The 60,818-nt window shown below is 39.5% G+C and overlaps 2 protein-coding genes across 2 annotated transcripts; one reads left to right on the plus strand and one right to left on the minus strand.

The window, feature by feature from the left end:
* Positions 1-465: 465 nt before the first annotated feature.
* On the plus strand, positions 466-34,717 carry adamtsl2 (ADAMTS-like 2). The gene is made up of 19 exons (XM_063897781.1): positions 466-483; positions 10,500-10,605; positions 15,741-15,883; positions 16,607-16,682; positions 16,916-17,018; positions 18,312-18,457; positions 19,358-19,481; positions 19,644-19,724; positions 19,909-20,084; positions 20,983-21,286; positions 24,099-24,456; positions 27,200-27,303; positions 28,065-28,191; positions 28,295-28,508; positions 28,998-29,153; positions 30,873-31,043; positions 31,300-31,476; positions 31,549-31,693; positions 32,892-34,717. Exons 2-19 carry the CDS (start codon positions 10,501-10,503, stop codon positions 33,017-33,019), a joined length of 2,838 nt encoding a protein of 945 aa, XP_063753851.1. The 5' UTR covers positions 466-483; position 10,500; the 3' UTR covers positions 33,020-34,717.
* Positions 34,718-41,601: 6,884 nt separating this feature from the next.
* LOC134874186 (protein FAM163B) lies at positions 41,602-49,750 on the minus strand. Its single transcript, XM_063898224.1, has 3 exons — positions 49,159-49,750; positions 43,724-43,839; positions 41,602-42,039 (listed from the first exon to the last, which is right to left on the minus strand). Exons 2-3 carry the CDS (start codon positions 43,814-43,816, stop codon positions 41,602-41,604), a joined length of 531 nt encoding a protein of 176 aa, XP_063754294.1. The 5' UTR covers positions 43,817-43,839; positions 49,159-49,750.
* Positions 49,751-60,818: the final 11,068 nt, after the last annotated feature.

The following is a 60,818-nucleotide window of genomic DNA, read 5'->3' on the forward strand; positions in this document are numbered from 1 at the left end:
AGAATGTAAGCAGAGTAGCCATCCAGGGTCTCTCCGGTTGAGTTTTTTTTTCTTCCTTTAACTCTTCTGATCCTCCCACCTTCTGCCTCTGCTGCCACTCTGCTGCTCCTGCTGACTGGGGAGGAGGAGGAGGAGGAAGAAGAAGAGGGATGCAGGGAGAGCACACCTTACCTCCCTACCTCCCTTCCCCTCTTTCTTCCTCCCTCTGTCTGTCTCTCCCCTGTTCTCTCCACAGCAACAGCAGCACTCACCGACACACCACCTCTGTCGCTGGCACGCTGACACACACGCACACACACACACACACACAAAAACACACACACACACACACACACACACACACACACACACACACACACACACACACACACACACACACACACACACACACACACACACACACACACACACACACACACACACACACACACTGAGCGTCATCCTCAAAACAGACAGAGACGCCCTTGGACTGCTGCAGGCTAGGTGAGTGGGTAAATATTGGAAAGTTATGTTAGTGTGTGTTTGTGTTTATATTGTGTAAAAAGGCTTGTGTGCTTCATGTTTGTATGTGTGTGTGAGTGTGTGTGTGTGTGTGTGTGTGTGTGTGTGTGTGTGTGTGTGTGTGTGTGTGTGTGTGTGTGTAAATCTTCGCTGTTGGCATGACTGCATGTGCTGGTTTGGTTTGCATCTGGTCTGTGTGTGTGTGTGTGTGTGTGTGTGTGTGTGTGTGTGTGTGTGTGTGTGTGTGTGTGTGTGTGTGTGTGTGTGTGTGTGTAAATGTGTTTACGAGGTACAGCAGTGCCAATGAGACTTGTGTTTTGCACCAGACCAAAACAAATCCACAAAATAATGCTGACTCTCTTTCAGGAATTGAGTGTGTTTTCCGTGCAGGCATGCATGCATAGATGTATGTGTGCTTGGAGAGCCCAAAGTCAGTCTGGAAACTTGTCAGCTGTTGGAAGTTGTGTGTTGTGTGTGTGTGTGTGTGTGTGTGTGTGTGTGTGTGTGTGTGTGTGTGTGTGTGTGTATGTGTGTGTGTGTGTGTAAACTGGTGAGGTAGAGTCTTACATTTGGGCCAGCACTACTAGTCAAACTGTGGAATGGTTTTTGTGGCTTTAAATTGGTGAATACAATAGAAAGTTTTGTCAAGGTTCACTTAGAAAACGTACAAATGTTCTTTAAAAAGTGTAAAAAAAACAAACTCCAAGCCCACTTTGGGACAGTATTAAAGTATGGACCAAATTAGGATGATAAGTATCTCGTACTTGAGCATGTTCAGAGGTGCTAGATTGCTAGCATACTCTTTAAGCATATGTGTTGTATTTCGGTCAAAACATTGAAGGACTTTTTATCATCTTATTCTGCTTGTATTTCAGATATTGATGTGGTTTCATAATTAGTCTGGTTCTTGAATCTTACTATTTCGGGTTCGGGGTTTGCTTTCAAAAAGGCAACCCTCAACTGGTTCAGAAATTGCAAAAACAAAAACGATTTGGTGGAAATGTCATTTCAAAAGGGGTCATTTAGTTTGATATGCTAACACATAACACGTGTTGTATGCTTTCCCGCAATTTTACAATTGTGTCTGGATGAAGTAAGTTGTTAGATTCTACTCAATAAGCAACTGGCTTGTGAGCTAGCTAGCTAATTCCATGTTGCCTTGACGATGCACTTACAGAAAATGAGTGAAACAGTTGGCAGGTGGACACTGACAGCTTATTGCGCTAGCTAGCTATTTTATCATTAGTGCTCTTGCAAAATGTTTGCAACATAGAACTTTGCTTTCTCTAACTAGTCATTTTTATTTGACAACATACTTATATTTTGTATATTATATTGTATTCTTTAGTCACCCCCACTGCTCTGAGAAATGCAAACTCACCCTGCAACAACAGAAGCACTTGGCTAACTAATATTAAAAATAACATCATCAAATCTTACCTTCTTTTCAAACCTGCAACGTAAACATCCAAATTAAGCTTTGAACCTGCAGTTTTCCAATGCATGTGTTAATTATCTCTATTTAATAATCCCTGGCAGCCATTACCAGCCTTGATTGAAGCTTCAATTTCTGATGTGTAATGTATCCATGTAAATGTCGGGTGTTGATAGCGTCCAGATTTTTCATCAGTGAAACATTAAAAGTAAGAGGGAGAAAGGGATTCAAAATACATTATGCAGATATGTCAATTTATTTTATAACTAATTATATGCCAAAGATAAACTATGTTTGATATCAAAATCAGAAATCCTGTATTATTCCCACAGCAGGGAAATGTACACCACACCACTTTCAATACTTTATCCAAATACAATTTAATTTTGTATGTTCACAGAAACAGATGTTGATGGCTGTAATGTGTTTAACTATAGTCAAAGGAGTAATGCAGGTGATATCTTTTAGTTTTTTCTGTTGCTGATGTTTACATTTCTGCAGGTGGCAACTGTCAAGTGTAGTCTTGGTTAATTTAATTGCTAGCAATAACTACGGCATTTGTCTTGTGTTTTCGAATATGTGTAAAGAGAGCAGAAATTGTGTATTTTGTAAAAACTATAGATAAAAGTCTGCATTTTTGTGGAGCAGCTGCATTGCATGCTTTACTGGCGAGCTAAACTGCACAGAGTTGATCCAAGCAGTCTGGTTGTCAGACAAACCACTAATGTGCTCACCAAACCCGCTCAAGAGTCACTTCTTTTTTGTTTTTTTGTCAGTGAATGTAATACAGACAAACTGACTCGTCAGTCCTCCTGGGACAGTCAGCCCTCAGGAGAGAGTCAATAAAAAAGGTCAGAGTAGTTAGTAGGTCAGAAGTAACACTGGGGACCTCTCCTCAACTTCTCAGACTGATTTCCTTATTCGTCCTCTGAGTCTTTCCTTGTTTTTGTCTCTTTTCCATCATGCTTCCTCCCATCTCTTAGCCTCTCTGCCCAGCTGTCTGTCGGTTGGCTCTCTTGGTATTTCTTTTTGTATACAAGAGGCAGAGTTGAGCCTACATCCATTTTTCACTTTGCATGTGTACTTGAGAAAGGCTCGTCACGAAGGAAAGAGAAGAGAGTTTGGCTAATGGGGCAAAATGCAGCAGGGATGAGTCTGCAGGCTCACAGGGTTATTAATGTTAGGGTTTACACTCGTCCCCATGTTTGACTGGTATAGACTTTGACATGCAGGGAATTTGTCTAATCAGCAATATGTCACACCATTTTCTTATATCACAAACTTTCAAACTATGCATTTGCTTTCAAACAAACAAGATAATCCACATTGTCTCAACCATCTATCAAATGAAATTAATTCAATTATTGAGGTTTTCTGTGACCACCATGTGACTTCAATATCCTGGGTTTAAAGCTGGACTTGAATATTGTGTTCTGGCAAACTGCCTCTCTTTAGTAGTTGTCTGTTCATGTACAGAAATTATGTTGAAATTTTGTAGGTGATATTCACCACTTGGACTAGTAAATGGACTGTAGTTATATAGTGCTCTATCCACTCTATTCAACCCCTCAAATTACTTTACATACTTCAAGCCATTCACCCATTCATACAGAGCAGTACACCTTGCTCTAGGGAACTAACTTTCATAGACATTCATACACCATTAGGTTCAGTTCAGTATCTTGACCAAGGATACATCGATACATTGACTCAGGCTCGGGCTGGGATCAAACCCACAACCTTCTGGTTGAAAGACGACCACACTTCCTCGCAGCCACAGTGGCCCACTTAGTAATAGCAAGCCTGTTTTCAATCCCAACTCTTCATATTAAAAATCTTGGTAAGACAAGGTCAGGTGATGTCGGATATAGGTGTCTGGTCAGATGGATTATTCAAATAACACAGGGCTTCCACCCAGCAGATTCAGACTTGGTGTCGTCTTTGAGTGATTTTACTTAATGTAACAAACATAAGGAAGTAGTTTTGATGCCTAAATTTAACAAAGCAGTTTTGTGTGAACACAGAAGTGTTACCTTCAAAACACTGTATCCATGTAACGAGTGGAAATTGACATGTGCGAAATTTATATATGCAAATCTGACGCTAGAGGGGTATGTAGTGCATCATAGTTTGAAGACTAGGACCACTTAACAAGCTGCTATATTTTTATCAGGTTGGGAGATAACAGATATGTTTTATTATACATTAAATAACTGTGGTCTCTGAAACATGTGAAGGCATCTCAAAATTGAAACAGCGGGGGATTAGAGGGTCTACATGGTAGCTTGCGGCCATCTGATGTAAGGGAATGAGCGAATCAAAGTAGTCAGTCAATCATTTTTACATTTTATTATTTTTTATTTTCAGAATCTGCCAGAGCCCAAGGTGAAGTTTCAGTTTTCTTGCTTTTGTCCCATCAGCAACACAAAACCTAAATATATTAAATTAACAACTACCTACTGTGTTATGGCAAAGCTTTTAATCTGCATTTGTTTTTGTGGCACAGAGTGTTAGATCATAAACTTTCAGCCTTGGAAGGATATATCTGTCTGTGAGCTCTGCTTCAGTCCATCCTCCCAGGGGACAGACTACTGCTGTCTGTCTGTCTGTCTGTCTGTCTGTCTGTCTGTCTGTCTGTCTGTCTGTGTCTGTCTGTCTGTCTGTCTGTCTGTCTGTCTGTCTGTCTGTCTGTCTGTCTGTCTGTCTGCTGAGGCGGCCAGTCCTACAAAAACAAAACAGCGAGCCGAGGGGCCCCAGGGTGGCGTCGGCGTGGGGACGGCACAGGGGTGAAGGAGGGGGACCTTTGTGCTGTCTGAAGAAGAAAAGAAAGGACATTTAGACAAATGTTTCAACAAAGTGAAGGAATTATGATAAAACTTTATTCATCACCGTAAATTTGGGTGTTGCAGCCGTACAAAATTAGACGGAAATAATAAAATAGGAGGTATAACAAAAGTAGTTTGCAAGTAGAAACTAGTATGTGATTCAGAATCAGAATCAGAATACCTTTAATAGTCCCACAGATTAAGTAGATACTTAATGTTGTAATATCACAAGATATAAGTACACTATCTAGTATTTGCTGAATTATTAAGAAAGTATACTTTAAAAGAATACAGCAGGAACGCTGCAATTGTCTTGACCAAGATACAAGTTTCTCAAAGATTTTCATTAAAATAAATATCTGTCACTGATTGCTATTGTCAAATAAATTACTACGAGAGAGTGAGATCAAACCTGTAGCCCATTGATAAAAGTATAGTAAAAAATATTTATTACGGTAGGCTATGATAAACTGGCCGTCAGTTGTTTGGTAGAGTTACTGCTCATGCAAACTAAACATTTCCCACTGCTAAATAAAAAAATGTGTTGTAGTAGCCAGGTTAGTTGACATTAGTTAGCTAACATTAGCGGTTAGCAGTTGGTCTTACCCGTTGATTCTTCACAAAGACAGTATTTCGCAGCTAGCAGGCAAAGCTAGCACTTAACGGTGAAGTTGTTTCTCCCCTTTGAGCTTTCGTTTTGACATGTCCCCCTAGTGAAAGCATTCTTGAAACTTCCGGAAGGTTTGCTGCGGTCGCTTCACTTGGTGTTTTGAGATTCGCAAAGTGTTGTAACCTACTGTCCTCGCGTTAGCCTCGTTATCTATCCTTTGGAATTTTAAAATGCATTGTAACATTGTAATACTGGTAGCAATCCCCAGTTTCTTTTTAAATGTAACTGTAATTGGATTACATCTTTTTATTTCTATAACTGTAAAGGACTGCAGTAATAAATCAAAAAAGTGTATCCTAATTACCAGTGTTGTAGTACTCGAGTCCCCGACTTGTGAGCTAAATTTAGAGACTCGTGACTTGACTTGGAATTGAGCACTAATGACTTGAACTCGGACTTGGACTCGTGCATTCGGACTCGCGATGACTCGAAAGGACTCGACTTTGTCATTAAAACCCTGAGGTCGACGAACGCGCCGGCGCGTTTTCGATATGTTTCTATTAATATGTATGCCATAATACGGCGTAGAAATGTTGCCGGAATCGGTAGACTCTGTTCTTTCCGATGCATTCTCCCGCGAGATCCTACGTGATTCATTGCCGGAGCTAGGGGGCCAATAATAGAGCTTGACGCATACATCTTTGTGAATGATGTGTGTGTCAAGCTTTCTTATTCGCCCTTTCAACGCATATGAAAGTTCATAGCTCCCGGCATTAGGACACGCCTATGAGCTGCGGGACCACAGTTATGTTTTTTTGAAGTTTAACAACACAGGGTTTCCCACACATACTTTACTTGGGCGGGCCGCCCAGGCATATTAACGGCCGCCCTAGTGTATTTTTTTTATCCGTCTGCGAGCACGACGCCATCCGCGATCGATTAACTAGTGGACAATGATCTCCTCGCTCTACGCCTCCTGTACCTGTTCGCTCTGCTATCATGTCCCCCCCGGACTTGATCAATAGGGACTCGACTCGGACTTGACTTGGATGAGTAGTGGACTCGACTTGGACATTTTTTTATGACTTGGACTTGACTCGGACTTGAACTCTGGAGACTTGAACCTGTAGGCCTACTTGGACTCGAGGCATAGTGACTTGCCTACAACACTGCTAATTACATTATACCAATATATGTATTCCGTTTCTCCCCAAGCCTGGTTATTTGGTGGGGATTGGTGGTACCCTCAAGTATAGTTGCACAAATGTGTATGTGTGTAAGCAGCATAGAGGAAGAGAAAGTGTGTGACTGTGAGTTACGTACATTCGTGCTTGGGCATTTGCATAACTGTATGTGCACATTGCTCAAGCTCGAGTATTACCGTGCACGGTGGTCTACATCTGTGTGTATGTGTGTGTGCTCCGTCACGCCAATGTCTGTGTGTCCGTCTCCTGTGTGTGTATTTGGCAGCTGGCTGCGCTCCAGCTGTGTCTGGTTGGATAATGAAGTCCAGGTGCTGCTGCGCTTGCTTTAAGACACCTGTCACCAATATTTAGTGCCAGAGAAAGCCAGACTGCAAACAGGGCGAGACGAGCTGTTTGCTTATTTAACAAGACTGCCTAACTGGACCTGAGGACATGGGATGTACTATGAACCCGTTTTCTAGAAGCTCTGTCTATGTATGTGTGTGTGTATTCTCTTCAAGTATGCGTGTGAAAGAACAGGCTCAAGAAAATATTCAGCTTGCCCCACGTGTTCTTAATTAAACGCAACCGATTTTTTTTTATTTGAATGGATTTTAAGTGTTTGAGTTTTAGCAAATTTGCAAAAAGTTTGATATCATCATCGATCTCATTTGTCAAGGAATAAAGATTCTTTCAGTAATTCAAGTTGAGGGAATTTCAGGATTGACAAGGCACATCAGTATATGGTTTATTTATTTTCCAATAACTTTGTCTTTTTCACATACCTATTAGACAAAGTGAGAAATATAATTGGATTATGGCGCAAGAATGGTCTAAGAAAATATGCAGACTCTGCAGACTAACATAGTTTTTCGGTTCAGTATTCAGTATCAAAAACTTCATTGAGTCATTTAACTCGTATATACAACTGCAGAGCTGCTCAAGTACCCTCCTTTTCCTGTGTGGCTGTGCCTGTTCATGTTAGCCTTTACATTACAGACATCTACATTTCCTTATAGTCTGAAGAGCCAAACAAAGGCCCACCTATGTAAAGTCCTAGGAAACTTACCTTCGTCCTTCCAGCACATTGGGGCTTGTTTAACTTTTACACGGGCCCCTCAACTGACTAACTCCAGTCTCCAACACCTGTGGCCTCTCAGCAGCCTTCCTGCATCGCCTTCCACCTGCCAGCGCCAGCCTGCCACAGATTGCCAGCACTTTCAAAAGCCTGCAGCCGACACACTGCCTTTGACGTGAGCATGCATTGTCTGGGTAAAAGGCCTACATTTGTCATACCATTCTCTCAGATGTGTTTTGATGTCTAGGTTGCATTTAAAGCAGTGGTGTCAGTCAATCACAATGATAATGTGTGATTAACATGATTAATCAAAAGTAAAAATACAAGTATTTACTTCTATTTTGGGGAGACGAAAACCAAATATCTGTGTGGAGCTGTAATAAAGAAATGCATGACAAACTAGTAAGAGGAATCTAGACACAGTGCCAAGGGCAGGTGCTGGGGCCCATCCAGTACTTGGGTCCTCCCAGGAGAAATCAGCATTATTATTTTCAATGTGTAGGCCATGGATGTATATTAAGAGAAGGTGAAGGCTGCAATACATTTTAAATGTGAAGAAAACCAAATGATAGCAGTCAGAATAGACACAGGTTACTCATTATATTTCCTATTTAATCTTCAAAATAAACCTACAGTACACATGTACATTTTTCAACGAATGAGACATGTTCATTGCATGTAAATGAGTGGCCAGAATGCATAAAAAAAGCATAAAACCTCATATTTATGTCTTTTGACGTGCAATACACTATGTAGCTTTAAGGCATGGAAATTGTATTTTTTCCTCTTAGCACTGATTCTTCGTTTTCAATGGAGAGTGAAATGACAAGAGAGTGATAACCATATCCTTATATAACTCAACAGGAAAGCCAAAGGTGTATTTCCTGACATGTTGAATACATCTAGCAGTGGCTTCATGTTGTTGTTGAAGAAAGTCACTTTGATTTTTACTTCTTTTCAAATGAAAAATTCAATTCGTTTTTATTTTTATTTATTGAGGTACAGCAACTTTTACGGCTGATTGGTTTCTTGTCCTGGGATTAACACTCAGCAGTATGGTAAAATACAGCAGCTGCAGCAGCAGAGTCAAAGAGGAAATATTAGGACCACAAATGTGTTCTTGTGGTGTAAAAAAATCAAACTCCAGGCCCTTCTGTGGGCTTGGAAGCTGAGAAGCCTCAATTTAGAGAGGGAAAAAACACCCACAAGTCTCAGCAGTATGTTTTTATGCACAAGTCACATAAGTGCCTAGACGTGGGATTTTAATGCCACGAAAACCCATTAGTGGTCCTGATATTTCCCTTCATATCCTTTAGCCTCTGTTTAAGAATCATCACTGGATGCTTCCATCTAGATACACAGACAGGTTTCTCACATTGGCTTCTCATTGTTAGGTAAAACTTGTAAAATGTTGGTTTGAGATTTGAGCTATTAACGTGGTTTCTGATTTTCTGGCAGTAGATTATTGTTCATCATAAACAGGAAAAAGCAGAACTAGACATAAATATGACTAGACTACGGTAGTAAATACATCTGCCACGTGTAGATAACCAATCAGAGTACAGTAATACTAGCCAATTGTTGTTCCTCTGTTAGCGAAAATACATCATGCAGTTCTTTAAAAACTGACCAAGCGACAACCTCTAGGGCTAAAATATGAAGCAAATGCTGAAATGCCTTTAACCTGCATTATTTCCAATGCCATGACTCCACTTGTTACAAAAGTCAGATTGTATATAAGTCTATGAGAACATGTCCTTGTCTTAATCCCTGGTCTTCTTCAATACAGCCCATTCTCATTCAGTGGATTTTAATATTCTTCAGTGCAGGGCTACTGGTCATTTTTTTCTTATAGACCTTTACTCTTTCAAAGTGTGTTTCCAGTTCATTTAAGTTGATTATTACAGTTTGCTCACCAAATCTGTAGTAAGTTGTACTTGTGCTTCCCAAAAAACTTGATGGCAAATACACCAAGTTGCCAAAGACAGGACCCTTAACTTGCAGTCTACAAACCACTCTTATATCTGACCCACTCTAACTAATTAGTCATTTAGAGATAATCTTGATTCATGTGAAAAACTATTATTATTATTATTATATTTGTTTTACATTTTTATACAGCATCTTATTTTTTACAGATATATTTAGACTAAACGGCTATTATATTGTCAGTCATATTTGATTATTTTATTAAATATTACTGACTTCTTTCTGGTCTCCATGTGTATTTTGTCATTTGTCTTTTCTCGTTACTCTCTTGTGTGTATTAGAGACAATGCACTTGTATGAACTTGTCCTGTAATTGCTATATCACTAAATAAAAAAATAATAAAAAAACATAATCGTCTCTTTATAACAGTCATCATGTTATGTGAAATATTTTGCCGAATATTTGGAGAACAAAAACAATAAGGATATCATTGGAAAGCTAATAATCCCCCCACCTTCTCCCAACGGCGAATATAACTAAACATATGTTTTGGGAGTCAATGTGACTGACTTTGACAGAGCAGGTCACAAGTCTGTGAAACCGACTCATAGCAGTCTTAACTAAATGTCAACATCAGCTGCAGTTATTTTTGTTCTTTTAGAAAATGACGCTGGGATTTGACCGAGTGGAAAGGGGCCAGACGCATCTGCCAGCGCAAATAAAACATGAGCTCCCAGATTTGTCTGATTTTTCTAGTTCCCAGGCAAGTTTTGCTCATCTTGCATGTCGAAAAGGAAACAACTATATATTCTTTACTCACAGAGGAAAAGTGCCTGGAGGAGATGTTCAAATTTCTTTCCCATGGGAACTTTCAGTAGCAGTAAGGTCCACATATCAAACCTGTATTTCTTTTTGTCTCTGTCTCCGATTCACCAGGATGAGGGTGTTGTCGTGGGAACAGTGTAGGGAGACAGGCGTGGTACTTCTGGGCTTTCTGACGCTGGCAGTGTCTGTGGGGATCCCGTCCACCAGGATGCTGCAGGTACGCATCACACATATTAGTAAACTCTGACATATTTTGAAATCTGACAGGAAATCTGTTAGTTTGCAGCCTAGTTATACCAACAGGTAGAAAATACGTCTGCAAAAAAAGTTTCTACCAGATTAAGGAAAGATTTAATGTCTAGAGGTCTTTTGACCTTCCCATCATTCCTGACTGGAATGAGCTCAACAGCGAAAATCCTCTTAAGTTTGATGAGAATTTTGTGTTTTACTTTTAGTATCTTAAAAGGCACAATGTGTAAAACCTAGCCATATATTCTCCAACTCACCTGCTTTCTAACAGCTCGGCAAGCCTATGCAAAATGTGATGAAACTAAGAACTCAAGTCACAATATCACTACTATCTTGTGTAGCGTAGGCGTAGTTTAAGTCAGCCATCTTCATCACAATTTAAAATCATGCGGAAAAGTGTGTCTTTGTTACGGCTGTTGGCAGTATGTTTCGATTGAGTGATACTAAGAGATAATATTCCCTCCTAAAACAACTTTGACTCTAAAACATCAACAAAGAATCAAAGAAGTCAAACAAAGAATTTGAACTGGGTGTTTCAATTGTTCAGGTTTCCATTTTGAAAAATGTATACAAATAAGCACACATTAAGATAGTGATTCATTTGCATATTTAAACATAATATTTCAGAAAACATGTTTTAATGTGACAAATAACTGCTTTCATGGTGATAACTGTAAGTTAAAATGTTGAACCTTTTTACCCATAGGTCGCAGTCACACCTAGTGCTGCGTACCGGTACGCCGAACCGTTACTGGACTTTTTCGGTTCAAGTCCGGTTAAAACCGGAACGTCGGGAACCGGTACTTGGACTCACAAAAAAACTAGCACTTACGTATATTCTCCTTTTTATTCCAAACCATCTAAAACCTTCCATAGGCCGAGAAATTTGCACTGAGAAAAAAAAAGACGAAAAACATCGTGTCGGCTTCTGATATTGCGGCCATTACTGAACTCACCAAGTCTCGCAAAATATCGCAACTACTCACGAGATCTGTGTGACGTCAAGGGAAGCTAGCGATGTTTTTGGCTTAGACATTCATGTGACGAAACTGCCGCTAGATACTGCGAAGTGTAACCTGTGCGGGAAAGTGATCAATTGCGCTGGGGGAACATCAAACATAGCGAGGCACTTGAGGCGAAACCACAAAATAGAAACTACTCCACATGCAGCCTCAGCTACATTGGCGGCGATGTTTGGCGAGCAAAATAACAACGATCGAGATAAGCTGAACAATACTTTTTGGAAAATAGGCTTTAATTTTAAATAGGCTTGTAAAAAAATCCCATTCTTAGCTTTATATTATAAGATATACTAGTAGTAGCCGACTAGGGCGTTTATTCAGCGTCATCTTTTCTTCTGCGGGGAGCTTTTGGTTTGGTTACTTTAGTTTGGTAAATGAAATAAATGTTTGAACTTTGTAGTAGACTAGTAGTTTACTGTTTACCGGGCACTGTACAATAGCTGCCCACTTCTCCTAGTACTAGGATGGGTTAAATGCAGAGGACCAATTTCACTGTGTGTGCTCTGCTATGTGCATGTATGTGACAAATAAAGAGGGTTTTATCCTCCGATTCTATCCTAGTTGATGTCATAAGTCATTTGTAGACTAAGTGGCAAAAAGTGTATGTAACTTTTTTTTACATTTGTACTTTGTAGAGAAATGTAGACACAAAGGACAGTAGCAGGGAACACAATAAACCGGACGAGTTTGAATTTGAGTTGATCATGAGTTTATTTTCAATTGATAATTAGCTTACAATAAGTTCACTTCAGTTACTCACACAAGCCATGGGTTCAAGTCCGGACTTATAAGTCCGGACTTGAATATGAACCTCTGGACTTGAGTCCGGACCTGAACCTCAATGTGAGTCCAGGTATGCAGCACTAATAGACGCGAGATTGTTACATTGTTCCATTTTTCGAAAGATTTGTTTTGCGTTCACACAGGCAAGCTTCAGACGGACTATTAACTTTAAAGAGAAATCATGTGCATGGAAATGCTGTTCAGCAATTGGGCAGAGATTAAGCGGGTAAAAACCCCTGCAATTTCTACCATAGCTTCCACCATGGAGCATGGGCAGGTTACTTTCATGCTGCTGTTTATCTGGAGAACATATCAACAGACTCTAGCGGATGGCGCATATGATTATATAATTAGTAGTATTAGTAATATGGTAAAAAAAAAAAGCTAATATAGCCTAAGTTAAGTTTATAGTTGTTTATATCTCCGTGAATTAATGAATGATTTCAGAATGAATGAAAGCATATAAACTGTATATAGGCTACTTGTAGGCTACCTCTTCCTCATAGGACGCGATTCAACCCTTGAACCACATCTACGGGGCTCACTATGGGTCTTGTATTCAAGATATTGTCAAGGTCGTCATACCAAATAAATTTGTCTTTGATATCGAGGGAGCTGCCACTTTTCTGCAGCGCATCGGGCAATTTCATGTATTATTGATGGTGCTTTTTTACTTTATTGTGCTTCATTCTTCCACTAAAGATTTCCAGAGTCAACTAGCAAGCAGCCCGGGACCACCTCTTTTAGGCAGACCAGAATCTGTTTGTTTAGTTAACATAAGAGGTCTCGGACTGCGTTCACACCAACCCAAACGAACCGCACCAAGGGGTTAAAAGCTCCAGGGCTCGATTCGACCTGTCTAAACAAGGCTGGTGTGATCACGACCATAATGTTTCCTCTTAAGTACAAATGTCTCTTTCACATCTGACAGATGGTAACTAAGTTCAAGTTCAGTCACATCATGATTAAGTAACATCATAATACGATACCTGATCATTGTTGGAAATTCATACACTCAATACAGAGAATTTTATTAAAGGTATTGGGAAACGGATATCTGATGCAATATTCACAGGAGATGATACCTTTAATGTTAGCTCATTGAGATGTCTTGGAACTCCTTTCTTTCTGCTTTCAAAATATATTTTTTATATTTATAAAAACAATGGATTATAAAATGGCTTTAAAGTAATCTGATGACTTGGTTAAGCTGCTGTCGATCAATTGGTTACTCTTCTTCTCTTTGTCTAACCTTTCTCTTTCCAATCAACTCACTCTGTAACCATCTCATCTCCCTGTCTCTCTCTCACTTTCTGGTCTGTCTGGTATTTCCAGTGTCTCTCGCCCTTTCTCACAGCTGCTCTGTCTCACACCTTTACAAGGAGCTCAGTGAACATTCCAGCGGTCACCCTGATGAATCTCTCTGAATAAAGGGATGCAGCCATTGGCCTGAACAAATGCTGCTCAGGCACATCAGGAATGTGTGAAATGTCTTCACACGTCGCTGGCCCAGAACAAAACACTGTGACAATAATTTATTGGGATTCTATTTGGTTGTGACGCACTCCCCTGTTCTGACTGTCCAATCAACTGTATAATGGTTTTACATTGTTTAAAGTACCACATCCGTTTCTTAAACTACTGTATAACAACTACTAGTGGCAGGTACAATTCTATTTTAATTCAGTGGTTAAAATTATGTAATGAACTACCATTCCAGTAGAGGAAATGTCAAATGTTGTTCCTCTGAGTGCCTTTCCAGTCGAGAAAATGAGAAGAATTGCTCTCTGAGGGCCCTTACAGCACAGCAAATATGATAAATTGACCTATAGGGGGCCCTTTCAGTGGAGAACACTTAATGATGTTCTCCCTAGGGTCCCTTTTTGTAGAGAAAACATGAAGAATTGCTTTTTAGATGCCTTTCCGTCGGACAAAATGTGATAAATTGACCTCTAGGGGGCCATTTCAGAGGAGAAAAGTGAATGAAGCGCCCTCTAGAGGACATTTAAATTAAGAAGATGCAATGCAAGGCTGTCAAACTGTTTCAACAAGAACATCCAAAAAATAAGATAATATCTAACTGAGTGCATTATAGACAAAGAAAAACAAAGCAATCATTTAAACACAACATATAAAATGTATTTGTTTAGGTATTCTCATTGAGATCACTTTGTCTTTATAACACATCTTTAAAAATACACATTGATACAATATGTTTAGTGTGCAAAAAACCCCAGCGGTCCACTTAGATCTATTTATCTTATTTTACTATCTTACCTTCAAATAAGTACAGATGTGGAAAGTAACTGAGGTATGTAAATCAAGTATTTTATCCAAGTACGTTTTTGATATATTTGTACTTTACTTGAGTATTTTCAGATTATTGCTTCTCAATATTCCACTCAACTAGGCTAAATTTAACTTTTTACTCCAATACATTTATTTTAGCACTCACAGTTAATACTTTAATTACTTTGCACATATAAAAGACCTGATATGATGATGTGATATATTGCAGTACTGTACCAGTTGGCTACATACCATTTGTATTGTCTACATTTGGTCCGGGATGTCAAACTACAATGCTTAAATGCTCTTACATTTATAAAAACAGGATAACATAATTACCATATAACCATAATACCCATATACTAATATTTTGAAAATATCCATTCTGCATAAAAAGTACTTTTACTTATGATATTTGGAGTACATTTAGATGAAAATTGTGCAAATGACTATTTTTAATTAAGTAAAGAGTCTGATCACTTCTTCCAACGCTCAATAAATATAGAATACCTATATATATATATCATTTTTCATAGTTGAATGACTTTAACAATTGCTTTATTTAACTAGCTTTTCTTTGTTGATCAATGACAAAATTAGCTCCATATTTTAGACATTCTAGAGAGAGAGAGAGAGAAAGTTTTTTAGGACCAATTTAAGTCTTCTATTTTATAACTAATCCAACCAAAGATCATAATATATTTCTATTTATATCACAGAAAAATGCTGTAAATTGCTTCGACATTCTTCATTAAGCATAATGGGAAATAGCGCGGCGTGAGCAAATATGTGCTTGCTGGTTATGATGCACTCAGCTTCCTCCCCTTATCTTTTTCGCCCTCACCCCTCAGTCGGGGTCCCCTGCTGGATAAATGCAATATTACACACCAGCTTATTTAATTAAGTATGTTGTCTAAAGCTGCTTCTCTACAGGTTTAATATGATTCCTGCTACAAGAATAAATTATCTGTATGTGTGTGTGTTGGTGTGTGTGTTTGTATGTTTTCAGGATGATGGCGTGGCGTCCAACAGTCTGGAGGATGAGCTGGAGGTGACCACGTATTGGTGGGGGGAGTGGGCTAAGTGGACAGCCTGCACTCGTGCCTGTGGAGGGGGAGTGATGTCACAGGAGAGACACTGTCTCAAACAGAGGTCGGTCAGTTTGCACACCTGGTCCAGTCTGAGACAATATGCAGTCGGGACTCAAGCCTGACTAATACAAGAGTATTTTAACCTTTGGTTGACCTAAACCTTGTTGATAAAAATAAGTCTTAACCTTGAACTGAATTGGTCATTTTGTGGGGACCAGCATGTTACCCTCACATAAAACTAAGTCCACGCAAAGTGACTGAACAGTCTTCTGTCCCCACAACAGCAGATCCAAAAATTCCCTCGAGGGGGAGTTTCTCTGCCACACACTCCCCCCATGCCTGAAACGCCTCAATTGAACTCCTTTGTTTACTTCCATAACATAGTGACATCACTATATAACGCTTGCCCTTCTATTGGCTAGCTTTTCAACACATTGTACTAGATAGGCTAAGGGGCAGGACAACTCTAAATGGTTGACCAATCACATCAGAGCTGGCAAGCTAACCAATCAGAGCAGACTGGGCTCTGGTTTCAGACAGAGGGTGAAAAGAGGTGCTGCAGCACAGGCAGTATGAGAAAAATAAAGAGCTTTTTGAACATTAAAGCTTGGAGACATGTCCCAGCCGAGGAACTTAATATAAATATGGCCTTAAAATAAACATAATAGGGCAACTCAAATATAAGAACACCTGTCAGCCTAAAACCGATGTTTTATTCTTGACGGTTTCATCCAATTTTTAAAATTTAATGTAATTTCTCCAAATGTTTGTTTTTTGTCTTAAGAAAGAAAGTTGCTGCTGGGAAAGACAACATGACCTGTACAGGAACCGCAAAGAATTATCACCTCTGCAACATTGAAGTGAGTCACAGGCTTCCAGTTAATTTCTCATTAATCTATTTCGCATCGTCTGGCGGCCTTCAGGCGTGACTGTATGTGGCTGTTTGAAGGTGAAGCTGGGCAGTGCTCAGAAAACTATCCCTGCACAAATAAGCGCTTAAAACTTATTTATTTGTATTAAATACTGTTAAACCGAGTCTTAAAAAGTGTGAAACAGACCTGTTTTAGCTGCCTGCGCTGTCTCTGCACTGCAGGAATGTCCTTCAACTGGGAGGAGCTTCAGAGAGGAGCAGTGCTGGTCCTTCAACTCGCAGCTTTACAATGGGAAAAACTACCAATGGAAACCTCTGTATCCTGGTATTAACACCCATATAACACATTCACAACCTCACTTTATCACATTAAACAGACCATAGGTGGCTGTGTCTGAGCTGCTTCTCTTCAACATGCATTGCATCTAAAACAGTAGCACCATGTATGACTTATTGAACACACAATGTCTAAAACATGGTTTTAATTTAGATTTTGGAAGTGTTTCATATTTAATCACTTTGTTGTTCTCAAGTAAAAAAGAATCTCAAAACACAACGGAAACGGGGACACTGAAAAGTGATGCTGGGACCGGCACGCTGGTTGACGTTCATAGATTATAAATGTTTTGTTAAGTTGGTGAATGTTTTCTAAATGCTACACATTTGTTGTCAATTTGGTGAAGATGTTTCTTAATTTGCTTTTGTTTGGACATATGTGTTTTTATACCCGCATCGTTTTTGAAAGTGCAGCACGTTTCTCCTAATGGACATGTTTTGGGCCGTTGTAGCGCCCTTGCACCTGTCGGCCACCGTAATGAACCCTTTTGTAACAGCACCTGAACAAAACTCTGTTTTTGAGAATTGAAATTGGAGAGTTGGAGTTTTCATACTAATATCATTTCAGATAACTTTATATATCATCATTTATTTAGTCGTTGGGCATATAGGACCACTACCTTATTTCCATATGCCATATTTCCATATATTTATTTCATTATATGTCAGGAAAAACAGTACATCTGTGTAGCAAAGGACATAAATTGTTATTGGAAAATGGTTCCATCTCTAGAGGAAGAAGAATCAAGTTTTCATATGACAATTTAAAATGTAAATATTTGAACAAATATTTTATATAATAGAAAGTTTTTCCTGAATTGAAAAAGAAATCTTGACTATCCAAAATTGTAACTCTTCATGTGATCTAAAAAATGTGGTACTGTTAGATACATGCCAAAAGTATGTCTATACCAGATCTTAAACGTTAGAACAATCAGGGTTTTTTTTCTTTCTTACTATAATAAATATAGTTTTTTGCCAAAAAATAGGTTTAGACAAAAGGTCAATTTTCCTTCCCCATGGTTTCTGCATTGAATTATTTTGTCAGTCAATCAAAGGATCAATTTTCCAAGTTTTAACCCTTCTTAGGCTGTGGTGTTACGTCATATTTTCTGTTGGCAGCAATGGTAGAGATTTAAGCAAACCTGCACTAAACAGCAGACAGACACAAGAACATAGCAGCTAGCTGGAAAGAATGTGTAGCATCCAGCATTCAGCAGTGGTTAGTCTTATATCAGTTAAAGTAGATGACAGTGACCTTCAACCTGTGTTCCTCCCACAGACGACTACGTTCACATCTCCAGTAACCCCTGCGACCTTCACTGCACCACGGCCGACAGCCAGAGGCAGCTGATGGAGACGGCACGAGATGGCACGTCCTGCAAGTACAGCAGTTACCGCGGCGTCTGCGTGGACGGTAAGTGTGAGGTGAGTCCAGCTTCTTCTTTACTTTGAACTTGTATCATTTCCTCTCAATTTGAAAGCACCACATCATGTCTGTGTGACCAATCTCAGCTCTCCGACAAAACTTGAATGAGGTGTAATGCTAAAAAATACTTAGAAAGAGTTCTCTCTCTGCACATTTTTGTCAAATTGTCAAAATTAGGGCTGTCCTCTACTTAAGATTTTTCTAGTCAACCATTAGCCATCAATTCTGGCAGTTTATCCAATAGTTGTCATAATTTTAATATTATGATTTATTTATTTTTTAACAAAAGTTTTTAGTTTCAAGGCTGAGAAATATTTTTGGCCTGCAGAGTTTGAATGTTACCGTCTCAGTAACAGTACCTGGACAGAGGTTTTTCATTTTATGCGACTAATAGACTAATGTAAAAGTTCTCTAGCCGACGAATGATTGGTTGACTAATTGGTTAAAGCCTATTTGAGATTTGAATTCAAACGCCTCCTTTTTCGCCCCCTTTCCTTTCCTTTTTTTTGGTGAAATTCAGAGGATATTTGGTTGTGTTAGTGGTAAAACAAAACTCTTCTTTGGGCATCCCACAACTTGGCTATGAGTGATCAATGATAGGCAGAACCCAATTGAAAAAACTAAAGAAATGTCTCAAATGTGTCAAACATAACAAGTGCTTAGCAACTCAAAGACATTTTACATGAGACTAATAGCAATAACTAGTCAATAAAAGTATAAAAGCGGTTACATTATATCTTCATAATAATTCATAATAATAATTCAATCTCATGATAATACATATTTGCCACCGTCTGAATCATAACCATGTTGTCACTGATGTTTTATGAATTGTCTAATGATTTAAAGAAGATATTTATTTTTGTAATCCTACTTTGATTTCCTGCTTTGCTGTTCAGCCAATCGGATGTGACGGAGTACTGTTTTCCTCTAAGACCTTGGACAAGTGTGGTGTCTGTCAAGGGGATGGTAGCAGCTGCAGCAGAGTGACCGGAAACTTCCGCCGCGGGGCCACGACTCTGGGTGAGCTGGAGTTTAATTATCCCAGGCTATCCTCCCACAGATGTTTTTATTTTTTAAATAGCACCCTTTGTTCAACCAGAAAAAGTCTTCTTTGTTAAATAAACATCATAAACTGAAAAAGAACGAGATGATGCTGACCATTTTTGATTGCCTTTCGTCTAGGCTACTCGTTTATCACTCAAATCCCTGAAGGATCCTGGGACATCCAGATCATTGAGAGGAAGAAGTCGGCCGATGTTCTCGGTTGGCACTTTCTCTTTTCCTGCTCCACAGAAACAATATATATTTCCTGATTTCACACACAAAATTACGCACAGCAGCTAGACTGTCTTCGAAATGTTCAATGGAATTTAACTCAATTGTTTTACTTGATCAAGAAAAATACTTCACTTGAATCTCAGAGTTTTCCATTCATGTTGTCCCCCAGCTGTGACTGACCAGGCCGGTAACTTCTTCTTTAATGGAGCCTACAAGGTAGACAGTCCCCAGAACTTCCACGCAGCAGGCACCATCTTTAAATACCGCCGGCCTATGGATGTCTATGAGACTGGGATTGAATACATCGTCGCCAAAGGCCCCATTGACCAGGCCATCAATATTCTGGTACATCCAAATCTCAACCCTCTCTATCCACCAATCTTTATATAGCATTCCAGAACACCAACCAAAATAACCAATCAGAACAGAGGAGTCTGTAATTGAATGTCAACCATGTGCCTTCATTGCTTATGAATGCAAGCATGATTAAATAGTCAAAATTAGAAGTGCTGATCAGATATTAATACCTCATGATTATAATAGTAATGGTTTGGGGGAAGGGGTTTAACAGGTAAAGGCAAGTCTGAAGAGGTGGATTTTGAGTGCTTGTTTGAATGATGGTAGGGTGGTTTACTGGCTGATGTGGCTGGGGAGGGCGTTCCAGAGGGAGGGTACAGCAGCAGAGAAGGCCGATCACCCCAGGTCCAGAGCTTAGTCCTGGTGGTCTTAATGGTCTGCGAATCTCCGGACCTGTGGCAACAGGTGGGGATGTGACAGTGGAGGAGGTCTGAGAGATAGGGTGGGGCCAGGTTGTTGAGGGGCTTTGTAGGTGGTTTTAAGAATTTTAAAGTCAAAACTGTATTTGACAGGGAGCCCAAGGAGGTTTTGCCTCGAATCAATCCTGCAAGTCTGCGCTGCACATTGTTGCACAGAATTTTTTTTTTTTAACAAAATAACATCTTTCAAAGTTCATTCATACTGTAAATAAAGTAAACACTTCTCACAAACTTTTGTTAGGTATTATCTTTCAGAAGTTTTGAAATGTGTTGAATGGCAGTTCTGGACTTCAGGAGGTTTAAAGTTCTATGGACTAAGCACAACATTTTGAACAGTATGTAAAGGTCCGAGTGTGAAATCAGTTTGTGTAGCTTTGCTCCTAGTTTTCATATCTGCTGCTCTTGTTAACTTATTGAAACCAGTGTAAACTAAACTGACATTCACACATTTCCCTGTCGTCACTCAGGTGTGGAATCAGAACGGCCGCACACCGTACATCACGTACGAATACACCGTCCTTAGAGACTCCCTGCCCCCCGTCCCGCCTCCTCCCGTCTACACCGGATCAGACACTTCCGCCGGAGAGGTTTCTGTGGAGGTGGGGGGTCTCCTGTCCCCTAACAGCAGTATTTATGACCAATCGGCCCCTGAAAGCCAATTGGAGCCAGGAGGTGCCAACGGGCAGAAGGGACAAGAGACCAACGAGGTTTATGAGGAGACAGGATCCATTGAGTGCGACCAGGATGGAGCAGCTGCCCCAAAATTGACAGGTAAGGTGTCTGTGTTATTTAGAGATGTGTTTGGTTCTGATTCGGGTGGAACTCAGTTTCAACTTTTAATTAGAGCCCATGCCCAATAGTTTGTGAGAAAACCTATTGTTTTTGCACAGATTATTATTATACTGTGCTTTGAATGCATATTTGGGGGATAACATTTTTGCATAAATGTCAGGACTGGCAAACATTTCCAGGATCAGTGTTCTGATACTTCCATTGTGCGCTTCAGCCCCACCTAATGAAAACAAGTTTTGAAAGTCTTTGTTTCAAGTCCATGTCAGTGTGATGGACTTGAAACTTGGCTTCTGAAAGATAATACCTGGTCTATCAACACTACACTTTCGTTTATGCAGTGCTTTTAGTAAATGGTGCGCATTTTGGTGAAGTTGGTAAAGATGTTTCTTCATTTGCTTGAGTTTTGGCCCATGTGTGTTCTTATATTACCATCTTTTTTTAAAGTGCAGCATGTTCCTCCCAATGAAAATGTTTTGGGGGATTGTAGCGGTTGGCACCTCTTGGCCACCATACTTTGACTTTTATTCCCATTATTCAGTGGAAAAACACTACAACTTCAAATGTATTAAGAATAATTGCTATTCCATGAAAGTAACTTATAGTTTTTAATTAACACATTTTCTCTCAATCTACTTAATAATGCATTAATAGGTTTGGCTGTTTTTCTGTGAACTGTAGTTTATTTAATAACAACACATCATATATTCTATCTAAACGTTGTTGAAGGTTTAAGTCCTAATTTGTAAAGTAACTGAAGCTGTCAGATAAATGTGTAAAAGAAACAATAAAAAAATTGCATCAAAAGAAAAAACTCAAGTAAAAAATTCCTCAAATGTGTACTTAAGTACGTGAGTAAATGTATTTAGTTTCTTTCTACCACTGCTAATAGCACTTTGAGGTTGGAGTCTTAAATGATTGATGTCTACTATGATAAAAAAGAAAATCCTTTCACGGAAGGCCAAAACCAATATTTCTGTGATAAGACAATAACGTCCATGTGGATATGTTGTCTCAGAAAAAGAAAAAAGAACTGAAAAGAAGGGAAAGCAAAAATGGAAAAATAAATCAGAAAGTGGTTCAGTGGGTGATTTGACAAAATAGGTCAGATTTTACAACTGATATTCCGTCTTTTTGTGTGTGCGTGTGTGTGTGTGTGTGATAGCCCTTTGGAGCTCTGCAATATTGATGATACAGACACATAAAAAGGATCAGCAGTAGATGAAAAATTCAGAGTTTCATGGTATATTTCTTACCCTTTTAGAATCGGTTGCATCACAAACATGAGCGGTAATGGCCTTCTTGGGGCTCTCAGCTTGTTCAGCTGACTGCCGAGGCCATTACACCACCGCTGCGGGTGGTGAGACGAGATGGGGAGGAAGGTGGAAGGGTTGACAGCATAGTACAGACCACTGAGCTCTGACTTCATCTTCTCAACTTACTTATCTGTTTTCTTTCTCCTGCATAGTTTTCTTTCACACGGTGCTACCCAAGAAGAACATATTCTGCTCATTTTCAGGTTTCACATTTGTATTTTGTGTTTCTCTACTGGGACACGTTTCATTATTCAAAAAGTTTTTGTTTTTTTTCTCAAACTGACTGTTGCTGCAGCACCTCTTAACATGTCAAGTGCAATGTATTGGAGCGCCAACAGAAGCGTGCATGTTACATAGTGATGTCATTATGTTACAGAAGTAAACATAGGAGTCCAATGGAGGTGTTTCAGGCAGGGTAGGGAAGTGTGTGGGAGAGAAACTTCCTCGGGAGGGAACTTGGGATTTTAGCCTTTGTGACCATTTACATGAACAACAACCTATACAACACACTTCAGGAAAGGGAAAACCCCCAAAAGAAAACTGTGTTTTGTCTAAACCGGGTAACAGCGGCACTGCGCCCTCTTACTTTCGGCGTGCGCCCTCATACCAAAATGAAGTTTTCCCCAGGAAAATGTTAAAGTGATGCCAGAAAACTATTTTTCTGTTCGTCAAAAACAAATGAATCCCGAAATATCGTGTCGAATAGACCGTCAGATTGCATAGACTGCTTTGATTTAACGGAGCTCCGATGTGAAGTTGTTGTTTACATCTGCGGTGCCATCTTGTATACGGGCATCATGTTCTCGCGAGAATTTGTATATCTTATATACAAGATCAGTGCCACTGTATTGCCCTCATACTGTACTATATCTTTCTAGATAAACCCCTGCTGAGGGAAATACTGAAGACTGTATTTTTTTGGCTGCACCAATCAATCAAATAACACGATATTAAAGCTGTTTTTTGCATTGTTTTGCTGTATACAGTATTGAACGTGACCTTTAAGATTTCAGCTCAGCGCAGAAAGCCCACCGTAATCAGGTAACCTTAGTGCACGTAAACCTGTTTCAGTATAATTTAGTCTAGTACAGTAACTCGACTAAAGATAGCATAAAAACTCGTCCTAAATGTCAGTTATGTGGACTTTACGCCTCTATGGGTCCAGTCAGCAAAGAGAAAACATTACAGTCAAAAGGAACAAATGTTTTGTAGACTGGAGGCTATTGTATTGGATCATACTTTCGATTTCTTGATGGTATGGTGTGTTCAAAGATCTACAAAGAAACAGGAAACAGTGAACAAGGAGGAGCTGAAAAAAGATTAGGTTACCGTCCCTTTGATGCATTTCAAAATAACTTTTAAAAAAGTATTGCAATCCGAGCCAAACTTGTCAACTCAATTCGTCAATTGCAACATGACAAAAAACTTGATTTGCTCCATTAACATAGCTGAATTCTCCCTATGTGTTTCATCAAAAGGAAACAGCAGTCAGACAGGCAGCACTGCCAAACCTGCACCTGCTGGTGGACCCCTCGACACAGGGCCAGACTCCCCAAACCTCATCTGGAGGGTGTTGCTAGATGGCCGGATTGACCCAGAGCTACTCATCAACATCTCAACCAATCAGCTGCTGACGGAGGGAGACAGTTTGTTCTTGTCAGAGGTGGGACCAGCAGTAGAGGACCTGATAAGCCTGGAGGATGATGACCCGTTTGGTGTCAACGAGACACTGGAGTTTACTCTAGGTCGCAAACGCAACGAGAGCGGAGACAGTTCCTTCCAGAACAAAACAGTGCAGAGTATTGGGAGGACCTCCAGCCGCTTCAACAGAACGAGGTAATCCAACAGAACACAGGTAAAGGAGCATCAAGTAGATATTGTGGGGGGGGCTGGGGCTCAGGAGGTAGATGGTCATTGTCCAATCGGGAAGTTAGTAGTTTGTTCCTGCAGACAACATGTCGATGTGTCCTTGGACAAGCTACTTAACTCCAAATTGCTCCCTATAGCATGGCTAATGGTGTGTGAATATATGTTAGTCTCCCTGGCACCTCTGCCTCTTTATGAATGGGTGAATTCTGACTTTTAAATGCGCTTTGAGGGGTCGAAAGACTGGAAACAGTTATATAAATGCAGTCCATTTACCAAACATTTACCAAATACTTAAAATTCCATGTTATAGGGTGATGTCTGGACCCAGGGTCTTCAGGTTTGGGTGACACTGGGCGTGATTGCTCAGACACTGGGAAACAGAATAAGGACGGAAGTATACAGTTGGTTCCAAGTGGAAAACAAAAGAAGGAAGAAAGTTGGACAGACAGACAGACAGCGCAAAGGTAGTTCTATAGACAGGTGGACTGACTACAAGCAATCAATACAAATACTATATTAATCCCTGGGGGAACTTTGGTTTTCTGACAGTTAAACCATATTGGAATAAAAATGGTTTTATAATTATATAAACACAAGTTGAATATGCAATAAGAGTCCTTGTAGCCGCTGGGACACAGGAACAAGGCAAGACGTCCTCCACAGCGCAAGGACCCTGTGAAGACTCAAACTCATGGTAACAACATGGTGAAGCTCTTGTTTGGAATCCTTTTCGACCCAAACAGTCCGAAAGCAAGCAAAATAAAAGTTGGAGATATTAGTTGTTGATGGAAACGTTGTAAATAGATATGTCTTGGTGCAGCCATGTTTTCATAAAGTACATTAAACTACACTCCAGATAATCCTTCTGACTCCTCGCTAATGCCGTTAGCTTGTCAAATCCGTTAGCCAGTGATCTTACGTTTACCTTGATGAGAGGGAGGAGAGGCGGATAATACTGTATCTTCTTTTCTCCATAAATCTGGACCCAGCCCTCCTCCTTCCTCTATTTGGTTTACCCTGCATCCTCTGTGTCGTCCTTCCGTTTTCAGTGGGGATAGTCTTTGTTCCGATCACCATGCTAGCTGGCATTTGCGCGATTAGCTTTTCCTTTGTGTAAAAAACAAAAACAACTCAACCGCGGAAAAAAAACGAACCAAATTTCTCTCTACAAGAACGTTAATAAATTACTAATAGAAGTTAAGTATAGAAAGATAACAAGTAAGGTCAAATAAAAAGCTTGAATAGAAAACAATACAAATCAAGCATGAGCAACAGGCTACATGCTCTGTTGGCGCATGTGCACTAGACAAAGCTGGGAGTGTTAGGTTCTAAATGTTGACAAAGGAATAGACAAATAGAATCCAAGGAGCTTCTGGTCAAGTTTTAACATCTGTCTACAGCTCATAGGAAGCAGTCCCGATCTCTGTTTACGAACATGTTTGCTACCCTCCCTCTTGTAGCTGTAGTCTTCTCCAATTGGTTGGTGGTGCATAGGCGTGTCCATGCCTCTTAGCGCATTGTTGATTTAATCAGATCAGCAGATGATTTAATCAGATCTTCAGTCGCCCTCAAAGAGAGGCGTAACCACATAACATCCTTTATAACATATTTCCTAACACTTCTTTGGCAAGGCAAATTACACAATTAAGCGCATAGTAACATTTGATAAATTGATTATTCTCACAGAGACAAGCAGATGAAAGTTAGTAAAGGAGTGAAACAGGTAGTCGAATGTGCATCAAAGCCGATTTAAGGAGATGGAAACAAACAGACAGTTAAGCAGGTAAGCTTATAGATATACAATGGTTGGGTTAGACATGCAGGAAGCTGGGTAGAAAGACCAGCTTTAAAACAGGTACACATGTATTTTACATACAGGCAGTTGTGTTACTACAGATAGGCTAATATACAGGCTGTAAGACAGGTAAATAAACAGACTGTAAGAGGGACAGACGGAAACATAAATCAAAGGATGTAAGAGCTGCAGGTAAATAAACAGGATGTAGGGCAGACGGACGGAAGGATAGACGGACAGAAGGACAGACAGACAAATGGGTTTTCGATTAATCATATTCATAACTCACATAAACTAGCCAGCAGCTATAAAACAGGAGATGACACGCCCTGTCCTCTGAGACACTGAAAGGAGAGGAAACGAGCAGAGGTGCACAGAGGGGAGGAGGAGGGTGAGGAAGAGGAGTGCAGCTATACTTAAATTGAAGAAGTGAAAAATAAGATGCAAAGGGGGGAAAGTGTGCTGTCAGGCAGTAGTAACCTCTGGGGAGAAAATAATGTGCAGGAATCAGTCTGGCTTACATGGAGGGATGCCGGCGAGGAATAACTCAAAGTGATTTTCAAATAAACGTCTGGCGGAGGCAGAGGGAGCGACCGGTGTTATGACAAGAATGTGCATGTGACTTTTATGTGCCGGGATGAAAAAACAAAGTGCGTCTGCTAGGATGCAGGCTGTGAATCAGCTGTCAGTCTCCCCGTGTGAGTGTGTTTGAGGCTTTGCAAGACTGAGTATCCTTAAATGTCCTTCAAATAATATATCACCGAAAATGCATCTTTAGAATTGTTTCAAAATCGCTCGTCTTGAAAAGGATTGCGGTTTAAGTGCATATACAATTTATTTTAAGCCGACCAAAACAAAAAGAATAAAAACGTATATAGAAACGTGTGTGTGTGTGTGTGTGTGTGTGTTTGACAGGGGGAATCAAAGGATCAACCAGAAGAACCTGAAGCTGAGTGCTGCTGATATGTACCGCTGGAAGCTTTCCTCGCAGGAGCCCTGCAGCATGACCTGTTCTATAGGTACATTTGAACACACACACACACACACACACACACACACACACACACACACACACACACACACACACACACACACACACACACACACACACACACACACACACACACACACACACACACACACACACAAACACACCTTACTACTTAGGTATAGAGTTTCCTGCATTTGAAGTATAGGATTCATACAGACTGCCTTGCTTTTAACTAAAAGAATACACTATATTCCGTCAGATGTGGAACTGTGTTTTCCATATGCTACCACAGACTCTGTAAATGAGGTGTAAAGTACGGCCCGTGGGCCATTTTGATAATACCCCACTCGTGTCTTAGCAGATGCGCAGCCGTGTGAAAGTGATGTAGTTTGTTTATAGCATTACGTAAGTCTTTTATTTGATCAAATTGCATTTAGGCTTCAGAAATCACAAAGTGGTGTAATATGTGGAGAATAGATTATTCTGCTGAACAAAACGTGTTTAAGTATCATAAACGTGAGAAATCAGCAGAAGAAAAACAGACAGTTAGGGAACACTAAAGGGATCGTGGCATGAGCTCTGGCAGTTTTTCAAGGTTTGTTAGCCAATATGAAAATGTGAACAGACTGAACCCTGAACCCTTGCACGGAGAATCAAGATCCCATTTGCGTTGGGGTCCTGCTTGCCCTGTCAGGTTCCCTTTCACTTTATTGACTGGCTCGCTTCATATATTGTTTTCTTGTGATTAAAATGTGCTATACAAATAAGTTTCTTTTGCTCAAAATCCAGGAGTGTCAAAATCCTTTGTCACATGTATCCGCTATGATGGCGTCGAGGTGCACGACATGTACTGTGATGCTTTGACCAAACCGGAGCCGGTCCACGACTTCTGTATCGGGAGAGAGTGTCAACCCAGGTGCCATGAAACATTTAATGTGCCAGATATATTTCTTGCTATCATACAATCTGAATGTACCTGTACAGAGCCTTAATGAGATAGGATGAATGTGGTGTTTCAGATGGGAGGCGAGCAGCTGGAGTGAGTGTTCGAGGACTTGCGGGGAGGGTTTCCAGTTCCGACAAGTTCGCTGTTGGAAGATGCTCTCGCCGGGCCTGGACAGCTCGGTCTACAGCGATCTCTGCACCCTGGCTGACCTGGAGAGACCTGTAGAGAGACGGCCTTGCAAGAGCCCCGCCTGCGGGCCACAGTGGGAGGTGGCCGAGTGGACAGAGGTATGAGATAAGACCGTAATGATACCCCTAATGCCAAAACGCACAAATGATTGAATTTACTTCATTTATTTTAAGTAAGTGATTGCAAGGGACCAATTTATTTAAATCCAGATGCATTTATCTGGTGAATATTTTTAAGTAATAACACGCTTATTATATTTATAACTTGAGCCCAACTATTTTGAGTAGAGTTTACCTGACCCATGTTCAGTAAACTAGTATAGTATGGTTACATTTAATTTAAATTAACATTATAAACCACTATTAGTTTCTTAACTTGAAGTCAATGCATTTCATCAGTTACCCACTCACAAACATTCATACAGAGGCAGGGGCTGAAATGCAAGGTGCCACCTGCTCAAGGAAGCACAAAATCGTGCCTGTATGGATATTGGGGTTTTTAGGAAAATCACATAAATGTTTGACTTTCTTGCCTAAACATAATTAATAACATAGAAACGTGTGTCTGTGTACCCCTCCTTGTTCTAGTGCCTAGCTAAATGTGGCCGCAAAGCTCAGGTGTCCCGTGATGTCCGCTGCTCTGATGAGACCCAACCATGTGACCCGATGACCAAACCGCCAAATGTCAAAAACTGCACTGGACCGCCCTGCGAACGCCAGTGGACCGTCTCCGAATGGGGGCCTGTGAGTGTCTTAACTCTGCATGTACATCTACAGGGATATACTGTCTGACAATAGCTACAAATCTGGAGAAATGAAGAGGCCAATACAAAAATGTGTGTGGTTTTGCTTTTACTTGAGTGAAATGAACATTTTTGTTTCATTGGAGAGCAACACAAACAGCGAATATAAAAATCACAGGGTGAAAGGATTATTCCACCAAATATGGATTTCTAAATTCTTCAAACCATGAGTTTAAAAAGGTATATTTAGGTAGTTTAGAGAAGTCATTTACATTTAGTTAAACACTTACCAAAAAAGGAAAAAGGAAATACGTTGTACAGTATACTTATGGACTTGTTTTCAACTTGTGTCATCATGACTTTTATATAATCTGGACTCAAACTCTCGGTCTTCGTCTCTTCGGTTTAGCCTGCATCCTCTGTGTCCTTCAGATTTCAGTGGGAATATAGCCATTGTTCCAACTGCTTGCCGGCTTTAGTTCAATTAGCTTCCCCCTGGTGTAATCAAGGCTGCACAACAGGCGTGAATGCAAATCAGCAGGGATTCCAAAATAAATCTAACTCTATAAGAAAGTTTAGAGAGGGCACAGCTAAATAAGTAACGTATTAGTAAGGGATAATGTGCAGCGAGGCGGTCATTATGGGGAACGAACACCTGACAGACAAAACCAGATAATAAACAAACTAACGACTTCCAGTATTAATTGAAATTATTTTATTGAATCCAAAATGATCGTATTTCTTCCGCTAAGAACTATTTTCCAAGGCGCACCAACGGCTGGATCTGCAACAACAACAACAGCTTTACGGCAGCACTGATCAAGGTTTTCTGTAACGGTTCAACTCTGTTCACAGTTTCTGATTCACTGACAAGTCCTTAAACCCCGCAGAGCCCAGACAGTGTTCCTGTTAGTGTTTACCTCCTGTCTGTCTTCTTCTGGTGATTTATCTGACGTCCAGCGCTCCGTATTTTAACTCGTTTTCCTTCCTCTTTCTTGATCCTCCTTAACAACGGTCGATATAGTCCTTGACAGCGGTCTGTACTGCTGAATTAACAACGTGTCACATGTTCTGAATTGACCAATCAGAATCTAGTATTCAACTAAATTGTGTAATAAAAGTTATTAGCAGAGAAATCACAAGTAAGATCAAATAAAACATTTTAAGTTGGAGTTGTACAAATCTAGCAAGAGAAGCTGCAACAGGCTGCTTGCACAGTTGGTGCATGTCTGTTGTAGTCAACTCACCAATGCTCGAAAGCGTGAAAAGCGTATTAGAAAACGTTGTTATATAAGTAAAGTACCAAGTTGCTTACCTTAGTTTACCGTATTGGTTTTAACAGCGAATGCTTTCCACAAAAATCACTTTTCTTTTCTTTTCAGTGTGTCGTACCTCTGTTAGAACATGAGATCTTGTTAGCTGCTTTACTTACAATAAATAAGTGTTAACATGACTTTATCTGATGTGACATGGCCTGATGTGGTGGTTCCTTTCCTCTGATGTGGTGTGATGTGACGTGATGCCATTTATTATCATGCAATGCTAAATTTGTATTAAATATGATGTAAGGTGATCTGACTTAATGTGACGAGCAGTGCTTGACCCTGAGCTTCATTAAAAGACATTGTTTAAAAGACATGGCTGAGGAAGGCCGTGATGACAGCAGGAATGCATTCTCTGGATTATGACTCATCCAGTTTGACCTCTGACGTTGTTGCAGTGCTCGGGGTCGTGTGGCCAGGGGAAGACGGTGCGTCACGTGTACTGTAAGGCTCCGGAGGGTCGCGTGGTTCCTGAGAACCAGTGCTCTGCGGAGGACAAGCCACTGGCAATCCATCCCTGTGGGGAGAGAGACTGTGCTCCACACTGGCTGAGCCAAGACTGGGAGAGAGTAAGACACACAATCGCAATTTACATTCAGCTATTTATTATTCCACCTGAAACTGTTAATTTGTAATTCTTTTTCATAACAACATTGGAATGATGTAAACAAACTGGTATTTTAAGGGTTAAGATTATCCAAATGAATAATGATTTTGTAGTAATGTGTTCACAGTTAGGCACAATGGTTGACCTCTTTGAAAAAGTCTGTTCAGATGTCTTGAAGAGAACAACAAAGTCAGATATGGATCACTTTCTGTCTGTAGTGTAACACAACCTGCGGTCGTGGTGTGAAGCGAAGACTTGTCCTGTGCGTCGGCATTAGTGGTGGAAAGTTCCAGACCTTTGATGATGAGGCGTGTGGGGGCAGCGAGAAGCCTGAAGAGGAAAACACCTGCTTTGAGAGGCCGTGCTTCAAATGGTACACCACCCCCTGGTCTGAGGTGAGGTCTGCTCAATATGATATGAATGGTGTATCAGCGGTGTATGACGACTGTGTTCCTGTTTGTTCTCAGTGCACCAAGACATGTGGTGTGGGTGTGAGGATGAGGGACGTCAAGTGTTACCAAGGCAGGGAGCTGGTCCGCGGCTGTGACCCCCTCACCAAACCTGTGGCCAAACAGACCTGCAGTCTGCAGGCCTGCCCCACTGAGCCCCCAGGTAACACTTCAGGGAAGCCAACCTACCTTTTCATCTAAACTTTAATAACAAAGGGCTCAGAGGTTTGATCGGGTGGCCCACATGCAGAATCCGCTGCCAAGCAAGCAAGTCTGTGTCCAACTAACAGAACTTTCAGGCACCCCTCTCCCCCCCATTTTAATGCTGTATCTCTAAATAATGGCCCTCTGTGGCCCAAATAATACATTTACAAAAATAACCAGTATGTTCAGTACACAAGTTCCCATTAAGTTGCCCGTGAAGTAGATCCTTCACAGTGAGCTACACAAGCTAATGCAGGAAATTAATTCCTGTGTAGATAATTTTAAGTTTATTTGTGAAGCTTTAGCAGGCTTGTGCTGCTTGCCCTGACATACTTTCAGTCATGTTTTCCCAAATCTTTACAGTGGCGTAATATATATATCCATAAGTTTGTATGACAAAAATCTGCCCAATCAAAACCAGCCTAATTTGGTCCAGTGGTGGAGTAATAAGTCCTAAAACTCGGAAGAAATGTAACATTTCACAACTTCCTGTTCCCTTTTCTCAAAGTCAGCGTGTTTCTGTGCTTAGAAGTCTGAAATAAGATCTGTAGTTAATCCAAGCTGAAGAGATTTGTACGTTTTGTTCTACCATATAAGATACGTCAGTAGTTTCTATGTGTCACTAACACTGAAAGGAAATTAAAATGTTGTACTTCGTTTATAGTCTAACATTAGCCTTCTACTCCTGCCAATTGCAGTAAGGCTTCAAAAATCTAAATCAATATGTGGAGATTATCCTGCTGAACAAAACGTGTAAGTATAAACTTGTTTGCCACAAAGCTTATTTTCTGCAATATACCAAATTGCAATGGAGAAATCACATTGATTTTATTTCCGGGTCCGGTCCAAAAATGTGTCATCACTGCCACACTCTATTAATTGAGTTTGCCCCTTAGCCTATCACGTACAATGTGTTGGAGTTCTAGCCAATGGAAGCGAGAGTGTTACAAAGTGGTGTCACTATGTTATGGAAGTAAGAGTGTGTGGGAGAGAAACTCCCTCTGGAGGGAACTTTGGTATTTTGGCCTTTGCAGACCATTTACTTGCACACAAACCTATAATTCACCACAGGCAAGGGAAAACCCCCAAATGAGAAATAGGGCCTCTTTAAATGTAACAGCTGACATGAGCTACGCCATGTGTGAACTGTTTCCCAGATGAAAGCTGCCAGGATCGTCCCTCCACTAACTGCCTGCTGGCGCTGAAGGTGAACCTGTGCAGCCACTGGTACTACAGCAAGGCCTGCTGCCACTCCTGCCGGGCCCTTAGACCTCCAACCTCCTAGTTCAGTACACCACCACCTTCCTCCAACCCCAATCAAACTTCAGCACGAGGAATGGAATGGGAACAAATGTATGGACACTTCAGTTACTGTGGACAATGAGAAAAAACTGAAAGTCCATATCTTCTGCAAAAATTACAGACATTCGCGAGTGGATTTAACTGGTTTAATTTGTCAGTGAGTTTAAATGATCTAAAATGACATCTTGATATCAATTTGAATGTTTTTAGTTTTTTTTTATGTCATACAGTATGTAACCGCGGCAGAGTTTTGTCGCAGCATCAAGCCATGTTTACTGTGGCCGACAGGGGACAATGCGTATCAATGGCCGAAAACACTTACAGTAGGAGAACTGTGCTGCACTTTCAAAAACATGCAAATAGAAAAACGGAAATGTGCCAAAACACATACAAATAAATAAACATCTTCCCCAACTTGACAACACATGCAAAGCAGTTAGAAGTCATTCCCGAAGCGCTGCAACAAAAGTTACTTCCAGTGACAGTTGGCCAACTTTAGAATCCCCGAACTTCAACAAGCTCTCCGGTCCCAGCTGTGTGTCCCTTTTTAGTGTCCGCGTTTCCGTTGTGTTTTGAGCGTCTTGCATCCTTTTTTAAAATGTTCAACGTTTTGTTTATGCAGCTATTTTAGTTAATGTTGTGCATGTTTTGCTAAGTTGGTGAAGAGGTTTCTTCCTTTGCATATGTTTTGGCACATTTCAGTTTTTAAATCTAAAACATTTGAGTCTGTTGTAGAGCGTTTGCCCCTGTCGGCCCAGAACGTGTTCTCATTAAAACAAAAAAAACTTTTATCAAGTTGCTTTCATCGTCTTTTCCAATGAGAGTGATTTTTTTTTGGAATAGATGAAGACATAATTAGGCAATAACATTTTTTATAATTATACAATTTTTGTCTGGAGAAAATATCGGTCTAGTGTCAGAACAGACCTTTAAATATTAACTTAGCCTAAAATACGACGTCTCCTGTAGCAGCATTTTGCATTGAGACCTTTGAACAAGTTAAAGAAATATTCATTAAGAAACATACAGAACATTCATTTAAGGAAATAAATATTTTCCTGACTTTCCCCGTCATTATGAACTCAAAGAACAGACAGTTAATGTTGATCATCAGAATTCTTATTATCATTATACTGTCTTAAAGAGGAATTTAGTTTTCATCAGCTGTTATTCGTTTTTCTCTCATAAAACGCAAAGTCATTCTCCCAGACCTCCATAATCAGATAGCATCTTGCTTGTGCTCGTCGCTTTAAGGTGAATATCTATTAAATTATTTCCAAACTTCATATACTGCATGGCTAGAATATTTAATGCAGATACTGTTTATGGAATATTATTTAATTGTGTTTCAGTCTGGTGTCTGACATGTAAAAAGTTTATATTTCCATTCCACCCCCTGCCCGCTTGGCGCCGTGACGGGACGCCTGCAGGACATGGAAGCATATTTATTAGTCATAGCACATTTTCATTTATCATGACGCTCCTGATGTCAGCCAGTGGTTGCTCATCGGGTCAATGGATGCCAGTTCTGATCTGTGTGTGTGACAGAGGAGGGGTTATACAAACACAGAAAATTCCTGACACTTGAAGTATGGTTGAAATGTATTCAGACGTGTACATGTCTCATTTTTAACTATTGTGTACTGTGTTTATATATAACTGATACCTGTGTGTACAAAGAGTATGGACTGTTAATAATAAACTGAAAACCTAATGGTATTGACTTGTATTTCAATTAAAGGACAGTTTGATTAAACATACTTGTTTCTTTATCGTTTTTATGTTAATTCGATGTTTGTTCCAGGGCTTTGCATGATTCTTTCAACAAAACCAACAAGGTCTTTAGATGGTCTTGATGAAAAGAAGATAATTAGACTAAATCTGTAGAACTTTGTTAAAGTAAGGCACCTGGGAAAGCTGGAAAAAAACAGCAGATGAAATTCAAAATGACTTCCTGTTGGATTTGAGGAAACAAGAGTCTTTTGTGTACATCTCCACATGAAATATATGCTTATTTTGGTTTTTTATACTTGGAAAACTGTTAGTGGGCATGGCTTTGCCCATTGCCACAGCCGAACCCAACCCGCTTTCACATTCGTCAAGTTTTTGGGAAATCCGTTTCAGTCCAAATACAGACGTGGACAAAATTGTTGGTACCCTTGGTTAAAGAAAGAAAAACCCACAATGGTCACTGAAATAACTTGAAACTGACAAAAGTAATAATAAATGAAAATGTATTGAAAAACAACAAATGAAAATCAGACATTTCTTTTGAATTGTGGTTCAACAGAATCATTTAAAAAAACTAAATAATGAAACTGGCCTGGACAAAAATGGTGGTACCCTTAAGTTAATGTTTTGTTGCACAACCTTTTGAGTGAATCAGTGCAATCAAGCGATTTTTGAAACTCTCAATGAGACTTCTGCAACTGTCGACAGATATTTTGGCCCACTCCTCGTTAACAAACTGCTCCAGCTGTCTCAGGTTTGAAGGGTGCCTTCTCCAGACTGCCTGTTTCAGCTCCTTCCACAGATGTTCAATAAGGTTTGAATCAGGGCGTATAGAAGGCTATTTCAGAATAGTCCAACGTTTTGTTCTGAGCCATTCTTTGGTGTTTTTAGCTGTGTGTTTTGGGTCATTATGCTGTTGGAGGACCCATGACCTGCGACTAAGACCAAGCTTTCTGACACTAGGCAGCACATTTCGCTCCAGAATGCCTTGATAGTCTTGAGATTTCACGATACCCTGCACAGATTCAACACACCCTGTGCCAGATGCAGCAAAGCAGCCACAGAACATAACCGAGCCTCCTCCAAGTGTCACAATAGGTATAGTGTTCTTTTCTTTGTGTGCTTCATTTTTGCGTCTGTAAACATAGCGCTCATGTGACTTGCCAAAAAGTTCCAGTTTTGTCTCATCTGTCCAAAGGACATTCTCCCAGAAGCTTTGTGGCTTGTCAACATGCATTCTGGCAAATTCCAGTCTCGCTTTTTTATGATTTGCTTTCAAAGTGTTGTCCTCCTCGGTCGTCTTCAATTAAGTCCACTTTGGCTCAAACAGCAGCGGATGGTGCGATCTGACACTGATGTACCTTGACCTTGGAGTTCACCTCTAATCTCTTTGGAAGTTGTTCGGATTTTTCACTTGCAGCCACATCCAGGGAGGTTGGCTACAGTCCCATGGACCTTAAACTTCTGAATAATATGTGCAACTGTAGTCACAGGAGCATCAAGCTGCTTGGAAATGGTCTTATAGCCTTTGCCTTTAACATGCTTGTCTATAATTGTCTTTCTAATATCCTGAGACAACTCTCTCCTTAGCTTTCTGTGCTCCATGTTCAGTGTGGTACACACCATGATACTAAACAGCACAGTGACTACTGCTCACCCTTTAAATAGGTCGACTGACTGATTACAAGTCTGAAGACACCTGTGATGGTAATTACAGGACACACCTTAGTGTCAGGATTGGAAAAAAAGACCCAGGTGCAGAAGTAATAGAGGAGGCAGGGGTATAAATGTAACAGAGGGCGAGCTTTTATTTATAAAAAAGCTGTTAACAAAAATGCAGACTAAAGGTAGAATGAAAGAAAAGTATCAAATTAAAACACGGACAAACCAGTGGAATAGGGAGGGCTGAAAACGGGAGATCACAAAGGGTTCAGGGCACAGGCAAACGGCAAATAACGACAATGCGACAAAGAACAGAAAGGAAAGACCAGACTAAATACAGAGGAGAGTAATCACAAGACAAGAAACTGTTGGGAAGGGGGAGGAGAAACAAAGGGGCAACAGGTGAGCACGATCAGACAATCAGACAGGAGGGAAACTAAAGACAGGAAGTAAGCTAGACAAGACAGGAAATGAACAAGACAGAAAGGAAGTGACAAAACAAGACATATTTGAAAATAAAACAGTAAACAAAAAATACAGAAACTGAGATCCTGACACCTTAGTTTAACATGACCCTGTGGTCAAATTATTTCCAGTCTTTTCTAGGGGTACCATCTTTAGTCCAGGCCAGTTTCATTATTTTGCTTTTTTAAATGATTCTGTTGAACCACAATTCAAAAGCTATGTCTGATTTTCATTCGTTATTTTTCAATACATTTTTATTTATTATTAACTTTGTCAGAGGGTTTTTCTTTCTTTAACGGAAAAGGACCTTCGCTCTGACTTTGTCTGTGCTCGGGCCCTCAGTAAAAGCAGACCTACTTTGAACCATACACTCCCCCAATGAATATCTATTCACAAAGTAATAAGAAGAGTCATTTTGTTATGTTTTGAAAACATTTCTACCCTCATCAATCTAAACTCAGTAAAACAGGATTATTTTTTGCTTACAAATAGTATCAAATATTCTATTTCAGAATTTAAGAGCTGAATAAAATAAAACCTGAAATATCACTGGAGGTAAGACTTTGCTATTACACTTGAGATTTAGCTCAGGTGCCATGTTTGAGATGCATCTACTTGTTGATGGGGCCACCTGTGGTTAATTCAACTGATTGCACATGACCTTTGGATAGGCACACACCTGCCTAAGGCATGATTACGAATGGCAATGCAGATGGACACTCCAAACTGATAAAAAGCCCCTACAGAATTCTGCTGTTCTACAACAATATTCGCACATAATCAAGGACACATATACCTACAAGTTTTGCATTATTTTATACATTATTTTTATTTTTAACACTGTAATTGAAGTCACTTTTACACAAAGTATCAGCAGTAAATGCAGGTTTCACAGCAGCGTACACCCCCTGCTGGTCAGCATCAGACCTCATCTACTATACTGCAGGATAATAGAAAACACATCAACTACTGAAGCAGAGAGGAAACAAATCCAACAGTTTCAGTCTTTTAAAAATGCAGACTAATGTAAAAAGAAATACTCAGGAGTCCATGCCTGGAAAAAGCTACGAAACAATTTGATGAGTTGTCCACTTAAGGAACTTCAAAATAAAGTGTGGAAGCTGCAGCTTTGCCCCCAAAACTCCCTGAATGGTTTCATGTCTGAGGCTTTTTTGATTGACAAGGAGGGGTTTATCTTTGACAGAGACTGGAGACTACCAGTACGTCTTCCTCTATGGCTGCATGCAGAGTCGAAGTGGTCGAAGGTCAGGAAAAGCGAGCATTGGTATCCTAATGTTGCAGTACACTCGAAACATGACATAAATAACTAAACTTGTTACCTCCCTCAAATGTGTTCATTACACAGCTTTATTGAATACTTGATTACAAAAGCAATCAATATGTCAAATGATCTGTTAGAGCATATTAGACAGCAAGCAGGTCATTATGCGAAAAAACATAATGATCTGCTTGCGTGCAGTGATGACATGTTTTTGTTGGTGGATCTGGAAGTCAGCATGGCAAAGGGATCCCTCGACAAAAAGCAATGGGATTTCTCAGTGGCTTTTTCCGGGTTTTAATTGGAGCCAAGCACTGTGTTCAAATTATTTCACCTTTGACCTTGAGTACCGCTGATCTTTCGATGTGCAACCAATCAGATGACAGCTGTATGTAGTAGCACAAGCTAGCAGGGGACATAAAAACAGAACTAGCTAACTGTTTGCATCGCATGGCTCTGTGCCCTTTTATGAAAAACACAAGACAAGATCATACATGACACAAAAACAAACTCACATTTTCTGTGTCTGCCACAATAAACAAAGCTCCTACGCTCTTTTTTAGCAGCTTACTTTTATCTTACATGTCGTTTTTATGTTACAGTGTTAGTTGGCTAAATATGATTTTTTTTAAATTCCATATCATCTTGGGGATAAAGGAAAGATTTATGTACAGCATCTGAACACAGGCTGTTTTCTCTACTGATGTGAATTACCAAACAGTCAACTACTGTACTATCATTAAGAAAAAACGAAATGTGCGATCACTAATGCTCATGTTGGTGGAGAAACCTGGCCTACATCACAGCAGCTATCTACAGTAGGATGTGTTTAACAGGGAATAAGTATCATCAAGAATCACAGAAGAATCATCAGAAAAGCCCTTAAAATTGTGATTTGAATTCACACAGTAAAACACTCACAAACTGAAAGAATGACAAGCTGCTCTCTGTTGTAACTAAAAACAGACAAGAACCACCACGCTGTGCTGAAAATCTACAGTGAAGACCAACATGGGTCAGTCTGAAGCGCCATGTAATGTCAGCAATGTCTTAGCTTTTATTATTTTTAAACCAAAGGATACAATTATAATAGTTTTTTTTTAAATTATTTAAACTATTTGTACAAGAAATCATGCTTTTCTTGTTTGCTCAATAGCTGAATTATTTTAAATGTATTTAGTACTATTTTTACACAAGGAATTTTGGAATACATGTATTTTTGAATGTACTTTTTCAACAAACCAAAACACACATTTTATTTGATAAAAAAAAGATCTTATTTCTGATATTTTAGATTCTTATCATGAACGTACACAATTCAATTGATATTGGAGAAGATTTCATATGTTAAATATTCAACACAAAAATATATTTGTCAGTATTTAATGAAATAATTAATTAATTCATACATTTGTTTACCCTATACCATAAATCATCCTCAGAGAAATTGTAGGACAACTTATTTGAAGTTGTTATGGCTGCCTATATTCGCAGCATTGATTTTAAACCAAATTTAATTTGGCTGATTGAACCTCACTCTGACTTACCTCAACCTGAATCAGACAATTTAAGTGAAAACACCTGTGCTTCAGCCTGAAGATAATAAACTATAGAAAAGTATATAAAGATACTTTTGGACCTTTCGGGGTGTTAGGTGAAGTCCTCTGGAAAATAAATAAATGTGAAATGTTAAACTGTACAGTCATTGCTACACAAGCACAAATCAAACATTTTGTCTGTGTCAACATCCACTAGTATATATTTCCATTGCATAAATGAATCACAGTCAAGTGGTATTAAAGTACACATATATACTTAATGTTCATTACTACAGCAGAAACTGGTGTGTTGGAGATCACACTGTGCACAAATTATGGTTTCCTGAAACTGTGGGAAAATGATATACACTGACTGTTGGTGAAGTCAGTAACAGATTTGATTTTTAATTGAATTTCTTTTCTAAATGAGACATATCTATCTTTTTCTTCAAAACAAATCCCATGAAAAAAACAAACAATGTCTCTTACTCACAGACTTCATGTCTGTGGCTCTCAGCCCCATGCCCATTAGGTCTTAATAAATACATACATCTTTTAAAACATTATTTTACATTTCCTCAGTGTATTTTTCATTAAAGTGAATTTGTTGGCTACTCTCGTCAGTGCTGATTAATCCATATGTGGTTCTTTAGTTAGTAGTTGTGGCAGCATAATGGTGATTGTAGGATTGAGTCTAAAATAAAGTAAAATTTGTGTGTTCACGGTAGTAAAGTAACAAGTGATGTACAACAGTGTGGCTGAATATCTTTAAAGGATACTTGTTAATAGGTACATTCACAGTTGTTTTTGGTCTCCACACGGGATTGGTTGACAATAAGAACAGACTCATCCTTCGAAAGAAACCTGGTTAGCTTGAACAAACTGATAGCTGGCTAGCTAACTTTCCATTAGTTTCCTTTGAGAAAGGTCAAATGGACATTGTTAGGTTTTTGACCTCCATGTCGTCCTCGGTGTCAAATAAACAACGCCTGTGTTGAATGAACTGACCAATTGGAAATTGTCTTTTTTTATACACAACATTGGTTAGCCACCTAACTAGCTAATTAGCAAACAAGCTACATTTCGAAACACAAAAAAAACATAGTACTCACAAAGTTTCAAGGTGAAATGTGTAATATTTTGCCACCTGCTCCAAACAAAAAGGGGGGGGCACTGTTTTACCTCTACTAATGGGTCCATACAATCTAAATGTTCGATCATCAGTTATGAAAGCCTTATAACTAGATAAATCTATTGATAAAGCTAACCCATGTGTGGGGTTATCTTATAGTTTACAATAGTTTCTTTGTGTTTACCCCTAAACATGATTTTATTTGATTAAATCCAAGTTGGCAGGAACAAGAAAACGAACGGCATCTCTGTCTTCTCAAAAGCCAAGACATTTCTTAGTTGGGAGGAGAGCTCAAGATGTTGGACCTTCAGTTACCGGTTGTAGCATCATGAATTCATCAACACGTGATAAGCACTTAGGCAGCGTTGCTTCTCTGTCCTCTCGTGACTGATGGCAGACGTTTCTGGATGTTAAAGTGATATTACTAGACAGGATGGGCAAGGGCTTGTCAGTTGGCGAGCTAATTTGAGTGAAGATTTCTGCATTTCAATACATACAGTATGTGTTTGAGGTGTAATCAACAAACTGAGTGAATGTTTTCAGCTGTAAGCATATCCTCCAGAGCTGCACAGCTCCATTTTTGCTGCCAAGAGACGTGTGAAATTGCCCAAAAGCCCTCAGTGTTGTTGTACGTGAGCACAACACCCACATAGCAACACTTATATGACATGTTACTTTAGTGCATAAGAACACAGGACCGAGTCAGTGCACCTTTTCACCAGGCCGGAAGGATTTTACTGTTTCCATCCTGTCTGCTCCTAGACATCAGTGCTAATGCTTTGGGTGACCACCTCCTTCATGGTGACGGAGCGAATAAGGTTCTGGTAGAACCTGGCCAAGTCTATGGGCAGTTCAAGGTCCTGCTGCTGCACAGTCCTGTAGCTGATCCTGCGACCGCCGTTACACAGCCTCTCCGGGTGCTGCAGGTAGAAAGGCAGGGTGCAGCGAGCGCAGGTCGGGCAAAAGCCATGTGAGTGATGGCACCTGCGCGATGGTGGTGTGGAAGAGTAGCTTGCAGGACCATTTGCCTCAGTGAGGAAGGTAGGGGGGTAGTTTTCCGGTTCGTCGCTAAAGTGCTGCGGCGTCGGAGGCGTAGGGGGAGCGGACAGAGCCAGGGGCCGACAAGGAGACATGGAGGCGAGCTCTGGTTGTTCCTCTTCCCCCTTCTCAGAATCCTCCCTCTTACAACAGTAGTACTGGAAAGGTTTAAAAACAGGGAATGGCTTGATATTAATCATGCAGAGGCTTACAATATGATGTCATACTACTGAATGAAACAACACTAGAGCTGAATCCATCAATCCCCCTTCTAGGCTGAGTTCTAAACTCAGAACTGACTGGATAGATTGTTCACGTTCGTACATAATATTTTATTAAAACAGTCCCCTCACAATGAACTCTACTGATTTTGATTGGCCAATACATTTCATATAAAACGTCAACATTGATTTATGGACTTTGTTTCATTTGGCATTTTGGCCATCCCCATCTTGGTCCTTTGGAACCAGAAGTGACACACGAGGGTTGAGTAAAGTAAAACCGAACTCTGAACAAGACACGTATATAAGACAAATACATTAAATACTAACATGCTGTGAAAGGGCTTAAGTTATAAAACGTAAACCATACAACACTCAGACCTGATAACACTGTGAGCTGTCAATTGCAAGGTAGGCCGGGCATAAAGCTTACCCTGCTTTCTGGTGTATTTTACTCTAAATAGGACCACGATTGCAAAGTAAACATTATATTGTAAGAACACTTGAAACTATCAATTAGGACCACAAACTTGTCAGGAAAGTGTAAAGGGAAGTAATAAATCAAGTAAGAAGTAGGGTCATTTTTTCATATACTTCTATACAATGTTTCTTAATTAAACCAGTTGAGTTGCCCCGCTTCCCATTAGATGAATGCATGTTTCAGTATAGGTGATTCTCTAGGGCAGGGGTGTCCAAACTTTTTTCGCTGAGGGCCACATACACAAAAAAATACAAAGGGCTGTGCCGCTCACTAGAGTTGAGGTATATTGGCTGATAAGTTAAGTTGTAAGCTAGCTAAATCAATGAAAAGTAGGTAAACTTAAGCTGGAAACTTGAAAAATCTTTTAAGAAAATAAAACGCCTACATCACAGCTTTTCATAGGGTTTCATTCATTTTGTTGGCAGCTCATCCCTTAAAACAGAAGCCTCTGATTGTTTGTAATAAGGGGGAATATGAAGGGTCTATTTCAAGCTTTATATGTAAATAAGTTATTGGGCTTTATTTATTAACTAAGATTTGTTCAAATGTTTTCAACTTTAATTGACTGAATTTATTTCAAAAGTGGTCTTACACCTGGATACTACTGTGTAATATATGTTTACATATATGTAAGGAGAACAAAAGTTTCAGGTGTGGGAGATATTCCTTCATACTTTCTGAATTTGCTGAGGGCCGATTTGAAATAGACAACGGGCTGCAGTTTGGACACCCCTGCTCTAAATTTGGTTCAGACATTAATATTTGTCCCGGAATTAACTGTAAAATTAGTCTTTGACTTTGACTTTTTAGCTAGAGCAATCATCAGGCCGTAATTTAATTTGTCCGATTCTTAGGTTCATGATCAAATAATCAACCTCAGCTGTTAGTTAATTTTCAAATGTTAGCATGATAAACCAAGCTGGTAAACATTACACTTGCTGAACGTTAGCATGATAGTATTAGGCTCAAAGCATTGCTGTGCCTAATAAATATTACTGTAGACTCGTCTTGTTAGGGTTTCGGTTCAATGCTTTCGATCTTGTTGCACTAGAATTCTTCTTCTTTTTAAAATCTGTATTTGAGAAATTTAGTTCTGGTTCTTTGCCTGTTAAACATTAGTGGGTAGTAAAACAGTCATACCTGTAACCTACATAAACACAGTACAGCGACGATGGTCAGTAATATCACTGTAGCCAGAATTCCTCCTGCGATGACCACTGTCCCGGCTGACATTCGAAATCCTCTCCATCAACAGCCTGCAGGGAGGAAGAGGAGGACAGAGGTGGGATGATGGAGGGAAGTTTAGAAGGAAACAATGGAGAATGTAAACAAGAAGGTGGAGCAAGGGAAGAGAAGAGCGAAGAGGAGGATGAGAAGGAAATCGGAATGAACTGGCATTAGTTAGAACATTTCAATGATAAGGAAAAAAATGTCAATGCTAACTTGGACACTCGGACACAGTTGCTCTGAAAGTCCTTTAATGATGCGGAACGGCTTACTTTGCAGTTTCTAGAAAGTCTAGTTTGTATCACACAGATATTAAAATGTGCTTTGCTACGTGGAAGTCAGTCAATTTACTTCCTGTATACCGGCGATACATACAACCACTAGAGGGCCTTGTCAGGTAAACAACCAACCAAATTGTAATACACTTGAATTTCACTTATTGTGAAGCTTCGAAGACACCTTAAAGTAATATGTACCTAAGATGTTAACATCAAGGGCAAAAACAATCTCCAGATGTGTTCGAGCTTTAAAGGTGTGAAACAAATCAAAATACTTTGTATGTTTAAGGGGCCCTATTATTCAGTTTTTCAGCTTCATATTTGTAATTTGTGTCTCTACTGTGACATGTCTCCATGCTTTAATGTTCAAAAAGCTCTTTATTGTTCTCATACTGCCTGTGCTGCAGCACCTCTTTTCACCCTCTGTCTGAAACCAAAGCCCAATCTGCTCTGATTGGTTAGGTGGCCCTCTCTGTTGTGATTGGTCAAAAAATTATATTGATAACCGTGTATTTCGACCTGGAAATATTACATTAAAAAATTGCCTCAATCTGGAAAAAAGTTATTAATGTCAAAGTAAGTGAGAGAAACGGAACCTCAACGTGAACTCAAAATGAACATTTAAATGCGCCTCTAGCTTATGTTCAGCATTTCATGTGCCGTCAGCCTAACATTACACATTTTGCATTTTTAAAGTTTAGGCATTTAAACTGAGTGCTCCCAAAGCAACGTCACAATTAAAGGCAGTCAACAGAGGACAAACTTACACAGAAGCATTCTCAAACCTGCCGAGCTTCAGCCTCCAGGACCGTTTAACATGGCTTATTGTGTGTCTTCATATAATGGATACAAAAAATATAATTGTCTAAATGATATCAACAAAAAGTCACCAGTGTCTTCACAAGAACATGAAGACACTGACAGCGACATAGAACAATATTTCACTTTAAAAGTTATAAGGCGAAATTATAACCAACACCTGTATAATATGTATTTGCCTATGGACAAAAGGTTTGTGTTAAGGAAGAGATGGATAATTCAGGGGAAAGGTAACACAAGGAATAATTGTGTCCTTTTTCAAATCAAGAGTCTGTTTCAAATCTCCTTGAAATTACACAAGAGATAGAAAAAGTAAGAGGCATTATACATTTCAATATTCATTCTCCCTTCATGTTTTATGCAATATATCTGGTCCAAAACCAGAAGTAGTGTAAATAAAGTAAAAGGCAAACACTGAAGGGATACCAGCATATATAAATTTTTATAACATCCAACATTTAATATGACAGAAAAGTAACCCCTGTGGGCTTCTGCGCTACACTGCTCATCCAACTTCCTCCAGGAGATGAAAATCAGTCATCCCTGATGTGCTGAATTTCATTTATGAATCCTTGATATTCAGTTTTCCCTCATGTTTTATACAGCACAACAGGATTCAAAGGATTTAAAAAAAACATGTGCTGCGGAATAGTCAAACACCGACATGCGGATGCAGAGTTACATGAGAGTAGATATGACTAAAGCAAAGTCGTCATCATCATCAACATCATCACCATCATCATCGTCATCATCATCACCACCATCATCATCATCATCATCACCTCATTTCCTCTGCTTCCTGTTTGACTGTGATGGTAAGCAGGAGTGGGTCGCACAGGGCAGCGTCACACTGTGATGCATGTGGAGCTACACGATCAATGTGCCACGCAACATGCCAAAAATAGTCAAGAGGAATATTTCTCTGTTAAGTCCGGAAGAGATAGCGCAGTCAAAGACATTAAATACGAGACAAATCCACAGGCTGATTCATGTGCACAATAACATTCAAAGCACGGATGTTTGGTTTTGGTAAATTACAAGATACATTTATGATCATAGAGGGGTGGAGAGATGAAGTATTTTCCGAGGCTGGTTGGGGAAGGAGTCCCTGCACAAAAAGCAATGGGATTTTTTCATTGGATTTTATGTCATTGCAGAAAATAACATCTGTGGCCAACACACAGTCACAGTATAATGTTTAAATATTATGTTTAGTATGGGCGCTGATCTGCAAATTAGGCGAGAATTTTGATCCCACTCCATGCAGTCAACGTGCGCAACTGTCCTTGGGGAAGATACCCTGAAAAACTGAAACGTTGGCTTTATGTATTAGTCTCAGTGTTAGGTTAGTTGAAAGTAATAATATTATGTCTAAATAAAAAATATTAGGTTCAACTCAACATTATTGCTTTCAACTAACAGTTAGGTGAAATTTGTTGACATAATATATTTAATTAACCTTTCAGTTTTTTCAGTGTACTTAAGCCCAAACTGCTCCCATAGACATCTCTACAGTATTGAGTGTATGTAAGTCCTTCATGTAACATAAAATGTAATGCAGGATAATCTCTACATACTAACAACAGTTTGTGATTTCTTAAATGTGAATACAAGCAACAAAGTAGATAGCTAGCGTAATGCTTTAGTTTTATGTCAGCACTGCTTAGCTAAAGGTGTTAGATGAGACGACACTTAGTGAGTCACTTGTTAGCAACTGCTGTATTTAAGAAACGTTTAAGATTCAGGCTGATCCCTGCACCACCCTTTAGGCACAGTTTCTTGCAAAATTTGGTATCTATGTACTGTATATACTATGAAATGTACCACAATAACATGAAAAATGCCTTCTTAGACCAAATATACACAGTTTTAAGATATGGTGTACCAAGCTTCTGATTATAAACCAACATAGACTGTTGATATGAAGTGGACATCGTTTTGATGGATATCATATTCAGTCATAATAGTTCACCTCAACTTCCAGCCTCCTTTCTGTGATGACTTGACAAAGCTAAAGAGCAAGACAGTTAACTGGAGCTCCACAATGTGCTGGAACCGATTGCTGGTAAGTAAGTGACACAAGCAGCCTAAGCTCCATCCACAAACTCTTGATTGGCTATTATTTTGGGTTTCCATGGATACAGAGAATTTGAACCTGCTGACAGCATCCAAGAGGGCCTGGGGTCATTTAGGCTTAAACATCCTGCCAACAGATAGAAATCACCGTCCAGTTAGTTACACACTTAAAGGTCAGCATCCATTCCGCCTTTTTTTCACCCACCAATCCATCCATCTACCCAACCCATCATAAATCTATCATCCATTATCCAACCTTCATTCATCTATCCATCCATAGTCCATCCATCCAACAACCAACCATGCATCAATCAGTCGTTATCCATCATCCATCCATCATCCATCCATCTATCCATCCCTTCTTCTATCCATAGTCAATCCTTTATCCATCCAATAATACATCTGGCCATCATGAATACCTTCCTACTTATATATCCATCTATCCACCCATCCATCCTTATATTCATCCAGCCACCCACCCATCAATGAATCAATTTTTCCACACATCCGTCATACAACGCTTCACATATCCATCCATGTATCATCCATCACTGTTTCCATCCATCCATAAATCAATAAATCCTTCTGTTGTTGCTGGACATGCGACCCAATACACAGAACTTATGTTTCTTTTGAGACCTAAATAAATCTCAGGTATTTACGTATTGTTTTAAATGATATAAGATTGATTTGTAAAGGAAGATGTTGAAATTTAGTCATCAGCCCTTCTGAGTTTTGCAAATGAACTGCTCAACGAAAGCTGTTTTTTTTCTGCGGTGAAGATACACAGAGAGAAACCGTGTACCAACAATACATGTTATGAAACGTGTAGCAATATAGTTGGTTGATGGAGCTCAAGGTCACTATTTGTTCATCGCTGATGCAGGTTTTATTATGCAGTGAGACGGAAGCTCCTGCTTTTTGTTTGCCTTTCCATCCTGATTCAAAGCAATCTCATTGACAGAATGAGTTTAAAGATATGTCTGGTTGCGTTCTTGGTTCTTTTTGATATCAACACATTTGATTTGAATACCAAAACCAGAAATGCATTGACAATCTAACAATGTTTGTGTATCTGAAGCCTTATTTTGTTCATTGGTTAATCTGGCACTGACAATAGTCTCAAACAAATGAACCATTTCTTTCTGTTTGTTCAAAGCTATAAATTACAGTGAAGAGCTGTTTAAGGAAATCAATAAGCCCTAAAAGAAAACTATATATTCTGGAGATTTACAATGGAACCAATGGGTTTGGACGGAGAGCATCAGGAAGGAAGATGAATGTTATTTAGAAATAAAGTAGCTGGTATTGAACTTTTAATGACATTTGTAAACATTCACAGTAGGAAATGTAGATTAACGCTTTCTGTATAATAATAATAATAATAATAATAATAATAATAATAATAATAATAATAATAATAATAATAATAATACAGGCCAGACACCTTTTACCCTAATTGCAGTATATCATGTCAAGTGTACTTACAGGAGTAGTATATTATACAAGGGGACTATAAATGATTATCATTAAGAAAACTGATATCATATACAGGTATTTAAATGTTAATATATTTAATGTGGCTATACTTGTAAGCCAATAAAAAACATTAAATTAAATGTTATTTCATATTTAGATTTATTTTAAATTAGCGCGGTTTGAAATGTTGATAAGTATAAGTATTACAAATGAGGAATATAATTTATTCTTATTTTGTAATACATGAACTCAGTCATGCAACGCAAATTTACGTGCATAAATGTCTCCTTAAAATTAATCAGGTTTTCTCTTTTTGTACAAAAACTCCCAACAGACTCTTGTAGTTGAGTTTCAGTGACATGTGGATTGATAGCGATTATTTCTGAAATTATGATCCATTTTTGTTGACAGAATTGCGTGCATAAAAGCTTGCAATTTGACACAATACGCGCGACCGTAATATACAGTCTGCACAATTCAACATTACGTAATAACTTTCCTTTTACATTTGAAACGTTAACTAATTCCTGTAATGCTTCACAAACCTTTTTTCTATGGGATTTGGACCTATGTTGCGCATTTTGTGCGCACATATCTAATATTTATATGGAAACAACTCTTAAGGACCGATTCCTGGTACTTTTTACAGTTACACCCATTTTGCAAGAACCACAAATAAACATCTGATAATCTTACCCAATACATTAGTATTTGAATCCTCCCATGCCGTCCCCCGCGGCACCTCCAGCTCCACGTGCCCCGGTTTGCAGGCAGAGGTGACGGGAAGGAGGGTCGTGTTTCAGCTGGGAGAGGTGTAACCAAACCTGGAACTCTCAGCTAACAGCAGCGGTTTACATCCACACATTCATCTGACTTTAGAGGACGAGGAGCAGAGATTTGTCTCGGTGCGTCAAAGAGGCAAACTTGTCTTCACATTTATTCCGTAACTTCACAACCCGTGCCTCTTTGCGCAGCAGGAGAGTTTTTGAAATGCGGCAGGATAGTTGGCAAAAGAATATGACAACTGTTGCCTAATGAGGAACTGTTATTTTATGAAAGCTCTGTAAGTTTAAGTGAAGCTATCGGGTGTTGCAGATTAAATCCCGAATTCAGAAATATTTCCTGTCAAGATCCACAGCTTTTTCTTTTTGCTTTAGTCCCTTCAAAACGTTGTAAAAAACCAAGAGATGGTCCAAACACACACAGGGGGGCTGCAGGAAAACGGGAAATCTCTGGTCCGCAAAAATGATTTGCTGGATGTATGTTCTGCACACTAGATCCGATCTGGACCTATCTGTGTTGCAGCGCATTCGTTTCCAATGCTGACCTGACTGGTGACTGTGCGTCACAGCAGCGCGCACTGCAAGAAATACTTGAAGGATGCATCTAGTTCTCTTCAAATCTCCCGTATTTGACCTTAATTAAATCAAGTGATATCTTCCTGGTGGTGGTGGAAGTATCTGCGTAAATATATCTTGTTTTCAGGATGAAAAACCAATGAACACATGATTTGAATCTACAACGGAAGAAAGTCTTAATTTATGGGTGATTTCTTAACTTTTAGGGAAATGTATTAATATTTGAACCCTGAATTGCTTGTTCAAATTACACACACAACGTTCCAGTTGACTTTCTGTGTTCACCATTGTGTGTTTACTCACTAAATCTAATCTGAGATATGTTCTCCAAAGCTTTGTGAACCTTCTTGGCGTTTTTTCAACAAATGGATGTTATCCAGTAGGATTTGCTAGCTTTAGATTAAGATAGCACAAACTACCTACAAATATTGTTGCACAATGACCTTTTTGAAAGCGTTGTAAGCAATTCCATAGTTACGGTGGCCGACAGGGGCAAATACAACGGCCAATAACACTTCCATTAGGAGAAACGTGCTGCAGTTTCAGAAACTATGCAGATGAAGATTTTAAAAATGTGCCAAAACACATGCAAATGAAGAAACATTGACCAACTTGACAAAGCATACACAGCATTTAGAAAAACATTCACCATCTTTAGGAAATACTGTATGTGCATTGTTTACTAAGAGCGCTGCATAAATGAAACGGTTTAAATACAAAATACGCTGAGAACACGATGGAAACGGAGTCTAAAAAGTGAAGCACACAGATGGGAACGGAGCGATTGTTGACTTTTTGCATTGTTTTTGAACGTCTGCACTTACCGCCCACCGTACCTATCCTTTGCAGTGGCTGACTCAGTATATGTGAGGGCAAAACAGATTTAAAAAAGGGCAGCAGGGGTAGACAATATGTCATTTGGTTGTTGGCTTGTTTTGTCTAAGTGTCCGGCAGTGGGATTACTAAAAAAGATATCTTGCCAGATTTCATGAAATTTTGTGAAAGAGCGTAAAAAAGAACCCACAAAGGTTTTGAGCTGTTACATATCACAGGGCAAATACACAAACTTTGTTTTAATTCATTTTTTGTATGACGCGGTGTCGGAATAATTTTACAGTTTTATGTCTACACCTCATCTGGTCAAAGAAACAGATTTCAACGCATTGTTTTAGCGGCCTGAACAAAAAACATACAACACTTCTTTTTAGCATCCATGTTGTTCATGAGTATAAGCTCACAATCGCACATTGGGCTTCTTTTACATCTTATTTATTGTTGAATATTGCTTGGTCCTGACCACAAGTGAACATTTTTTTTAATGATTAACAACAGTAATAGAAACATCAGCTAGAGTGTACTTCAACAATAACTATGCTAAATTTGTTTCCTTATTAATTCTGAATGAAGTAAACCTTTTATTATGCACTAAAATGAATGGGATGGCAGCTTGTAGATAAAATATCAGTTAACAAAAGACACTAATGAGTCGAAGCCTGCGAGCTAGTTCAGGCAGTCAACTCGAGCACCAATGATACATTTGCACATAACGCCCCTCGTCATACTTGCAACCAACCAAACATAGTCTCCTAATCTGGCGCTCTATTTAAACTGTTGGATCCGTCTACCTCTGCCTCGCTAATGCTGCTGCTGCCACTACAGCTGTTTCCACACTGCTAATGCGTTCACCTCACTGCTGCTGCTGCGTTCTTGTTGGCGATGCTCGCCTGCCCCACCACCACCCCAGCTTCCATCTGTAGGCTCGGGGGATAGTTTTCTAATCATCACTCAATGTTCTATATTAATATGTGGAGTGATGAGGCCCGAGCCTAGATGCCAAACTCAAACTATATACTGCTTCTAATAAACATATTAATGAAACACGTCTGACTGAAGTTTAGAAGCAAGGGTTTCAAGAATCAAACTGAATCAATGAAATGAGTATTGGCTGACAGTTGAGATGCTCTTTCTGTTCACAGTCTCTCCCTTTCATTGCTCTACTCCGAGCACCTCTGAGAAAAGAGTTTGAGTGAGTCCGAGAAAGAAAAGATTTTACTGAGTAAATAATTTAGTGGTTAAAGCAGGCTGAGATCCCACTGTATTGTACAGATGATTACGTGTAATATTAATGAGTGGAGACGTTAGAGGTTATTTCTCTTTCCTCCTGCTGTTCTGCAACTATTTGGCATCTAGCCGCTCCAATGGAAGCAGAAAAATACAGATTTTCATTTCAAGCCAGCGGAACGTCACTGACACGATGTACCACTTTGTCTTTCTTACTTTAACTGAAAAAATCTTATAATGGTCAGCTTTACAGGGGACAAAGTCTGAAGAAGTCGACGTGCTGGTCTGTGTTTTGACAAAAAACGACATAAAAATTATTAAAGGTTGTACATAAACGGAGGTTGAGAAGGACAGTGACTTTATTGGATTCGAAAAGACATACTATATAAAGGCATTTATTTGTTGAGATGCCTAAAAAAGGTATGTTTATGTCCCTGTTAGCTGCACACTACATAAACACATGTATCAGTGCACTTCTGTAGTTTTTATTTATTTTGAAAAGGGTTGAAATCGATGCAATAGAACAAGCATTCTTCTTCTTTGTCAAAATCTGGCAATGCTGCATTAATAGTCATAGCAGTTAATGTAGCCTGGAGCATCTAGCCTACAGCAGACATTAGCCTTATTATGCTTTTTGGGTTTTCCCTTTCCTGTAATGTGTTATATAGGTTTGAGTGTGTAACTGGTCTGCAAAGGCTTGAATTGCAAATGATAAATAAATATACAAAAGCATCAGCAGCTAGCTGTTCTTATCGCCACCCTTCCTCCTTTCCCTCATCCACCTCTCAATGCCCGTCCAATGACATCGCTCAATAAGACAAACAGAGTCTCAGCGTAACTCATCCACTTAGCATTGATTCCACATCAGACCGATGGATAAGCTTACAGTGGGAACTGTCTACACCTGGCAAGGTCAGATGACAGGTCAGCAATGATGAGGCAGAGTCTCATACAGACGAAGCATTCACTGTCAAACCGAGCTTTAACAGAGTGGAGCGGCTTATTCAACTGACCAACAGATTTGATTAATTCACACTGTGCTTCTCTGAGGAAAGAGTGTTTTCAACGGCAGGCACCATACTTCAAATTATAGAAGGCAAACTTACCAACAAGGAAATGAGATGATCACTATCAGTTTTACAATATGACCCGGCAGATGAGTTAGCAGAAACGTAATAACGACAGGTTTATGTCTGTAGAAATGATAATGTATCTGATCATACTGTAAGATTTCAAAATCAAATCTCAGTCATATTTTACCTGCGCTGTTTCATAATCACATTCCCCAACCCCAGAGTGGAGTGGAGAAGGCTGGACTGTATGCTCATCACACTTGGCAAAATTCAAGACATCAAACAGAATTGAAAAAGTTCACATCTGAGCATCAATAGTTTTTAATTATATTAGTTTTGTGTAAAATTGCTGCATTCCACATGACTCTGTATTGTAGTTCTGATGAGTGGATCTTTAGGAAATAATTCATAAGTTCTGGACATTATAGAGAGAGGTGAAAGTCCCTTGGTAGTCTAAGCCTATAGCAGCACAACCAACAAGAGCCAGCCCTAACTATAAGCTTTATTAAAGAAAAATGTCTAAAGTAGAGAGAGAACCTTGATAGCTAAAGGCTTTCAGGTCCGGCTTAGAAGGCCAAGCTACAATCTAGTAGGCGTGAGCCATTTTGTCGCAATTGACCCTGGTTCCAAAAGGGAGTTGAGTCGGGGCCAAACTACCCCGATACAAGTTTTTAAAGCACCAATTTCTATTCCTCTGGTCAGTATGGTTAAATGCCCAATATGTAGGTTTCTCTCCTATTTAGTCTCTTTCCTCCTGCTTTGCTTCCTCTCCTTAAGCAAACAAAGATCTGTGTCCTGAAGCATTTGTTCCACTTCACTTCAGAGGAGACAGAGGAGCTGCAGAATCCTTAATGTGACACGGCGTCATGATACCCACCAGATGCCACCGTTCCTCCTTTTGTTTCTCTCACATACTGACAAGTCCCTTGTTGAACACACTGCCTCGCTCTGACTGATCTGAGCTCCTGTTCTTTCAGTCATAACATCATCCAGAACATGGCCGCCACAAGGCGAGCCAGCGGGTTGACAGGATGTTTCCACCTCCCTATGGCTTTGCACACAAAGTCTGTGTATGACTAAAGAACTCTACACTAAGGTACACTTTCACCATTTATACAACCCAGCAGTCTAACCTCTCATAAAACATGAATTTGAAGTTAGTATTGGTAGGATTGTAATTGTCAAACTCCACCTGTTGAAAACCCTCCAGCTTATATGGTCTTGTGGGAGGCGGGGCTTCCACCTACCAAGCAGTGAATGTGACACAGTGGGAAGATAATGCCCCCCCCCCCCATACCTGCTCTAAGCATACACAGATACGTGCACACAGTGCATGTTATTTAATGCACCAGTGTGATAATGAGGTCAAGCGCCATCTTCCCGCCAAGGCACAATCACAGTCAGGGGTCAGGAGAACACCATCTTCTCTCAAAGTGCCCCCTGGCCCTCTTCAGTTCCAGATGCCTCAAGCTCCTCCCCCATATCCCCATGTGGGCCCTCCCCAGTTCCAGGTGCCTCAAGCTCCTCCCCCAAATCCCCATGTGGGCCCTCCCCAGTCCCTACAGCTTGTAGCTCCACCCCAAGTGTGGCCGACCCCAATTATGCAGCCCCATATTGGTGAGCCTGGTTATCCCAACTAGGTGAAGATGTTCACTAATTTGCATTGGTCCTGATATTTTTTTGTACAAGTTTTATGAAATGGAGCATGTTTCTTCTAATGTCACTGTTTTGGGCCGTTGTTTGCCCTTTTTGTCTCAGAAGAAGCAGGTTATACGAGTGGACAAAGAACAGTCGAATCTGAAACTACTTGGCTCTAAAAAGTTCAAATTAAAAATGAACTAATTGCTTGTGTGGGAAAACCATTTTTAATATGTAAGACCTGTGTTTTGTCTTTTAAAGGTGCCATAGAATGAAAAAATGTATTCACCTTGCAATAGTTGAATAAGGAGAGTTCGGTACATTGAACTGACATACTGTGAACCTCAAACACCATTGTTTCCTCCTTCACGTGCAAATCATGAATATGCATATCACAGCAGCAAAACGGATGAATCACAACAAGACCTGTGTGTGACGTCACACACGGTAGTCCAGCCCCAACATTTGCATACACCAGCTGCTGGAAACACTAAGCTAACACTTACCACTCCGTAACGTTGCTGTCCAATCTCCGACCAACGGGCTGTTCTTCAAATTCATGGGTTTCCTCCTCCGATAAAGGCTCAAACATGTAAGGTTCGATGCCAATAGCCTCCATGGTTCAGCTCTCACAGTTTCGCATACTTCACTTACTTCTGTGGGCTCTGACGCAGCTATGGATTGCTCCTTGTAAACCAGCCAATCGGAGCAGAGCTCATCATAATTATTTAAATGAGCCCCAAATAAGGCAATTCAGCTTGTTTCATTCTAGGACCAAATCATAGAGTTGTATATGGGCCAGTAAAAACCGCACCTGGACCTTTTTTGGGATCAACCAAATATAGACATCAGAGAACAATTTAAAACACCAGATAGATGCTTTCTATGGCACCTTTAAATGTATCTGTTGATGCAGGGTTGCACTGCTGCAGAGACTGGTACCGGGGCCACTGATGTTGCTTCAAGGGGTCTCTCACATAGCAATAACTGTTTATGTGTGATCCATCAAATGAGATAGCCGAGGATAGAAACTACAGCTCAACACAGCGTGATAGACCACTAACCTCCCCACCCAGAGTGGCTATTGATTTGGCACTTCAGGGCTGAGTTCCTAGACACTGGGGAGTCATAACACTTTTTATTCAGGGTTCAGATCATCAGAAAGATGAGGCTGCTGACCGGAGACAGCTGCAAGGCTCTTTATCACTGCTTTATCTTTTCTTCCAACTTTGCATTTTTTTTTACCTTATTCATACTTTTAATAACACTTTGATAGTCTGAGAACACCTTACAGTAGTCTCTTTTTAGCTTTACTGCCTTGGCTCAGATTAAAACTCATTTTAGTTTAGTAGGAAGAATCCCTTTATGCAGTTTGAGTGTGATGCACACTTTTCATTAAATAGTTTAAAGTTTAAAGCTCCAGCTAACTATAATAAAGCATTTTTTTCAATATATCTAACATGTTAATGACAATTTCTGATTATTATTTAATCATTTTTGCAGATATGAATGCTAAAATAAATCCGATATTAGACAAATCGAATCAATTCAGCGAGCGGTTCCCAGCTGTCCTGTTCCAGGGCTTTGCAGCAATGTATGTTAGATCTCAAACTGTTGGATATTTGGAGATTTCTTAATCCAGTGGCCAAAGAGTAAACATTTTTTTTCCAACAGACATAAATCATACTCAAGAATAGATTACATTTTTTTCTCCAAGACACTTTGCCCAGTAGTACAGACAGCTGATATTATTTTGGCTTCACTGTCCGACCACCATGCAATCAAAGTAAAATTTCTCCTATCATCTACTAAACAAAAAGCATCCCGCTGGAGGTTCAACACTACTTTAATATCAAATAATGATTTCTGTTCCCAATTTAAAGCAAAACTGCAAGAATTTATCTCTCAAAATGTGGAATCAGTGGAAGATTTCAGATATATGTGGGAGGCTATTAAGGGTTTTATAAAGGATGATGTTACATCATTTGCCTCCTTTTTAAATCGCTCTTGTCAGCAAAGAATGGTTGAGTTGGAGCGACGGTTGGCATCTCTGGAGAAAACACAACAAATATCCTTTTGCTCTTTACGAGCGGGTGAGTTTGGTGAAAAATGAGCTAAATGAATTATTGAGAACAAAAGCTGAGTTCTTAATTCAGCAGTCTAGAGAACATCATTATTTTACTGGTAGTAGGCCCTCACACCAGTTAGCCCTTCGGCTCTGCTCTAATGAGCCACGGGCATGCATTTCTGCAATACAATCTCCAGGCGGCAATATAGTAACAACTCCAGCTGAAATTAATGCAGCTTTTTCATGTTTCTATAAGACACTTTACAAATCTGAAATACATTTCAGTAAAGACAGATATAATACTTTCACTGACTTAAACATGGGAAAATGATCTGAAACAGAAGCAGCAGATTTAGGGGCAGACATTTCCTTAAATGAATTATGGGAATCATTACAAGAAATGAATTTAGCTAAATCTCCTGGCCAGGATGGTATTCCCATTGAGATGTATATTCATTGTTGTTCTGAATTGGGTCCCATGCTTCTGGAAATGATAAATATCTCTATTAGAAAGGGCTCTTTCCTAAAGCAAACAAATACAGCATTAATATCATTGCTTCTTAAAAAACATAAAGACCCAGCATTATGTATAGCTACCGGCTTATTTCATTAATTAATGTAGACATGAAGATATGCTAAAGTACTAGCACATCGCCTTAAAAAATACCTAGGGAAACTTATTCACTGTGATCAAACAGGCTTTGTGAAAGGCCGCTTTAGCTCAGACAATCTAAGGAGAATATTACATATTCTATATTCCACTCCAGATTCGCCAGATTTTCTTACTACATGCGGAATTTTAACTCTTGACGCCGAAAAGGCATTTGACAGACTAGAATGGGAGAGTAGAGCCTCTGGCTCAAAAAGTGTGCCAATCCACTAATATTGCACCTGTTACAATAAGCTCCACCATTCACCATATATCACTTTATGCAGATGACGTACTTCTCTTCATTAGTAAACTCTCACAGTCACTTACTCATATCAGTAAGTTATTTTCCGATTTCAGTAGCATCTCAGGATACATAATAAATTGGCAAAAATCTGCTATTCTACCTCTAAGTAGCTCTGGTGATGATTTGACCCAATTCAATATCCCAGTTGTAAATCAATTTAAATATCTTGGAATTGATATTTTCCCAACTCTAGAAACCACAGTTATCAATAATTACAGTACAGTTTTAAATAAGATCAAAGTAGATTTACCTCGAATACATTTTATTGGCTCTATGCTACCTTTGAATTCAAAATGTATTATTGGGATAAATTACATAGTTTAGTCACTAATTTCATCTGGAACAACAAAAGACCAAGGATTAAATGTACAACTCTTCAAAGAGAGAAATCAGCTGGAGGATGGGGGGTCCCACATTTTAAAATATAGTATTGGTGTTCTGTACTGCGTACTATAAAATCTTGGTTGGACCTCACAAATCAAACATCCTGGCACTCCATGGAACAAAAATTGGTTCACCCATATAGACTACAGGATCTAATTTATGCAGGAGTCCCTCTCAAACAAGCTAAATTGCGTTTTGATCCTATTACTGCACATTTTCTAATAACTTGGAAACTAGTGACTGGCTACACTAAATCCAAAATTAAGTGGCATTACCATTCTCCGATATTTCACAACCATAATTTGTTGCCAGGTGGTCGGACAGTAGCCTACCCAACATGGGCAAATAATGGAATCTATCTACTTGGACAGCTTTTCAATAATAATGGTCTCTGCACATTCGAGGAACTACAGCAACAGCATAATCTACCAGGTTTTTCCTTTTCCCTATACTTGCAGCTCCATTCCGCCCTGAAAGCGTACGGAGTCCCAAGGAATTCTGAACTTCCTAAATATGACCTTACAAAACAACTGTACAATACTAACAATACTCAGGGAACTGTATCAACAATGTATTCCCAAATAATGCATCTTGGCAAAATGAATATAGCTCAATTTCTCTTGAAATAGCTTGGAAAACTATTTGGAATAACATAAAACAAGCTTCAAAGAACCCTAATCATCAAACCATTCACTTAAGATTTGCTGAAGATCAATCCCCAGGGAGGGAAATAAGGGTACTGAATACACCTGTATTGTGTGTATGTGTGTGCGTGCATGCATGCTTTTGTGCATGCGTACGTTCGTGCATGTGTGCATATGTAAGTATGTGTACATGCATGTTTATAAGTATATAGGATTAAGTTTTGTATGTGCAGGTGTGCATCTGTATCTGCGTGTGCATGTAATCTAAGTTAATGTACTGTATATATGGATATTATTTGCAAATTACCGGGTGTATGTACATGCACAATATACCATGATTTTATTTAAGTTTAATTTAAAACTACATCTGTATGTGTATACATGCTCTTTTCTGTTAACATGAATTAATCAAAAATAACAATAAAAAGTTGTTAACAAAAAAATAAAGTTTAAAGTATCTCTGCTAAAAAGGATATGGGGTTTCAATTTTAATGCATTAAGGGTCGTATGTTTTCTGGAAACCTTAACGTATTACATTTCTTTGCAAATGTATCACATTACCAAGCTCGACAGAAAGTTGCTTCCGTAACACCAGCGCTGTGATGATCTTGGTTTTTGTTTTGAATGTTTGTTTTATTTTGAAATGCCTTTTCTCCCTGTGTCTTGTCTTGTTTTACTTCCTGTCTCTGTATTTTCCCGCCTGTGTGATTGTCTGATTGTGCACACCTGCTGCCCTTGTGTTTTGTATGGCCTCCCCAGCTGTGTCTTGTCTTTATGATTGATCTTATGTGTATAAGGGCCTGTCTTTCCTAGTGATCTCTCAGTTTGTCATCTATATTCCTGTCTGGTTTCCGCTCATATTCCTCGTGCCCTAAGCTCTTGTAGTAGTTCAGTGTTTCATTTTTTTCGTTGTTTTTTTTCGCCTTGTCTGGTCCCCCTTTTTTTGTATCAGCTTTATTTAATTAAAAGCTCACTTTCGGTTATACCTGCCTCCCTCTTTAACTGCTTTAGGGTCTAACTTCATGTTAAAACCTTGACATACGCAGGTGTTTACTATGAATTGTATAGTTGTGAAAAGGCAAAGAAAGCGGCACAGATCATTGCACTGACAGGAGACTAATGGACCAGTATAGGAACCATCACTACCTTGCTGTAATGACACAAATGCACCCTCTATTTAGGTGTGGATTAAAGGGATCCAAACCATGTGCATGTTTCTTGAAGAAACACTGTAGGAACAAAAGAGCTTGTAATATCATAGAAGTAGAGCAAATATGCCCTGTGCAGCATACATTATACAGAGGGGGATTACAGCAGCTCTCTGTGACAGCAAATTTGTCACAGATTGCACTAAGTGTCGGAGATTGTCGGATTATTAAGCCAGAAATTCTGAAATCATGTCCTAATAAAGTGAAAGGCCCTTTGATTTCTTTCACCAGTTTGTAAATAAGTAAATAAATTAACTTGCTAAATCTTGATTAATCACATATTGCTATTGACGCGATCAGATTTTTGTATTTATTTGAATGACAGCCCTAGTTTTTATACAATTGCATTAATTCTCTCACAAACGGTGCAGAGATGAATGGCCAAAAATGCCAAAGGCACGAACGTTTCACTCACAGTTCATGCAAATGGATAGTTTAGCAAATAATAAACTAAACATAAAATATACACATGGAGCTTTCAGTCTCCCCCAGTGCAGTGAATCAGAGTGACTTAAAACATGAAGTACAACACAGAAACGCCTCATTAAAACTGGAAGATTTGAGCAGTGATGACTCTTCCAGCTTCTGGCATTCGGACTAAGTTAAGTCACTCCTGACAAACAGGCTTGCATGTCTGAATCACAGCTACAAACTGACAGTAACACTTTCCGCCCTAGTAAACCAAATCCTGTTGGATTTTTGGTGAAACAGTTTGAGAATTGTAACTGTAATCATGTTTCATTACATCTTACGTTATATTTGAAGTTAGTGGTTGTGCCAATTGAATTTGAGGAGAGGGGGTGAAAGAAATTGATAATTCCTGAACCCCTATTGTGTTCACTTTCAGGTTCATATTTGTATTTTGTGCCTACTGTGATGCATTAATGTTCAAAAATGTGTTTATTTTTCTCATACTGCCTGTTTCCCCCTCTGTCTGAACCAGAGCCTAATCTGCTCTGATTGTTT

Source organism: Eleginops maclovinus, chromosome 12, assembly GCF_036324505.1.
Source record: "Eleginops maclovinus isolate JMC-PN-2008 ecotype Puerto Natales chromosome 12, JC_Emac_rtc_rv5, whole genome shotgun sequence".
In the NCBI taxonomy this organism is placed as follows: Eukaryota; Metazoa; Chordata; class Actinopteri; order Perciformes; family Eleginopidae; genus Eleginops; species Eleginops maclovinus.

What these genes read in the sequence shown, in the direction of transcription:
- adamtsl2 (XM_063897781.1), top strand. Translation starts at nt 10,501, where the DNA reads ATGAGGGTGTTGTCGTGGGAACAGTGTAGGGAGACAGGCGTGGTACTT. An exon ending in GCGTGGACGGTAAGTGTGAG is followed by an intron (nt 18,458 to 19,357) that starts GTGAGTCCAGCT and finishes TTTGCTGTTCAG; the next exon opens with CCAATCGGATGTGACGGAGT. An exon ending in AGGTGGCCGAGTGGACAGAG is followed by an intron (nt 28,509 to 28,997) that starts GTATGAGATAAG and finishes TCCTTGTTCTAG; the next exon opens with TGCCTAGCTAAATGTGGCCG.
- LOC134874186 (XM_063898224.1), bottom strand. Translation starts at nt 43,816, where the DNA reads ATGTCAGCCGGGACAGTGGTCATCGCAGGAGGAATTCTGGCTACAGTG. An exon ending in TGTGTTTATGTAGGTTACAG is followed by an intron (nt 42,040 to 43,723) that starts GTATGACTGTTT and finishes AAACCTTTCCAG; the next exon opens with TACTACTGTTGTAAGAGGGA.